The sequence below is a fragment of the Acipenser ruthenus genome, chromosome 39 (genome assembly GCF_902713425.1).
Source record: "Acipenser ruthenus chromosome 39, fAciRut3.2 maternal haplotype, whole genome shotgun sequence".
Taxonomy (NCBI): Eukaryota; Metazoa; Chordata; class Actinopteri; order Acipenseriformes; family Acipenseridae; genus Acipenser; species Acipenser ruthenus.
In genome coordinates, this window is record NC_081227.1 from 7,777,987 (window position 1) to 7,846,004 (window position 68,018).

The 68,018-nt window shown below is 45.3% G+C and overlaps 3 protein-coding genes and 1 pseudogene across 11 annotated transcripts; 2 read left to right on the plus strand and 2 right to left on the minus strand.

Moving 5' to 3' along the window:
- Window positions 1–2,710: 2,710 nt before the first annotated feature.
- Window positions 2,711–2,774, minus strand: LOC131707431 (U6 spliceosomal RNA; annotated as a pseudogene).
- A 13,263-nt stretch (window positions 2,775–16,037) lies between these two features.
- On the minus strand, window positions 16,038–26,187 carry LOC117962826 (zinc finger protein 252-like). Of its 2 annotated transcripts, XM_059009720.1 has the most exons (4): window positions 25,840–26,187; window positions 23,194–23,547; window positions 19,355–19,708; window positions 16,038–17,414 (listed from the first exon to the last, which is right to left on the minus strand). In XM_059009720.1, the coding sequence occupies exons 1-4, from the start codon at window positions 26,102–26,104 to the stop codon at window positions 16,567–16,569; spliced, it is 1,821 nt and encodes a 606-aa protein (XP_058865703.1). In that variant the 5' UTR covers window positions 26,105–26,187; the 3' UTR covers window positions 16,038–16,566. The 2 variants fall into 2 exon arrangements, with proteins under 2 accessions (XP_058865703.1, XP_034772794.2); XM_034916903.2 differs by lacking the exon at window positions 23,194–23,547 and having other exon boundaries at window positions 25,840–26,183.
- Window positions 26,188–30,222: 4,035 nt separating this feature from the next.
- LOC117969035 (uncharacterized) lies at window positions 30,223–45,523 on the plus strand. Of its 8 annotated transcripts, none has more exons than XM_059009536.1 (9): window positions 30,223–30,412; window positions 31,509–31,667; window positions 31,828–31,973; window positions 32,206–32,232; window positions 33,374–33,477; window positions 34,021–34,128; window positions 35,097–35,186; window positions 38,172–40,171; window positions 42,206–45,523. In XM_059009536.1, exons 2-9 carry the CDS (start codon window positions 31,532–31,534, stop codon window positions 43,528–43,530), a joined length of 3,936 nt encoding a protein of 1,311 aa, XP_058865519.1. In that variant the 5' UTR covers window positions 30,223–30,412; window positions 31,509–31,531; the 3' UTR covers window positions 43,531–45,523. The 8 variants fall into 8 exon arrangements, with proteins under 8 accessions (XP_058865519.1, XP_058865518.1, XP_058865520.1 ...); XM_059009535.1 differs by having other exon boundaries at window positions 31,527–31,667; XM_059009537.1 differs by having other exon boundaries at window positions 31,527–31,667; window positions 34,024–34,128.
- Window positions 45,524–48,649: 3,126 nt separating this feature from the next.
- Window positions 48,650–59,023, plus strand: LOC117962928 (gastrula zinc finger protein XlCGF57.1-like). Its single transcript, XM_059009750.1, has 3 exons — window positions 48,650–49,333; window positions 53,119–53,557; window positions 56,337–59,023. Exons 2-3 carry the CDS (start codon window positions 53,134–53,136, stop codon window positions 57,776–57,778), a joined length of 1,866 nt encoding a protein of 621 aa, XP_058865733.1. The 5' UTR covers window positions 48,650–49,333; window positions 53,119–53,133; the 3' UTR covers window positions 57,779–59,023.
- Window positions 59,024–68,018: the final 8,995 nt, after the last annotated feature.

A 68,018-nucleotide genomic window follows, 5' to 3' on the forward strand; every position in this document is an offset into this window, starting at 1 on the left:
ACATACCTGACGTGGTTTCCAGCATATCTGTCAAGCTTAAATCGTGTATTAATGCCATCAAAAACGTCTTCCTTCATTAGATCGTCACCAGTGAAACTGGGATCTATGTCCTGCTCCTGAAGTTGATTGCGTACACCTTCTAAAATTCTTCTACGGTAGTTTTCCATCAGCCCTTCTGTTGCATGGACAACGGAATCCACAGTTTTCTAAATAACACAAGCGTTACATTGTATAATTACAGTTTATTTAACCAGGTACTGTATTACATTCCCACAACTTTCGCTCAGCTTCACACTCTAAATTAGATAATTTGGGGTGTATATCGAATTCGACAATAAACATAAACTCTACAATTACCTTTTGTTATATAATTCCCTCTACAATGCATAATAATAATAATAATAATAATAATAATAATAATAATAATATTCAGTTTTAAGTAGCTCTGCTTTATAAATTGGCCAGAAAAAAACATTCAAAATATAATCTTCTGATGGATATCATTCATGAGTTTTGTCAAACAAAGAATGCATAGGCCTACATGAAATAATAATAATAATAATAATAATACAAAATACGGTTAAACTACAAACAGATCTCCCACGTATCACAAAGCATAAGGGTGATACACTACATGAGACAGTGTATCAGTAGGTGTAACATCAGATCAGTAATCGGCTAGTATGGAACTTTTTTTAAAACTTTGGCAAAGGGTTCACTGATATTACAGCTGACGCACTATATCATTTAACAAAATAAACATTATTTGGTCTCCCTTTGCAAGGAAATGCATTTCATTCATAAGGTTGTGTAAGTAGCTAACAGTCAAAACAAACAAAACAATAGCAATGATCAGTCTTAGCTGTGTTAGTAAATTCTGTTCCTTTAAGGAGAGCGCACACACGAAGCTGCAGGCTCCTTTCTTCGTCCGTTTCTCGTCGTGGGATCATGGGGTAGCATTGATATTATCGTACTCATCGGCTGTGGTTGTAATTCCCCGATCTCCATCTGTACTTGTGCCCTGGCAACCAGTAGTCAGTGGTGGTCCGCCTGTTCGGTACAACTGGGCATGACATTTAGTTACATGCCTGTAAAAGCTGTCATACTTGTCGTACGTTTTGGGGCATTGGTTTATATTTATGAGACCCAATAGCACTTTCAGTGTCAAAGCAACGGAAATATGACAAATTAAACATCGCCAAGTCAGTCGATGGTTTTCCATTTTGCCTCTTGAAGTGTCGTGAGGGATGCGCGGGACAGGTTCACGGGCAGACTTCTAAGCGCGCCAAGCACGAGCAAGAATTCAGAGGAGGAGACGGGTTTTTTTTTGACAAAAGGAAAGGTCTGACCCTCCTGCATCAGCGTCCGCTCCGCCTGCATCAGCGTCCGCTCCGCCTGCATCAGCGTCCGCTCCTCCTGCATCAGCATCCGCTCCTCCTGCATCAGCTCCTCCTGCATCAGCATCCACTCCGCCTGCATCCGCTCCTCCTGCATCAGCATCCGCTCCTCCTGCATCAGCATCCGCTCCTCCTGCATCAGCTCCCCCTGCATCAGCATCCGCCTGCATCAGCATCCGCTCCTCCTGCATCAGCTCCTGCATCAGCATCCACTCCTCCTGCATCAGCTCCCCCTGCATCAGCATCCGCTCCTCCTGCATCAGCATCCGCTCCTCCTGCATCAGCTCCCCCTGCATCAGCATCCGCCTGCATCAGCATCCGCTCCTCCTGCATCAGCTCCCCCTGCATCAGCATCCGCTCCTCCTGCATCCGCTCCCCCTGCATCAGCATCCGCTCCTCCTGCATCAGCATCCGCTCCTCCTGCATCAGCATCCGCTCCTCCTGCATCAGCATCCGCTCCTCCTGCATCAGCATCCGCTCCTCCTGCATCAGTATCCGCTCCTCCTGCATCAGCATCCGCTCCTCCTGCATCAGCTCCTCCTGCATCAGCATCCGCTCCTCCTGCATCAGCATCCGCTCCTCCTGCATCCGCTCCTCCCCGCCTGCATCAGCATCCACTCCCCCTGCATCAGCATCCGCTCCCCCTGCATCAGCATCCGCTCCTCCTGCATCCGCTCCTCCTGCATCAGCATCCGCTCCTCCTGCATCAGCATCCGCTCCCCCTGAATCAGCATCCGCTCCTCCTGCATCAGCATCCGCTCCTCCTGCATCAGCATCCACTCCCCCTGAATCAGCATCCACTCCTCCTGCATCCGCTCCTCCTGCATCAGCATCCACTCTTCCTGCATCCGCTCCTCCTGCATCAGCTCCGCCTGCATCAGCTCCTCTTGCATCAGCATCCACTCCCCCTGCATCAGCATCCGCTCCTCCTGCATCAGCATCCGCTCCCCCTGCATCAGCATCCACTCCTCCTGCATCAGCTCCTCCTGCATCAGCATCCACTCTTCCTGCATCCGCTCCTCCTGCATCAGCATCCGCTCCTCCTGCATCGGCTCCTCCTGCATCTGCATCCACTCCTCCTGCATCCGCATCCACTCCTCCTGCATCAGCATCCGCTCCTCCTGCATCAGCATCCGCTCCTCCTGCATCAGCATCCACTCCTCCTGCATCAGCATCCACTCCTCCTGCATCAGCTCCTCCTGCATCAGCATCCGCTCCTCCTGCATCAGAATCCGCTCCGCCTGCACCATCATACCGGCCCCTGGAGTGATCGTCACTGCACTGCCCATCGCACCGGCCCCTGGGGTCATGAAAGTGACCATGCTAATCTTCTCTGTATCGTTCCAATTTTAGTATATGTGCTGCCATAGCAAACACAAATACAAACTGAGAGCCAGGCATCTATATTCACTGAAGGACATCGATTGCCTAAACACCATGGTAACTAAAACATATACGATTAAAAACACTATACAAGAAAAAAAATTGTTGTTCTTAATGTGTTATTTTAAATAAAGATACCTCTTCTCTAGTTTCTAAGTTTACATAAATGTGTCAAAATGAAGTCTATTTTCTTAAAATAAACTAACAAAAAGGAATGCTTGGAAACAAGAAGCTGCTGGGAGTTATACTAATGTTGAACGTTTACCGATGACCACCAGGTGGCACCAGAGAGCGGCAAGGCGAAAATAAGTGCCATGAAGGGGAAACTTTCACAGTAATAATAACCTTACATTCCCACGCGCCCTATTTACACCTGCAGGGCTTCTGCTCTGTCACAACAGGGGCTCAAGGTATGTGCCATGGCCCTAAATAAACTGCAGGCGTGGGCAGACTTTCCTTTTCACTGCTGGCTTCGGGGAGGGGTTGCCCTGCCCTGTCATTGTGGACCAGGACTTTAGCGGACTCTGGTCTGTAGTGTGGCTGTGACCCGGGCTCAGACTACACAGCAGCTTCTGGGGCCTCATTTTCAGGAGGAGATACCTTTCAGGGATGAGGAAATAAAAGTAGGGCCAAAAAAGATGTGGAAATGTAGGAGCCCGAGGCGGGCAGAGAAGCTTAAAGGAACAGTTAGACGAGCTTCACAGGAAAGTGAGAGGGAGCGGAACCAAGCGGTCCAGATCAGCCATTTATACACACAAAAAAATCAACCAAACACTGCATGTGACAGGGGAGCCAGAGACACACACACACACACACACACACACGCACACACGCACGCACACACATACACACACACACACAGGTACCAGACAGCTGACAGAGACACACACACACACACACACAAACACACGCACACATACACACACACACACACACACACACACACACACACACACACACACACTCACACATACACACACACACACAGGTACCAGATAGCTGACAGAGACACACACGCACACACACACACACAGGTACCAGATATCTGACAGAGACACACACACACACACACAGGTACCAGATATCTGACAGAGACACGCACGCGCACACACACACACACACACACAGGTACCAGATAGCTGACAGAGACACACACACACACACACACACACACACACACACACACACTGACACACATACACACACATACACTGACACACATACAAACACACACACACACACACACACACATACACACACACACACGCACACACACTGACACACATACACTGACACACATACACACACATACACTGACACACACACACACACACACACACACACTGACACACACACACACAGGTACCAGATAGCTGACAGAGACACACACACACACACACACACTCACATATACACACACACACACACTCACATACACACACACACACAAACACACACACACACACAGGTACCAGATAGCTGACAGAGACACACACACACACACACACACACACACAGGTACCAGATAGCTGACAGAGACACACACACACACATACACACACACACACACACACGCACGCACACACACTGACACACACACACAGGTACCAGATAGCTGACGGAGACACACGCACACAGGTACCAGATAGCTGACAGAGACAGACACACACACACACACACACACACACACACACACACACACAGGTACCAGATGTCAGGTCAGATGTTTGACGTCAGGCTTCAGGACCGAATCAGCCGCCTCTACCAGATACATGGCAAGCCAGCATTGCCCCTGTATCGCCCGCCTGGAGAGCACACGGGGGAACTGATCGGCACGGAGCTCCTGCACACGCAGTCTGGTGTCACGGTGCCCGTGGAGGAAGAGGTGGATACGGAGATTGACGAGGGCTTCAGAGACACGGAGTGGACAGCAGACGATCTTCCGCTGGGTGACGACGTTACAGACCACACGATAGCCATGCCAGAGGTCACTGAAGACAGTTCCAGTGACAGCGGGGCAGAGGTGCACCAGTTTACAGGTTGCTATGACAGAAAGTATAGCAGTCGGGGCATTTTACAAAATACTCTTTAGACCACTGAAAGAAACATTTGGGCTTACTTGACCAAAATAATAACCTCAATGTAAATGAATGCATGTATATGTTCAGAACTACACCTCAAACTGAAAATACATTGCTTTCACCTATTCATGTCAGGAAACTCAAGCAGGAGATAAAGCCCTCGATTCCAACGGCATCGCTGGATGGGACAAGGTGGAGCGGTTAGCTGAAGCTCGGATCGGTCTGCAAGGCCGGTGACGTCAAGGAGCTGGATGACGACCTGCTCGAGCCCTCGGGTATCAGCCCAGGAACCCCACGACATCGCCAGGACGCTTCACCACGAAGAAGCCGTATCGATCCGGCACGTTGGTGTGGAAAGCACAGAGATGTAAAATCACTCGTGTGTGTGTGTGTGTGCGTGTGTGTGTGTGCGTGTGTGTCCTTGCTCAGTATTGCGTTAGTAATTTATATTGCCGTTGATTTATTAAATTATTTAAGTATTAAAATATGTCGGTATGGAAAAACTGTATTTGATGTAAGCTTAGTCTGGTTTATTATTATTATTTATTTCTTAGCTGATGCCCTTATCCAGGGCAACTTACAATTGTTACAAGATATCACATTATTTTTACATACAATGACCCATTTATACAGTTGGGTTTTTACTGGAGCAATCTAGGTAAAGTACCTTGCTCAAGGGTACAGCAGCAGTGAACCCACAACCCTCCGGTCAAGAGTCCAGAGCCCTAACCACTACTCCACACTGCTGCCCCGTGTAGTCCTGTGTAAGCCCTTGGCAGTCTTCATATTTTAAGGTATGGTAAATGACACACACGTTTATATGAATGCATTTAGTATATCATGTGAATTGTCTGTTTCAGGTGTTTCCTGTCTGCTGGAGCACACTCTGCTTGCTCCTCTGTGACTCCAGCACCTCATCCAGAGAAGGACCTCCGTACGTATCCCAGTGGAAGCTCATCATCATCCAATACCACGAGGTCAGAGGCCGTCTTCTCAACAGCCACACCTTGTTAGAGGAGACAGGCCTCACCCTGCTCCATATCAATGGGACCACCTCGACAAAATGGTTGGTGAAAGTGTTTGGATTTTAAAATAACATTCTTTCCAGAATCCTTCACAATGAATCCTGTGGTTTTGTTTAATTGTAATCTTTGTATGTACACAGTGCGTATTATTATTATTATTATTATTATTTATTTCTTAACAGACACCCTTATCCAGGGCGACTTACAATTGTTACAAGATATCACTTTTTTATTTTTTTACACATAAAATTCCCCATTTATACAGTTGGGTTTTTACTGGAGCAATCTAGGTAAAGTACCTTGCTCAAGGGTACAGCAGCAGTGTCCCCCAGCTGGGATTGAACCCACGACCCTCCGGTCAAGAGTCCAGAGCCCTAACCACTACTCCACACTGCTGCAAAAGTATGTAACTTGCAATAGTATGTAATTGTCAAAGAACCTTTGTTTCAGTGCGCATTTACTCTCTTCAGGCACAAGTACAGGACCCGGCTGGACGAGATTAAAGTTCTCTTGCAGGGCATTAGCCTTCCCAGCGCACCCCTGCACAGTGATGCCCCGCTCCTCCTGCATCAGCATCTGCTCCTCCTGCATCAGCATCCGCTCCTCCTGCATCAGCATCCGCTCCTCCTGCATCAGCATCCGCTCCTCCTGCATCAGCATCCGCTCCTCCTGCATCAGCATCCGCTCCTTCTGCATCAGTATCCGCTCCTCCTGCATCAGCATCCGCTCCTCCTACATCACCATCCACTCCACCTGCATCAGCATCCGCTCCTCCTGCATCAGTATCCGCTCCTCCTGCATCAGCATCCGCTCCTCCTACATCACCATCCACTCCTCCTGCATCAGCATCCGCTCCTCCTGCATCAGCATCTGCTCCTCCTGCATCAGCATCCTCTCCTCCTGCTGTTGCTGCATCAGCATCCGCTCCTCCTGCATCAGCATCCTCTCCTCCTGCATCAGCATCTGCTCCTCCTGCTGTCACTGCATCAGCATCCGCTCCTCCTGCATCAGTATCCGCTCCTCCTGCATCAGCATCTGCTCCTCCTACATCACCATCCACTCCACCTGCATCAGCATCCGCTCCTCCTGCATCAGCATCCTCTCCTCCTGCATCAGCATCTGCTCCTCCTGCATCAGCATCCGCTCCTCCTGCATCAGCATACGCTCCTCCTGCATCAGCATCCTCTCCTCCTGCATCAGCATCCGCTCCTTCTGCATCAGCATCCACTCCTCCTGCATCAGCTCCTCCTGCATCAGCATCCGCTCCTCCTGCATCAGAATCCGCTCCGCCTGCATCAGCATCCGCTCCTCCTGCATCAGCATCCGCTCCTCCTGCATCAGCATCCGCTCCTTCTGCATCAGTATCCGCTCCTCCTGCATCAGCATCCGCTCCTCCTACATCACCATCCACTCCACCTGCATCAGCATCCGCTCCTCCTGCATCAGTATCCGCTCCTCCTGCATCAGCATCCGCTCCTCCTACATCACCATCCACTCCTCCTGCATCAGCATCCGCTCCTCCTGCATCAGCATCCGCTCCTCCTGCATCAGCATCCTCTCCTCCTGCTGTTGCTGCATCAGCATCCGCTCCTCCTGCATCAGCATCCTCTCCTCCTGCTGTTGCTGCATCAGCATCCGCTCCTCCTGCATCAGCATCCGCTCCTCCTGCATCAGCATCCTCTCCTCCTGCTGTTGCTGCATCAGCATCCGCTCCTCCTGCATCAGCATCCTCTCCTCCTGCATCAGCATCTGCTCCTCCTGCTGTCACTGCATCAGCATCCGCTCCTCCTGCATCAGTATCCGCTCCTCCTGCAACAGCATCCGCTCCTCCTACATCACCATCCACTCCACCTGCATCAGCATCCGCTCCTCCTGCATCAGCATCCTCTCCTCCTGCATCAGCATCCGCTCCTCCTGCATCAGCATCCGCTCCTCCTGCATCAGCATCCACTCCTCCTGCATCAGCATCCTCTCCTCCTGCATCAGCATCCGCTCCTCCTACATCAGCATCCGCTCCTCCTGCATCAGCATCCGCTCCTCCTACATCAGCATCCACTCCTCCTGCATCACCATCCACTCCTCCTGCATCAGCATCCGCTCCTCCTGCATCAGCATCCGCTCCTCCTGCATCAGCATCCGCTCCTCCTGCATCAGCATCCGCTCCTCCTGCATCAGCATCCACTCCTCCTGCATCACCATCCACTCCTCCTGCATCAGCATCCGCTCCTCCTGCATCAGCATCCGCTCCTCCTGCATCAGCATCCGCTCCTCCTGCATCAGCATCCGCTCCTCCTGCATCAGCATCCGCTCCTCATGCATCAGCATCCGCTCCTCCTGCATCAGCATCCGCTCCTCCTGCATCAGCATCCGCTCCTCCTGCATCAGCATCCGCTCCTCCTGCATCAGCATCCACTCCTCCTGCATCAGCATCCGCTCCTCCTGCATCAGCATCCGCTCCTCCTGCATCAGCATCCACTCCTCCTGCATCACCATCCACTCCTCCTGCATCAGCATCCGCTCCTCCTGCATCACCATCCACTCCTCCTGCATCAGCATCCGCTCCTCCTGCTGTCGCTGCATCAGCATCTGCTCCTCCTGCTGTCGCTGCATCAGCATCCGCTCCTCCTGCATCAGCATCCACTCCTCCTACATCAGCATCCGATCCTCCTGCATCAGCATCCACTCCTCCTACATCAGCATCCGATCCTCCTGCATCAGCATCTGCTCCTCCTGCATCAGCATCCGCTCCTCCTGCATCAACATCCGCTCCTCCTGCATCAGCATCCGCTCCTCCTGCATCACCATCCGCTCCTCCTGCATCAACATCCGCTCCTCCTGCATCAGCATCCACTCCTCCTGCATCAGCATCCGCTCCTCCTGCATCAGCATCCACTCCTCCTGCATCACCATCCACTCCTCCTGCATCAGCATCCGCTCCTCCTGCATCAGCATCTGCTCCTCATGCATCAGCATCCGATCCTCCTGCATCAGCATCCACTCCTCCTGCATCACCATCCACTCCTCCTGCATCAGCATCCGCTCCTCCTGCATCAGCATCTGCTCCTCCTGCATCAGCATCCGCTCCTCATGCATCAGCATCTGCTCCTCCTGCATCAGCATCCGCTCCTCCTGCATCAGCATCCACTCCTCCTGCATCACCATCCACTCCTCCTGCATCAGCATCCGCTCCTCCTGCATCAGCATCTGCTCCTCATGCATCAGCATCCGCTCCTCCTGCATCAGCATCCGCTCCTCCTGCTGTCGCTGCATCAGCATATGTTCCTCCTGCATCAGCATCCGCTCCTCCTGCATCAGCATCCGCTCCTCCTGCATCAGCATCCGCTCCTCATGCATCAGCATCCGCTCCTCCTGCATCAGCATCCGCTCCTCCTGCATCAGCATCTGCTCCTCCTGCATCAGCATCCACTCCTCCTGCATTAGCATCCGCTCCTCCTGCAACAGCATCCGCTCCTCCTGCTGACGCTGCATCAGCATCTGCTCCTCCTGCATCAGCATCCGCTCCTCATGCATCAGCATCCGCTCCTCCTGCATCAGCATACGCTCCTCCTGCATCAGCATACGCTCCTCCTGCATCACCATCTGCTCCTCCTGCATCACCATCCGCTCCTCATGCATCAGCATCCGCTCCTCCTGCGTCAGCATCTGCTCCTCCTGCTGTCGCTGCATCAGCATCCGCTCCTCCTGCATCAGCATACGCTCCTCCTGCATCACCATCTACTCCTCCTGCATCACCATCCGCTCCTCATACATCAGCATCCGATCCTCCTGCATCAGCATCCGCTCCTCCTGCATTAGCATCTGCTCCTCCTGCATCAACATCCGCTCCTCCTGCATCAACATCCGCTCCTCCTACATCAGCATCCGATCCTCCTGCATCAGCATCTGCTCCTCCTGCATCAGCATCCGCTCCTCCTGCATCAACATCCGCTCCGCCTGCATCAGCATACGCTCCTCCTGCATCAGCATCCGCTCCTCCTGCATTAGCATCCGCTCCTCCTGCATCAGCATCCGCTCCTCCTGCATCAGCATCCGCTCCTCATGCATCAGCATACGCTCCTCCTGCATCAGCATCCGCTCCTCCTGCATCAGCATCCGCTCCTCATGCATCAGCATCCGCTCCTCCTGCATCAGCATCCGCTCCTCCTGCATCAGCATCCGCTCCTCCTGCATCAGCATCCGCTCCTCCTGCATTAGCATCCGCTCCTCCTGCATCAGAATCTGCTCCTCCTGCTGTCGCTGCATCAGCATATGCTCCTCCTGCATCAGCATCCGCTCCTCCTGCATCAGCATCCGCTCCTCCTGCATCAGCATCCGCTCCTCCTGCATCAGCATCCACTCCTCCTGCATCAGCATCCGCTCCTCCTGCATCAGCATCTGCTCCTCCTGCTGTCGCTGCATCAGCATCCGCTCCTCCTGCATCAGCATCCACTCCTCCTACATCAGCATCCGATCCTCCTGCATCAGCATCCACTCCTCCTACATCAGCATCCGATCCTCCTGCATCAGCATCTGCTCCTCCTGCATCAGCATCCGCTCCTCCTGCATCAACATCCGCTCCTCCTGCATCAGCATCCGCTCCTCCTGCATCACCATCCGCTCCTCCTGCATCACCATCCGCTCCTCCTGCATCAGCATCCACTCCTCCTGCATCAGCATCCGCTCCTCCTGCATCAACATCCGCTCCTCCTGCATCAGCATCCGCTCCTCCTGCATCAGCATCCGCTCCTCCTGCATCAGCATCCGCTCCTCCTGCATCAGCATCCGCTCCTCCTGCATCAGCATCCGCTCCTCCTGCATCAACATCCGCTCCTCCTGCATCAGCATCCGCTCCTCCTGCATCACCATCCGCTCCTCCTGCATCAACATCCGCTCCTCCTGCATCAGCATCCACTCCTCCTGCATCAGCATCCGCTCCTCCTGCATCAGCATCCGCTCCTCCTGCATCAGCATCCGCTCCTCCTGCATCAGCATCCTCTCCTCCTGCGGTCACTGTGACTACCAGCTTTTCTTGAACAACGCTGTGGAGGAAGAGGAGGAGTGGATCGGCTGAAGCCCAGAACCCTTGGAAGGGGTATTCATGTCGTGTCTGCAAGCAGCCCACGAGTTCAGTGGGACTCACACAGTTTCGGGGGCAGAGATGCTGTCCTCATGCTCCCGGCAGCCACCCAAGGATGAGTGGTTGACCATCGAAAAAGCAGAAGCGACTGATAAAAAAAAAAAAAAGCAGGCTGAAAAGTCTGGTCCAATTGACAGACCATTTAATGATGTGATTCCTGTGTTTGTTTTTTTCTTGTGTTAAATTGTTATTTATGCCGTTGCAATGCTTTCGGTGTATTTGTTAAAAATATTACTACAGCTTCGTTTAAAAATGATTAAATAGTAATAACAAAGTTATTTAATAGGGTTAGAACTAAATAGTGTTGGGTATTCGTTTTTACTGCAATTGACATATTGTTTTCATTCCCGAAAAACAAGCTGCCTCTGCTGCACATGAGGGCTGCTAATTGGCTGTTGAAAAGGAGGGAGGGTTTACCTGTAGTTCTTCCAGCCTGGGTTTATCGGAGTGGCAGGGTTGAGTTTGTCCCCAGCCACTCCCAATTCGCTCTCGGTGTGGGGTGCAGTGGGCTCCTCTCTCTGCAGGGAGGCAGGTGGAGCCACGCAGGGCAGCGGGGAACAATTGTGTTTATTTTGAATTGCGTTTTATGTAATTCACGTTCACATCTACAGCCATTCGAAATATAGGGGTATATTACATCAAACACAATCAGATTGTTACTGGAGTTAAACTCTCACCCATTGTTAGTGGAGCCTGACGCATTCATGCTACACTCTTCATCCCATTTACTAATCCTAGTTTGCCAGCTAATGGCCTTTTTGTTTTCCCCTGCAGTTAAGACACCTTTGTGCGTCTATTTCCCCTTTCATGTATCGCAGCAATTATATATATTTTTTACATTGATGTTTAATTACACAATTCTGTAATTACATTGACGTCAGCCGTGTAAAGTGACCATTTCATGTGTATTTTACTGCATGTACGCTGGGCACTTGTGTGGTTATGTATTGCGTTATGTGCCCTATTTGATTGTGTTTAACACTATGTAACACAATTTTTGTTCCTGGGTAGTAAGTGTTATTTCCTAATTGCTTATACCTCAAAAGTATAGAAAATGGCTATTATTCCCCACAAACTTTGCTTTTGTGACCAGGACAGTGATATTTTGAAATTTACCTATTTCCAATGAGAAAACAGGCGAATTTGTGTCTCCGTTCACATAAAGTCAGAAAAAAACAACATATGAATCCAAATTAACATGTATTTATACTAAAGTAATACAAAAATGACTACAAAAGATTTAGAAGTGAGTAGTTTTGAGACCACTTGGGGGCCTAATATGGAGTAGAGGTGTAAAGCAGGAGTTCCTGAATCTTTTAAAATAATCTTTAGCAATCCTTTAAAATCGTTCTTTTAAAACGTTGCTTTTTGTTTGCCTTAATACGTTTAACGTTATATCTGCTATTTTATTTGATATATCCATGGCTGTCAGTCATACTTACTTTGTAATGCCACCAAAGCCGTCAAGCAAAAAATCGATGGCTGCTGATCCAGGTACACCTGCTCCTGGGCCGAGCGCTGTTGCAGGAGAAAGCGGAGGGGGGCCCGGCTACAGCTCCACCATGCTTGACGATTTCCGCAGGATCGTCAGGGAAGTTATCCGAGATGAGATTGCTATGCTTAGATCCGAAATTCAATCGGCAATTGCTCCCATTAAAGCCGCGTTGTCTGAGTGCTCTGAAAAAGTTAGAGAGGTGGAGGGCTCCATGAATGTGTTCGATGCCCGCCTTGCTGGGGTTGAATCAGCCTGCAACTTGCTTGCTTCTGAAAATAACAAGCTCCTTGCTAAAATTGACGACCTGGAGAACCAAAGTAGGAGAAATAATCTGCGCGTCGTCGGAATCCCGGAGGGGATGGAGGAAGGCAGACCAACAGAGTTTATGTCGAGCTTCTTTCAAGAAGTGTTTGGGCAGGAGTGCCTGGACTCCCCCCCTGTTCTGGATAGGGCGCATCGCTCCTCGGCTGCGAGACCACGAGAGGGAGAGCGCCCAAGGCCTTTCATTTTGAGAGTTCACCATTTTCAGGTTAAAGAGCGGCTTCTGCGTTTGTCAAGGGAGAAGGGGCAGCTCACCTTCCGCAGAAAGAGAGTCTTCATTTTCCCCGGTTTTAGTGCTGATTTGCTAAAGCGCAGAGCTGCTTATAATGAAGTGAGGGCGCTTCTCCGTGGTGCGAAGGTAAGGTATGGCCTATTACATCCAGCACGTCTCCGCGTTTCATTCAATGGAACTGATCAAATCTTCGATACCCCAGAAGCAGCAAGGGACTTTTATTCAAGAGAGATCCTCCCTAAGCTAAAATGCACAGAGTAAATACAGTACGGTAATTGCGGACTTAATATCATTTAAATATACCGGCGTTATACAGAAATATAAATGTCTTTTTTGTTTCTCATTATTATTTTTTGTGTATGTATGGTTGTGGGTTGTATTTTTTTTTTTCATTTGTGTGTGTGTATTCCTTCGGTAAAATGAATGTTCACCTAAATTGAAGGCATTACTGTTATGGTTGAAATGTACGCATCAGACTGACTTGCAAACGGCGCGTCAATGCAATGTATCCCAGCGAATTTAGTTTTGGTGCCACGGAGAACACGGGTTTTGCTGGTCTGTGTGGGCATGCTTTGCAGCTATCGCTCCAGTGGTGTTATTGGGTTGTTGGTTAAGTTTGCTACTCTCAACTGTCTGTAATGGATTTTCCAGTATTACTATTTTATGTGCTTATATGGATATGTATGTGTATGTATGTGTGTGTGTGTGTGTGTGTGTGTATATGTATATATATATATGTGCATGTGTGTGTATGTGTATATATATGTATGTATGTGCATATGTATGTATATATGTATGTATGTGTGTATATGTATATATGTGTGTGTATATATATGTATGTATGTATATGTGTGTATGTGTATATGTATGTACCCAAATGGTCGTTATGTTGTTGTCACAGGTACTCTTTATAACACCCCGTTAATTTTAGCTAATGTCTATGCTCCTAATTGGGATGACAGTCAGTTTTTCGCTAACTTTCTTTCTTCCCTACCTGATGTGCACACACACCACCTCTTACTCGGGGGGGGGGGGGGGGGGACATGAACTGTACTCTTAATACTCTTAATGTTCTCGTTATACTGTCCTTGGTAGCGGCGTTCAAAGTCCAGTATATCCTGGTGGAAGCGCTCGCCTTGCTCCTCCGAGTACGCTCCCATGTTCTCCTTGAATTTATCAAGATGAGCATCAAGGATATGGACTTTGAGGGACATCCTACAGCCCATTGTGCCGTAGTTCTTCACCAGAGTCTCAACCAGCTCCACATAGTTTTCGGCCTTGTGATTGCCCAGGAAGCCCTGAACCACTGCGACAAAGCTGTTCCCAGCCGCTTTCTCCTTACTAGTGAGCTTCTTGGGGAATTCATTGCACTCCAGGATCTTCTTTATCTGTGGTCCGACGAAGACACCGGCTTTGACCTTTGCCTCAGACAGCTTAGGGAAGAAGTCTTGAAGGTACTTGAAGGCTGCCGACTCCTTATCTAGAGCTCTGACAAATTGTTTCATAAGGCCCAATTTGATGTGCAGTGGTGGCATCAGCACCTTCCGGGGGTCCACCAGTGGCTCCCACTTGACGTTGTTCCTCCCCAAGGAGAACTCGGTCTGCTGTGGCCAGTCCCGCCTGTGGTAGTGCGCCTTGGTGTCCCTGCTCCATAATGGTAACAAGTACCCGTCTCTTCCCCTGGCTCACTCGGTGCACCTCAAAGAGGATTACAACAGCATCAAGACCTTGCTGGACACCTTGAAGTATGATGAGTACGGCTGGGAGGTCAAAGGAGACTTCAAAATGGTGGCATTCCTGATGGGTCTCCAAGGCGGTTTTACCAAGTTTCCCTGCTATCTTTGCCTTTGGGACAGCAGGGACACCAAGGCGCACTACCACAGGCGGGAACAACGTCAAGTGGGAGCCACTGGTGGACCCCCGGAAGGTGCTGTACCTTCAAGACTTCTTCCCTAAGCTGTCTGAGGCAAAGGTCAAAGCCGGTGTCTTCGTCGGACCACAGATAAAGAAGATCCTGTAGTGCAATGAATTCCCGAAGAAGCTTACTAGTAAGGAGAAAGCGGCTTGGAACAGCTTTGTCGCAGTGGTTCGGGGCTTCCTGGGCAATCACAAGGCCGAAAACTATGTGGAGCTGGTTGAGACTCTGGTGAAGAACTACGGCACAATGGGCTGTAGGATGTCCCTCAAAGTCCATATCCTTGATGCTCATCTTGATAAATTCAAGGAGAACATGGGAGCGTACTCGGAGGAGCAAGGCGAGCGCTTCCACCAGGATATACTGGACTTTGAACGCCGCTACCAAGGACAGTATAACGAGAACATGATGGGAGACTACATTTGGGGGCTGATTCGTGAAAGTGATTTACAGTATAATCGTAAATCTCGAAAAAAACTACTCGCTTCTAAATCTTTTGTAGTCATTTTTGTATTACTTTAGTATAAATACATGTTAATTTGGATTCATATGTTGTTTTTTTCTGACTTTATGTGAACGAAAAGACAAATTTGCCCGTTTTCTCATTGGAAATAGGTACATTTCAAAATATCACTGTCCTGGTCACAAAAGCAAAGTTTGTGGGGAATAATAGCCATTTTCTATACTTTTGAGGCATAAGCAATTAGGAAATAACACTTACTACCCAGGAACCAAAAAAAATAAATAAATAAATTGTTACACGGTGTAATCACTCCACTGTATTTGGTTTCTAAGGGCATCGTGGCTGTGGGGTGTGTTGATGTGCTACGGAGTCTGTGGTGTGGTTGATCCCTGGAACCAGCATTACTCTTCAGCCACGTGGCTAACAGCAAATCCGCTGTTATAGTTTGATTTTAGAAAACATTTCATTCAATTGAAATAGTTGCATGTGTTTATTTATTTGACTACATACCAAAGTCAGTTATTTATTGCATTGTGAGGTTTTCAATTGTATTTTTATGCATTTTATAAAATGTAAAGTATATAAACATTTGCAAAACGGTTTTGTTTATTTCATGTGATAAGACATTTAAAAGTGAAAATGAATCAATTGAATTTCCTGGAGACAGTACTTTTATAGTATAGTTACAGTAACATTGTATTAACAGTAAACAACATTTACCATTAGTTATATAAAAACTTAATTCAACATAAAACGTTGTTGTATGCATGTACAAATATTACAAGGGTATAGGACAGAAATGTCCCTCCCTTCATAATATTACAAATTATACAGAAGAAACAAGCGATTTCAATACCAAAGAAAAAAAAATCCTTGACAATAGAAAAAATGCTTGTCCCGCCTCCTTTTGCCCCAAACTTCCTCTTTCCTAATTAAAGCATATCATTAGTTCCATTAAGGGCTTAAGTAAGTAACTGATAACTCAGATGGAATGAAAACCAGCAGACACACACTTTACCATGAGTTTGAGATGGTGCTCATCTTAGTAGTTTGTGTGGTATTAACATTTTTACAAAACCTTGAAAGAAAATTGATCCCTGTGAACGCGCTGGTGATATCAAAGGCTTCCTAGCTGTGTGGAACTCTTCCCACACTCAGTACAGTGATAAGGTTTCTCTCCTGTGTGAATGCGCTGGTGGGTTTTAAGCCTTCTTAACTGTGCGAAACATTTCCCACAAACAGTGCAGCGATGAGGTTTCTCTCCCGTGTGAACGTGCTGGTGATCTCGAAGACCTCCTAGCTGCGTGAAACTCTTCCCACACTGCGTGCAGTGATGAGGTTTCTCTCCAGTGTGAAGGAGCTTGTGGGTTTTAAGATTTACTAAATGACTGAATCTCTTTCCACAGTCAGCACAGTGATACGGTTTCTCTCCTGTGTGAACACGCTGGTGTCTTTTAAAATTTACTAAATCACTGAATCTCTTTCCACATTCAGCACAGTGATAAGGTTTCTCTCCAGTGTGAATGCGCTGGTGGGTTTTAAGATTTCCTAAATGACTGAATCTCTTTCCACAGTCAGCACAGTGATGAGGTTTCTCTCCTGTGTGAACGCGCTGGTGTATTTTAAGCCGTGATAAACGTTTGAAACTCTTCCCACAATCGGCACAAGTTAATGCAGTCCCTCGTGTGGGATTTGTAGGAGAGCCTAGTTGACCTGTAATAGAATGAGGCAAGGTCTTCAAGGTGCCCTGGGTTTCACTATTGTTAAAACACACAGAATGTCCCGTCTCTGTGCTCTCCACAGCATGTCGGTGTCTGTCTTGTAAAGGAAGTTTAACGGAGAGAGTTCTCAACGTCTTCACATTTTCTTCTTGGGGTGTCGTCTCTCTGCGTTTCTTGCACTGTGGTTTGCCACTAGAAGAGTTTTTGCAGTGGGGTGATGGAGTGGAGTCATATTCTCCTTCATCTACAAAGAAAGAAAGGAGAGACTAAGGTTATTGTCCAGCATATTCAGGAATGTAGATAAAAGCCAGGAAAAATTCACGGCTATTTTCATAGAATTCACGGCTATTTTCATAGAATTCACGGCTATTTTCTCCTCTTGCCTGCCTCTGTCCCTGTGTTGAAGACACAAGTGAACGAGCGGTTCAGTGATTGGTTGCTTGAGACGGATTCATTTATCAATTAGTGTCCCGCAAGTTTGAGTGACGGCAAGAATGATGTCAACGTGTCATTAAAGCGGAAAACAAAAAACCAGGAGGATGTGCTTTTTTTTTTTTTTACCCTGTTTAAATTGAATATTTGAATCTATCTGAATCCGCAGTACAGAGAGGGCTGATATAACGAGGGGTGGGTGTATTTGAATCTATCTGAATCCGCAGTACAGAGAGGGCTGATATAACGAGGGGCGGGTGTATTTGAATCTATCTGAATCCGCAGTACAGAGAGGGCTGATATAACGAGGGGTGGGTGTATTTGAATCTATCTGAATCCGCAGTACAGCGAGGGCTGATATAACGAGGGGTGGGTGTATTTGAATCTATCTGAATCCGCAGTACAGCGAGGGCTGATATAACGAGGGGTGGGTGTATTTGAATCTATCTGAATCCGCAGTACAGCGAGGGCTGATATAACGAGGGGTGGGTGTATTTGAATCTATCTGAATCCGCAGTACAGCGAGGGCTGATATAACGAGGGGTGGGTGTATTTGAATCTATCTGAATCCGCAGTACAGCGAGGGCTGATATAACGAGGGGGGGGGTGTATTTGAATCTATCTGAATCCGCAGTACAGCGAGGGCTGATATAACGAGGGGTGGGTGTATTTGAATCTATCTGAATCCGCAGTACAGCGAGGGCTGATATAACGAGGGGCGGGTGTATTTGAATCTATCTGAATCCGCAGTACAGAGAGGGGTGATATAACGAGGGGGGGGTGTATTTGAATCTATCTGAATCCGCAGTACAGAGAGGGCTGATATAACGAGGGGCGGGTGTATTTGAATCTAGCTGAATCGAGATTTTTTGTAGATGACTGTTGAGAGTGTGTGTAAAATCTCTGTACAGCAAAGCCCTACAATTCGCAGATTCCCTTTCACAGCCTGACAAAGCCTTTCCAGGTTTTATCTTGCAACGCAAAGAACCCCCCCCCCCCCCCCCCCCGAATAAAATGGGTGTGCGAGAGCCTCAGAATATCACTCACATTTACCACTCACTGATTTCCACCCCACTAATACCACTCCTACAAATACAAGTAGATCAGATTTATATGCAAGTGCTGCACTGAGGTGATGCTAAGGAACCCCATTGGATTTGGCATCACCCAGTGATGAGGCTTGTGATCCCTGCAGCTCTGTAAAGCTGTGGGAGCAGCACAACTGCAAACAGTCTACCACAGGGGCGTCGATCTCCAGTCCTCGAGGGACGCAGGGTCTTCTGGTTTTCATTCCAACTTAAGATCTCAAGTAACTTAACTGATCAAATTATTTGTCCAATTTGACATATTTAACATCTTTCAAGGTCTTTTACAGTTGATGGTTTAAAATGCACTTGACTCAGGTACACTAGCCATGAAACATTTTGAGACCTGGAGAGAAGTGTTAAACGTGTTCAATTAATAAAATAATTAGGAGAACGAAAGCCAGAAGACCCTGCGGCCCTCCAGGAACGGAGTTTCACACCCCTGCTCTACCAGAAATGGGGAAAGGCACAGCTCTGACACAAGGGAGTTCAATGCTGGCCCTTCCACTCCTGGTCTTTGTTCCAACCCTGTTCTAAATTGTTTAACTGAACATCTAGCAGGGGCCTCAGTAGCAAGGACAGTTCTGCAGCAAGCCTTTGACATGGTGGTTGAGCAGCTCCCCCTGGTTTGAACATGAATCTCAAGCACACTGCTGGCGTTCAGTACCCAGTTTCTGCAGGATTACTCGGCGGCTCAATGCAGCTTGTTTTGCACGATGACGTTTCAATCCCACTTCACATTCAGATGGAGGATCATCACACAGGTTGGATCCCAGCTTGTTCTCCTCAAGGGTACAGACATTATTTTCTGTGTCTGCGATGGGGACACATTGCTGCTCAATGAATTCCTCTTTAACAGGATCACATTCCTGTTGAGGGACGTCTTCATCTTTATCAAACACCAGCTCTGTAACCTGCATTAGACTTCCACGGCTCTCCTGCTCAAAGGACTCCTCTTGTGTGTAAACTGCTTCTATCTTTGGCCCCTCTTGTGCTTCAGGTTCAGGGATAGTGTGGCTCTCTGTGGGAAACAAAATTGTACAGAATTATAACCTCTTACTTACTGGCTAGGTTCCTCGAGGGAAAGAAAGAAAGAAAGAAAGAAAGAAAGAAAGAAAGAAAGAAAAAGAAAGAAACGGGAAGGATGTGCTTTTTTGTTTGTTAGTTTTTTTTACCCTGTTTAAATTGAATATTTGAATCTATCTGAATCCGCAGTACAGCGAGGGCTGATATAACGAGGGGGGGTGTATTTGAATCTATCTGAATCCGCAGTACAGAGAGGGCTGATATAACGAGGGGTGGGTGTATTTGAATCTATCTGAATCCGCAGTACAGAGAGGGGTGATATAACGAGGGGGTGGGTGTATTTGAATCTATCTGAATCCGCAGTACAGCGAGGGCTGATATAACGAGGGGTGGGTGTATTTGAATCTATCTGAATCCGCAGTACAGCGAGGGGGTGGGTGTATTTGAATCTATCTGAATCCGCAGTACAGAGAGGGCTGATATAACGAGGGGTGGTGTATTTGAATCTATCTGAATCCGCAGTACAGCGAGGGCTGATATAACGAGGGGTGGGTGTATTTGAATCTATCTGAATCCGCAGTACAGAGAGGGCTGATATAACGAGGGGTGGTGTATTTGAATCTATCTGAATCCGCAGTACAGCGAGGGCTGATATAACGAGGGGTGGGTGTATTTGAATCTATCTGAATCCGCAGTACAGCGAGGGCTGATATAACGAGGGGTGGTGTATTTGAATCTATCTGAATCCGCAGTACAGCGAGGGCTGATATAACGAGGGGTGGGTGTATTTGAATCTATCTGAATCCGCAGTACAGCGAGGGCTGATATAACGAGGGGTGGGTGTATTTGAATCTATCTGAATCCGCAGTACAGCGAGGGCTGATATAACGAGGGGCGGGTGTATTTGAATCTATCTGAATCCGCAGTACAGCGAGGGCTGATATAACGAGGGGTGGGTGTATTTGAATCTATCTGAATCCGCAGTACAGCGAGGGCTGATATAACGAGGGGCGGGTGTATTTGAATCTATCTGAATCCGCAGTACAGCGAGGGCTGATATAACGAGGGGCGGGTGTATTTGAATCTATCTGAATCCGCAGTACAGCGAGGGCTGATATAACGAGGGGTGGGTGTATTTGAATCTATCTGAATCCGCAGTACAGCGAGGGGCGATATAACGAGGGGCGGGTGTATTTGAATCTATCTGAATCCGCAGTACAGCGAGGGCTGATATAACGAGGGGCGGGTGTATTTGAATCTATCTGAATCCGCAGTACAGCGAGGGGCGGGTGTATTTGAATCTATCTGAATCCGCAGTACAGCGAGGGCTGATATAGCGAGGGGCGGGTGTATTTGAATCTATCTGAATCCGCAGTACAGCGAGGGCTGATATAACGAGGGGTGGGTGTATTTGAATCTATCTGAATCCGCAGTACAGCGAGGGCTGATATAACGAGGGGGTGGGTGTATTTGAATCTATCTGAATCCGCAGTACAGCGAGGGCTGATATAACGAGAGGTGGGTGTATTTGAATCTATCTGAATCCGCAGTACAGCGAGGGCTGATATAACGAGGGGTGGGTGTATTTGAATCTATCTGAATCCGCAGTACAGCGAGGGCTGATATAACGAGGGGTGGGTGTATTTGAATCTATCTGAATCCGCAGTACAGCGAGGGGCGATATAACGAGGGGGGGGTGTATTTGAATCTATCTGAATCCGCAGTACAGCGAGGGGTGATATAACGAGGGGTGGGTGTATTTGAATCTATCTGAATCCGCAGTACAGCGAGGGGCGATATAACGAGGGGTGGGTGTATTTGAATCTAGCTGAATCCGCAGTACAGCGAGGGCTGATATAACGAGGGGTGGGTGTATTTGAATCTATCTGAATCCGCAGTACAGCGAGGGCTGATATAACGAGGGGCGGGTGTATTTGAATCTATCTGAATCCGCAGTACAGCGAGGGCTGATATAACGAGGGGCGGGTGTATTTGAATCTATCTGAATCCGCAGTACAGCGAGGGCTGATATAACGGGGGGGGCGGGTGTATATGAATCTATCTGAATCCGCAGTACAGCGAGGGCTGATATAACGAGGGGTGGGTGTATTTGAATCTATCTGAATCCGCAGTACAGCGAGGGCTGATATAACGAGGGGTGGGTGTATTTGAATCTAGCTGAATCCGCAGTACAGCGAGGGCTGATATAACGAGGGGTGGGTGTATTTGAATCTATCTGAATCCGCAGTACAGAGAGGGGTGATATAACGAGGGGCGGGTGTATTTGAATCTATCTGAATCCGCAGTACAGCGAGGGCTGATATAACGAGGGGCGGGTGTATTTGAATCTATCTGAATCCGCAGTACAGCGAGGGCTGATATAACGAGGGGCGGGTGTATTTGAATCTATCTGAATCCGCAGTACAGAGAGGGCTGATATAACGAGGGGTGGGTGTATTTGAATCTATCTGAATCCGCAGTACAGAGAGGGCTGATATAACGAGGGGCGGGTGTATTTGAATCTAGCTGAATCCGCAGTACAGCGAGGGCTGATATAACGAGGGGCGGGTGTATTTGAATCTAGCTGAATCGAGATTTTTTGTAGATAACTGTTGAGAGTGTGTGTAAAATCTCTGTACAGCAAAGCCCTACAATTCCCAGATTCCCTTTCACAGCCTCACAAAGCCTTTCCAGGTTTTATCTTGCAACGCTTGGCACAGATCCCCCCCCCCCCCCCCCCGAATAAAATGGGTGTGCGAGAGCCTCAGAACATCACTCACATTTACCACTCACTGATTTCCACCCCACTAATACCACTCCTACAAATACAAGTAGATCAGATTTATATGCAAGTGCTGCACTGAGGTGATGCTAAGGAACCCAATTGGATTTGGCATCACCCAGTGACGAGGCTTGTGATCCCTGCAGCTCTGTAAAGCTGTGGGAGCAGCACAACTGCAAACAGTCTACCACAGGGGCGTCGATCTCCAGTCCTCAAGGGACGCAGGGTCTTCTGGTTTTCATTCCAACTTAAGATCTCAAGTAACTTAACTGATCAAATGATTTGTCCAATTTGACATATTTAACATCTTTCAAGGTCTTTTACAGTTGATGGTTTAAAATGCACTTGACTCAGGTACACTAGCCATGAAACATTTTGAGACCTGGAGAGAAGTGTTAAACATGTCCAATTAATAATTAGGAGAGAACGAAAGCCAGAAGACCCTGCGGCCCTCCAGGAACGGAGTTTCACACCCCTGCTCTACCAGAAATGGGGAAAGGCACAGCTCTGACACAAGGGAGTCCAATGCTGGCCCTTCCACTCCTGGTCTTTGTTCCAACCCTGTTCTAAATTGTTTAACTGAACATCTAGCAGGGGCCTCAGTAGCAAGGACAGTTCTGCAGCAAGCCTTTGACATGGTGGTTGGGCAGCTCCCTGATTTGAACATGAATCTCAAGCACACTGCTGGCGTTCAGTACCCAGTTTCTGCAGGATTACTCGGCGGCTCAATGCAGCTTGTTTTGCACGATGACGTTTCAATCCCACTTCACATTCAGATGGAGGATCATCACACAGGTTGGATCCCAGCTTGTTCTCCTCAAGGGTACAGACATTATTTTCTGTGTCTGCGATGGGGACACATTGCTGCTCTATGAATTCCTCTTTAACAGGATCACATTCCTGTTGAGGGACGTCTTCATCTTTATCAAACACCAGCTCTGTAACCTGCATTAGACTTCCACGGCTCTCCTGCTCAAAGGACTCCTCTTGTGTGTAAACTGCTTCCATCTTTGGCCCCTCCTGTGCTTCAGGTTCAGGGATAGCGTGGCTCTCTGTGGGAAACAAAATTGTACAGAATTATAACCTCTTACTTACTGGCTAGGTTCCTCTAAAAAGCCAGGCCCTTGTCAGAATGCTACTGACAGATGCCATTCCGATGGAACAATCATGAGGTGTTTTTTTTATTTTGTTCATTTTTAAATGAATACAAACGGTGCTTTAGTAGTTTAGAAGAGCAACAGGAATCTACAAGCAGTTTCAAAACAGGATTTCACATTTGAGCCTAGAATTGTTTCATGAATTGGGTTTTATTTATGGATAAAGGTTCTGACTGAAATTTAAATTTCTGATTTGAGATTTCAATGAAGCATTTGAGCCTGAAGGAGCGGGTTTAAGCGTGTGGTAATGCTATTAGAACATGGACACCTCCAATAAAGATAACTGGGCACATGATATGCGAAATCCTAAAAGCATACAACAAAGAGTACAGCAACTGGATCGAGAGTCACATTCATGAACAGGGGTGCAGTTAACGGGGTTAACTCGTACTTTCTCAAACAATAAAGTCTACCAAAAGATTTCACAGGAATTGAGAAATACGAGACTAAACCACAGCGGGAAACAGTGTTGTGAAAAAAAATAATAAAAATAAAACAGGATTACAATAAAACCAAAAATCCTAACAATAAAGCGGGTCACAGCGGCAAAATAATCAAATATTATGATTTAATGGACTCTTGGTCACAGACCTGCACGACCGATATGGTCATTAAAAAAAAAAAAAAAAAAAAAAAACCGTACATTAATGTATAAAAATGTATAAAAACAAGTTGTAAAGAAAAATCTCTTTAAAGATGTTACGTTTAGATTTTAGATTTTAGAATAAGCCTGCTTTAAATCTATTTTTCTTAAGTGTTTACTGACATTTTTCAAATACTATCTGTAACGTTTTTAAAGTTATTATTAGACAGTCCGCTGCCACGTTTGCAGCCTACTTTAAAATTACTTTACGATTTCATCTTGAGTGTCTAAGTAAGATGACACTGGCTGCAACTCTATTGTCGTTTTTTATACACAAATCAGCTTACTTGATTTGAAAAACGTCATGAACGATACAAGCAACTTCGTACACTACTTGGGTTGATTAAATGGAGTAGTACACAACGAAGTATGAAAGCTGAACACTAATTTCAACAAAGAACACGTTTTTAATGAAAAAAATATTGCAGCCTACTTCAATAGGATCATTAGCCTGCTATATATTAAACCAAAACAATACATAATGATCTGGTTCTCTCTCGCCTTTTCCAATGCATATAATTCAATGAATAGAGAATAATACTAAGATAACAACTAAGTTAGCCTAAGTTTAATGAATTGTTTTTGTAATCTTCCAGCGGCTTATGTTGCACACACGTCGCTGATAATGGTGCAGGTCGCGGGTCAAACCCACGTTCGTGTTCGTGTTCGTATTTTTTTCAATGTCGTTCTTGTGGACGTCCTCTGAATGCCTTTTAATTTTTTTAAACCATTTAAATGTAAAACCATATAAACGTGTATACAGGTTTTTAAATTTCTTATTTGTTAAGCGGTTGCCTTTAATTTTCCTGCACGTTCTACTACTTTGAATATGATGCGAGTGTAAATCACAATACTCTTTCATATAAACGTGTTATGATTTTGAATGTACGGTTCTTAGGGTCGGTATTATTGTCATTGCTTGCGCCGCGACACCTCTTTCTTTTCAAATGAAGCCCTGGCTCTGCGATTTAGTCCCATATTTCTCAAATCCTGTGAAATCGTTTGGTAGACTATCGTTTCGGACAGTACGACCTCGGGGTCCATTCATCTCAAAACAAACCCACAGCTCTCCTCTGTGCGCCCGGGGCCACTGAATCTGACGTCACGTTCCACAGTGCGAACACTGGGGGCTCGGCCCGGGTCCGGCTCGGCTCGGCTCGGCTCGGGTGTGCATGTTTGAAAAGGCTAACTTTGCTTCCTTATAGGAATCACATCGGGAGTCAGACACAACAATTCACCGCCATACTTTTCTCACACTACAACTCCACTGCACTTCGACCCTGCACACCAAGTCCCGTTGTGAGTCTGCCGTGAATACAGTTTAATACTAGACACGTGGTCGCTATACAGTTAATAAAAACACAAATATAATTGGGAGGAATTTAAAGTGGTCACTTAGACCATGTGGTCGCGTGAGCAGGTTTGACTGTATTAAGAGTATATATAATTAATAAGACACATTCTAACCAAGATCTTCCCCAAAAAAGGTGAGTTAAGGTGTTGGACTGACCAAGCCATACATAAAAAAAAAGAATCAATCTTACCTTGAAATATCAGCGGTGGTTTAATGTCTGCATCTGCAGCGTTATCTCGCACAGCGTTCAGCTCGCTCTCTGATATTTCCAATCTCAGCCTCAGAATTTCATTCTCTTTCTCCTTTCCAGCCATTTCCACTCGCAATTCAGTGAATTTGCTGCCGACAACTTTTGTAATTTCACGCAAGAGTGTGTCCACAGCCGCTTTGACCGCATGCTGGACGGTAGAGGCGAGCTCGTCTTGAAAGAAGGACACGGAGACACAGGCGTCCATCTTAGCTGCTCGTAGGGACTGTGCAACAGTAAGCAACTTCCGATAGGAGCAGAGCACGTTAACTTAAAAAAAAAACAAAAAAAAACAACGATTTCAAATAGACTTGCATCGGTCATTGATTCGCTCTGAATACTTTAAACACACCCCGACTACCGAGTGACGGCACATTGCTACCTTTCTATTGGAGACTCCGCTTGCGAGATTTAAAACGAGATTACAGTCAGGATGGAGGCTCGTAGCGGGAATTAAAACTGTATTACAGTGAAAATACGGAGGATTTCAAACAGAATTGTGGCGAAATGTAAAAAAATTCCTCCACACAAAACCCCCAGAAGAATGTGCCGAGACCGTCGCGATTTCATTGTGGAAGACAGCAAAGCAAAGAAGGGACAGTTTAAGTGTGCCAGCACTGTCGAGTTACAGAAGCCCTAAATATAACATGGACAATGTCCTGAAGTACTTTCTCATCCGCTCAGAAATAATCAAAATAATTACTTTTTTAAAAATATATCACAAATAGCTCCCTGAATAAAACGTGTTTAAAATACAAAAGACTAATGCAGCACACATACCGCCCATTAATGAACAATCTAAGGATTGTAACTCAATAAAAAAAAGGGGTGGGGGTGAAATGTGAACTAGAGACATAGGCGGTATAGAACATGTTTATATAATATATATATATATATATTATATATATATATATATATATATATATATATATATATATATAAATAATCAGATTTACGTAATTGTAAATGTTGCTGGGCGTTTAGTATGGCAAAATTCGCCTATGGAGCAAACATACTGCCCATCTCTGAACATCTAAGGATTGTACCTCACTCAGAGGGGGGTGAAATATAATGTAGCAACCCAAACAGATTAGGAAATAATATGGGTTTTTAATTGTAAATAAAAATGTTTCCCAGGGCATTCTACATGCATAACTAAATAAAACAACGTGTCAGGGAATGCTCGTCAAGAATGAAATCCTTTTAAAACAATATCATATACAAGCAGATGAAACACAATCAGCCCTTCCTCCTCCCTGTCACTGTACCTGCTCTCAGCACTTCCTCCTCCCAGTCACCTTACCTGCTCTCAGCCCTTCCTCCTCCCAGTCACCTTACCTGCTCTCAGCCCTTCCTCCTCCCAGTCACCTTACCTGCTCTCAGCCCTTCCTCCTCCGTCACTGTACCTGCTCTCAGCCCTTCCTCCTCCCTGTCACCTTACCTGCTCTCAGCCCTTCCTCCTCCCGTCACCTTACCTGCTCTCAGCCCTTCCTCCTCCGTGTCACTGTACCTGCTCTCAGCCCTTCCTCCTCCTCACACTGTACCTGCTCTCAGCCCTTCCTCCTCCCGTCACTGTACCTGCTCTCAGCCCTTCCTCCTCCCTGTCACTGTACCTGCTCTCAGCCCTTCCTCCTCCCTGTCACCTTACCTGCTCTCAGCCCTTCCTCCTCCCTGTCACCTTACCTGCTCTCAGCCCTTCCTCCTCCGTCACCTTACCTGCTCTCAGCCCTTCCTCCTCCCGTCACCTTACCTGCTCTCAGCCCTTCCTCCTCCCTGTCACCTTACCTGCTCTCAGCCCTTCCTCCTCCCTGTCACCTTACCTGCTCAGCCCTTCCTCCTCCGTCACCTTACCTGCTCTCAACCCTTCCTCCTCCGTCACCTTACCTGCTCTCAGCCCTTCCTCCTCCGTCACCTTACCTGCTCTCAGCGCTTCCTCTTCCGTCACTGTACCTGCTCTCAGCCCTTCCTCCTCCCTGTCACCTTACCTGCTCTCAGCCCTTCCTCCTCCTCCGTCACCTTACCTGCTCTCAGCCCTTCCTCCACCCGTCACCTTACCTGCTCTCAGCCCTTCCTCCTCCCGTCACCTTACCTGCTCTCAGCCCTTCCTCCTCCCTGTCACTGTACCTGCTCTCAGCCCTTCCTCCTCCCAGTCACATTACCTGCTCTCAGCCCTTCCTCCTCCCTGTCACCTTACCTGCTCTCAGCCCTTCCTCCACCCGTCACCTTACCTGCTCTCAGCCCTTCCTCCTCTGTCACCTTACCTGCTCTCAGCCCATCCTCCTCCGTCACTGTACCTGCTCTCAGCCCTTCCTCCTCCCCGTCACATTACCTGCTCTCAGCCCTTCCTCCTCCCTGTCACCTTATCTGCTCTCAGCCCTTCCTCCTCCCCAGTCTTGTGTGGTAAATTGATTGTAAATTATGCTAGCTCCATGAATCAAATAAGAGCCCCTAGTCTGAGAGCCGTTAGTTCTGCTAGGAATGGGGAGTGAGGGGGCGAGGAGAGTTGCTCTAAGAAAAAAAGTTTAAAGTTGTTTTGTAGAAGAATGTATTTTATTAAACAGTTTCTCAAGAAGGATTTACTTTGAAGAAGTTTACTTTGTTTAGATCATTTTTGTCTCGAGTTTGTCTGAAAATAAAGAATTTTTTTTAAATTTTCAAGAAGCCGGACTTCATGTTTTATGACATTATGTAAAGTATTACTCCGTATAAAAAGAATCATTTCTGTTCGCCTCACAATCCATTTTTGCAGCAAATTGAGGACTGTTTTTTCTAATTTATTAGAAAGACAGGGGCTTAAACACAGTCCAGTCATCTAGATCTGTCTAAACACAAAGGACTTGCTGTTAGCATGATATGTCTTTTATAGACTTACTAAGTCAAGGGATACAGATTTCCATAGATTAAACCCTGCTATTGTATATTCCTCTGCAGCTTCACTCCATAGATTAAACCCTGCTATTGCATATTCCTCTGCAGCTTCACTCCATAGATTAAACCCTGCTATTGTATATTCCTCTGCAGCTTCACTCTATAGATTAAACCCTGCTATTGTATATTCCTCTGCAGCTTCACTCCATAGATTAAACCCTGCTATTGTATATTACTCTGCAGCTTCACTCTATAGATTAAACCCTGCTATTGTATATTACTCTGCAGCTTCACTCTATAGATTAAACCCTGCTATTGTATATTCCTCTGCAGCTTCACTCCATAGATTAAACCCTGCTATTGTATATTACTCTGCAGCTTCACTCTATAGATTAAACCCTGCTATTGTATATTACTCTGCAGCTTCACTCCATAGATTAAACCCTGCTATTGTATATTACTCTGCAGCTTCACTCCATAGATTAAACCCTGCTATTGTATATTCCTCTGCAGCTTCACTCCATAGATTAAACCCTGCTATTGTATATTCCTCTGCAGCTTCACTCCATAGATTAAACCCTGCTATTGTATATTCCTCTGCAGCTTCACTCCATAGATTAAACCCTGCTATTGTATATTACTCTGCAGCTTCACTCCATAGATTAAACCCTGCTATTGTATATTCCTCTGCAGCTTCACCCCATAGATTAAACCCTGCTATTGTATATTACTCTGCAGCTTCACTCTATAGATTAAACCCTGCTATTGTATATTCCTCTGCAGCTTCACCCCATAGATTAAACCCTGCTATTGTATATTACTCTGCAGCTTCACTCCATAGATTAAACCCTGCTATTGTATATTCCTCTGCAGCTTCACTCCATAGATTAAACCCTGCTATTGTATATTACTCTGCAGCTTCACTCCATAGATTAAACCCTGCTATTGCATATTCCTCTGCAGCTTCACTCCATAGATTAAACCCTGCTATTGTATATTACTCTGCAGCTTCACTCGCATGAAGGAGTTAAACCGGTCACTATATGATCATTATTATGCGGGGGACAAACACAAGCACGTGTTTGTTCAAAGTGAAAACAAAATTAGCAACGTTACCCTTTGCTAAATAATAATCACCATTTCTCTTAACCTACAAAAAAACGCCGTTATTTACAGTTATGTACACTGGTAGCAGCTACATCAAAACCTAAACAAATAGCCTACTAATTTAAAGGTTTAATTAAAGGTTTAAATTGTTAGTTTTTTTTAGGGGTTATATTTAAATATTTGATAATACTGTATCTTTTCTCAAAGATTAAACATCCTAATATGATTTTCTATATTAATAATAACAGTGTCATTATTAGCCGAGCGCAGCAGCAGAAATGCAAACCTGAGCCTCGGGCACAAAACTATGACGCGTGTGCGTGCAGCGATCTTTAAAAACACCATCTGCGCACGCGTCAGATCCAAGGGGTACAGAAACCCGCGCAGCACCGGAAGTACTCATATTCTGGTGCTCGCCTCACACTGTTCAGGTTTATGAAGTGAAAAAAAAACCTTCCGTCGTTATGAACAGAAGAACAACAAAATAACATTATATGGCTCAAATAAAGGATTTCGACTGGAGCTGATCTCCGGCGGCACAGTAAGTAATTAGTTATTTTGATCACTGTATCATAAGCGGCGAGGCTTGCGGTTTTTCACTTGCCTGCCAGGTCCCCCCTCCTGTGTTTATATCCAGCTGCAGTGAGACACTCATGCGATATTCAGTCTTCAAATGGGGTTAAAACATGAAGTGAGACACGTATTCATTATTTAGAGTTTATAACGTATAACTGACTATTAGGGATAAGAGCAACAAACGTATTGCCCCCGCCCCCCAAACAAAAAAAAATCAAACACCCAGTCCCAACACCATCACTAAAAACATATTTTAAAATAAGTGATTGATCTTCGAGTTGTTTTCTTAGTTAAACGAGCCGCTGTGTCACTTAGCCATCACTATGATTTGAACGTGCTAACTGTACACAGAATATTGATGCCAGATCTATATTTTTAGTGGTGGTGGTGGGGACGGGGTATTTGCGTTTGATTTGGGGACGGGGCAATACATTTGTTAACTTTATTTTGCTTCAGAAACACAAAGTAATGAATGCGTGTCTAACGATAGGGTTTTATATGTGTGAATGAACAGTTATGTACCGATTAGTACCGCAGATAAAAAAAAACAAACATGTTTATTGTGTTAAATTACGAGATAATATTGTGTTATTCCACAATAGTTATTGCATTGTTACGAGATAGTTTATCAGGGATAAAGATGTCCTAGTGCAGCAGTGTCTTACCTACAATAAATAGTTTGCACTGGTTTATCATTTTAAAGCAAAACGACGAGACTGAATAAATAGTGACATGGGTGCTGTGAATGACCAAAACTATCTATTTAGTGCAAAATAATATCTCGTAATAACGCAATACATACCTTTTGTCTCTGTGGCACTAATGAGCTTCCGTACTTCTGATTTCTAAAGGGGTGTGTAAGAGCTCAATTTATTAAGGAAAACCATTCTTCCAATGTCGTGAATTTGACATTAATAACTGCTATATAGGTATTTGTGTGAACAGTGAAACTGTGCAGTGAGTATAAGTGTGTACTTTGTTCAAATTGAGTGATGGTATGAGAATGTCTGTGTTGTATCACACTAGAAACAAATGCATTAAGCTGTGAAATCCCTTTCCAGCTGTTGATTTTGTTCCAGAGACCATGGGCAGTGGCCGGGCCTCCCCACTTGGGGGCGATGTGGATCTGTGCGGACTGGACAATCAGATAGAGGGCATTCTGGAAATGTGGAAGATAGGAGATGACAGCCCCGGTCTAAAGGAGCCTTGGAGTCACCCAGGTAAGAGACAAACAGGATTCCTCACAACTTCAAGCACTGAAAACACGTTTTGTCTGCTTCAGAGCAGTTGGCAGCAGATGTTTTTCAAAGCATTTGTTACATTGCTGTTATTGAAAAGCCTCGCTGGTCGTTGATGTGGGTTCGACTGCTCCTGTCTCAGGTGGAAGTTCAGATGTTGGTCGTGTTACAGACGGAGAGATCCTAGAACGGAATGGGGACTGGACAATGACCATCTCCTCAGAAAGGCAGCTACTCACTGAGAGGCGAGTGCCGGGGATCCCAGCTCACAGAGATCCCTTTACTTCGGTTAGTAGTGTATTTATACATTCCCATTTCATCACACGGTTGTTCAGTCTTTGCTGCTTTCAGTCCTTTTTTTTTTTTTTGCATAACATATAAAGGGCTGAAACAGACAGTGTGCAGGTGCTTTCATTAAGTGTGTTGAAGGGACTCATGATTTCTACTCCCCGGGTCCCGAGACACACGCCACCACAATACACACCATCACTTTTCACTTGCATTTTACCCTCTACTGCAGTGCCTCACCCGCCACTTCTGTATCCTGGTATTTGATGGATGGATGGATGGATGGATGGATGGATGGATGGATGGATGGATGGATGGATGGATGGATGGATGAATGGATGAATGAAGGTTCTCCCCAGGCGTTTTCAGACAGGTGGATCACCCGGCGAAGTGGCTGAATAAAAACCTGATCCGCCCGTCTTGCGGATGCTGCTGTGCCTTTAACAATAAGGACTGATTGTGCTTCTAGATGACCACTTTTCTTTTAAAAATGGTTAAAATGAACAGTTAGTTGCATTAAAAAAATGTAGAACAGCGAAAAACAAAAATAGATGTCCATTAACAACATGCCCTGAAAAGTTAACATAAAGAAAACCATTTAAATGAAGCAATAACCTCAATAATTACCCTAAAAAGGAAGTGAAAAGGTTACCATTTTTTTTGTTAACTCCAATAACCCTACATTATCTTTCCCCAGTCAAATCGTAGCGTGCCTAAATAAGAAGGTAATTTACCATAATAAAAAACAGTCATGAAAAAGAGAGTGTAGAACATAAAGCACAACCAGATATAGTCAGCGAAAGACAACATATTATTCAAATTCTTTGTCGTATTATATATTTAAGGTAAGGCAAGTTTATTTTTCCGTTAAGTGATCCCGTCTATAATGTTCTGCCGCCCTGCTGTACAGAATTCCTGGGGAGAACGTGTGTGTGTGTGTGTGTGTGTGTGTGCGTGTGCGTGTGCGTGTGCGTGCGCGTGCGCGTGCGCGTGCGTGTGTGTGTATCAGTGTGTGTGTGTGTGTGTGTATCAGTGTGTGTGTGTGTGTGTGTATCAGTGTGTGTGTGTGTGTGTGTGTCTGTGTGTGTGTCTGTGTGTGTCTGTGTGTGTGTGTGTGTGTGTGTGTAATTCGGATTCAGTTAACTAGCCTTGTCCTACGTGTTTCATTGTGGAGCACTGCACATTGTTAAACTGCATTGGTAATAAAACTGGCAAAGGACATCCTTTAACAAAAGTTCTTATGAGCAGCAGCATCTGGGGAGATGTGCAGGCGTCTGTCCTGTGAATAGTGTGATTGTTAGTCCTCATACAGAAGCTCATTTTGGGTTAGGGTTAGGCTATTTTGTTGTGGCTTTCTGTTTGATTTACTCATCAAGACTTTTCTGTCTCGCTCTCTCCAGCAGGACAGAGATCTAAAGAGAAACCGAAGCCTGACAGCACTGGAGGGAATGATTGAGCGACAGATTCGAGAGGAGAGGAAACAAAGGAGAGTGGAGGAGCTTCAGTGAGTCTTTACATTATCATAGCTCCGGGTAAAGCCGTGACGGGCTCACTGACCAGCAGTGTCTTTATCTTCACCATTGTCATCACAATCATCAGTACAGGTCATCTCCTGCACTCCTAGTCAAAGCACCATAACACAGACCTTTACAAATAAAACAAGTGAATTGCACAAAAGAGCCACTGTGAATGAATGCAAGCATGATAAGAAGGTACAGCACCTGGAGAACATGTGACCGCTCCAGGATAGGAGACCGGTTTCTGAAATCAGCCAAGCACAGCAATGTAATTGACATTTTTAGAACTACACAAGATAGCAAAGGGATTGCTCTGAGAACCAGGGTGTACAGCGAGTCCATTTAAGAAGTATTACGGTTGGCATGAATATTGGAGTGACATGACAAACGCTTGGCTGTGAAGGGGTTAAACGATTAAGACATGTAATATAAAGAAAATGTGGATGATGTAAATGTCCCTGTAATGTTTTGTTTGCATCCATGGGGGGCCCAGTACTGACCCTACATTGTTAATATTCTTGTTCTCCCAGCAGTTTTGGGAATGCTGTCGGCAGCGCATCCCAGAGTGTGACCGTGCTGCCGGGAACGCTGGAGTGTCAGAGAGCTGGAGAACGAGCGGTCAGAGAGGAGGAGCTGCAGTGAGTGGAGTTTACAATGACTTTACTACAGTATCTAGAGCACAGCATTCACAGGTACCTGCAGGGAGTGGAGTTTACAATGACTTTACTACAGTATCTAGAGCACAGCATTCACAGGTACCTGCAGGGAGTGGAGTTTACAATGACTTTACTACAGTATCTAGAGGACAGCATTCACAGGTACCTGCAGGGAGTGGAGTTTGCAATGACTTTACTACAGTATCTAGAGCACAGCATTCACAGGTACCTGCAGGGAGTGGAGTTTACAATGACTTTACTACAGCATCTAGAGCACAGCATTCACAGGTACCTGCAGGGAGTGGAGTTTACAATGACTTTACTACAGTATCTAGAGCACAGCATTCACAGGTACCTGCAGAGAGTGGAGTTTACAATGACTTTACTACAGTATCTAGAGGACAGCATTCACAGGTACCTGCAGGGAGTGGAGTTTACAATGACTTTACTACAGTATCTAGAGCACAACATTCACAGGTACCTGCAGAGAGTGGAGTTTACAATGACTTTACTACAGTATCTAGAGCACAGCATTCACAGGTACCTGCAGGGAGTTCCTTAGGGGTTCATTTGATATCTGTTGGTCACATGATTCATTATTTAAAGCCCTTTGCATCACTGGAGAGTAGCCCCGGATTGCATGCACTGCCTGTATGTTGTTATCCTGGGATTAGCTCCTAATGGAAGTTGTTTAGCAATCCATGCAGATTCCCTGCTAGTCTTAAAATGCTCCTGCTATCATTTATAGTGTTTTAAAAAGTAGTGAGATGGCATTAGCATTGAATCATTGAGCATAGTTCTCATGGTGTTTGTTATTTGGTTCTTTTTAAAGCGTCTGTGAGGATAGCCGTGCTGTAATTAGCGTGTAACCCTCAGGGTTGAGAGAGTCGGAGCGCACGTGTGGTGTTAATGTGTTCGCTTCATTTTGTGCTTTTTCTTCTCTTGGACAGGCAATGGCAGGGGGATAGCGTCGTCTTCTCAGATTGCTCTGCTCACTTTGAATTGTCTGAGAGCGAGGGAGAGGGACAGCTGGCCAAAGGGTGAATCCACTTTTACAAATATTACTGCATTCGTCAAAATAGTTCTGTGTGCCAACGGAATTTTGAATTGATCAAAGAGGACATCTGATGCAATCTAAAGGCGTCCTTCACTTTGACCTGTCATGTGACTTTTTGTTTTCCCTTTCAGAATTGGCTTTGCACTCCGTACACAGCTGCATTTAGTCATTCTTTCACTCCAGCTTGATCGTGGGTATTGTGAAAGAATAGGGCTGGACCGCTGTAAAATGTGCGCGGTGTGATAACCGTCAAAAAAAAAAAAAAAATGGTAACCTTAATATCACGGTATACATCGTACACCATCAAGATTTAAAATGAAGGCTTACAAAAACTTGAGAAATACCACTGTAAGTTACTTACACTAATTCAAAATTTAAAATGTTTTTAAGACAATACAAACATCCTCAAGTATAGTAGATGCTATACTCCCAGTATGTTTTGAGCAAATGACAGCTCTTAATAATACAACTTTGAGCTGCAGTAAGAAACATTGTTAAAAATTCTAATGTATAAAATAAATAATTAATGAACTTTGTTCAGCTGATGGTAAACAGAAATTGTAAACGATCGCTCATATTGCTTAAACAAACATATACTAATACAGGTCATTATTTAAGAGCAGAGATGAGTTGTGTGTTTTTGGCACGGGGTAAATAAGACGTATGGCAAAACCATTAAACATGAATTTTAATACCAAGACGTAGGCCTGTGTTATTTGGATTTATATCTGCAGTTCACGTGACGTTGCACAAGTAAGCTTCCAATGTTGTTAATGATTATTAAACGCTGGAATACTGTAAATAACGAGAATAAGCAGGCTCTCCCCCCTGCCCTCACTGATCTCTGCTTTTGAGACATTGCAACTTGCATTCTGTGTCGTTTGACAGTTTCCTTCAAAACCATTGTAAAAATACAGTGTAAATCGGTTCACAAAAAGATCTTCCTCAGACACTGAGGCTTCAGGTGTCGTCGCTTGGTTTGGACGCAGGTTCATAAAAAGATCTTCCTCAGACACTGAGGCTTCAGGTGTCGTCGCTTGGTTTGGACGCAGGTTCATAAAAAGATCTTCCTCAGACACTGAGGCTTCAGGTGTCGTCGCTTGGTTTGGACGCAGGTTCATAAAAAGATCTTCCTCAGACACTGAGGCTTCAGGTGTCGTCGCTTGGTTTGGACGCAGGTTCATAAAAAGATCTTCCTCAGACACTGAGGCTTCAGGTGCCGTCGCTTGGTTTGGACGCAGGTTCATAAAAAGATCTTCCTCAGACACTGAGGCTTCAGGTGCCGTCGCTTGGTTTGGACGCAGGTTCATAAAAAGATCTTCCTCAGACACTGAGGCTTCAGGTGCCGTCGCTTGGTTTGGACGCAGGTTCATAAAAAGATCTTCCTCAGACACTGAGGCTTCAGGTGCCGTCGCTTGGTTTGGACGCAGGTTCATAAAAAGATCTTCCTCAGACACTGAGGCTTCAGGTGTCGTCGCTTGGTTTGGACGCAGGTTCATAAAAAGATCTTCCTCAGACACTGAGGCTTCAGGTGTCGTCGCTTGGTTTGGACGCAGGTTCATACAGCAGGAACACAAACATGGCGTTAAGCGTTGTGTATTGTAATTACAGTGTACAGTAACAGGAACGGTATCAGCACCATCATGTCCCTCATCCGGTGCACCGACTCACCCCTGGTAAAGAAAAGTGAAGGTGTCAGTTAATTGTAAAACTTCTGCCGCCAGTGTCAAAGCCTTTTCTCTTTGACACAGTTAGGTATGGTCTTCATATTTGAACCCTGCTTGCTGTACGTAATGGGCAATGTGAGATTGACCTCTGACCTCATGTGGATGCCATATTGAGGTTGTCACTTTGTTTCTGCTGCAGAGACAGTACACTTCGAGTTACTGTCTTAAAACTTAGAACAGAGCTGTGTTCTTTCATTTTCTTAGTTCCATAACCAGAGTCAAAAAGTGACACACTGAGCCCTATCCCAAAACCATCAGGACTGTTTTAAAGAATAATTTTTTTTTTTTAAGGAATGAGATTTAACCATAAAACCACCTCCTAAACAATGAATGTATTATAATCTGATAACTTTATTAAAAACAAACTAAACATTCCTTAAAACAGACCCTACAGTTTTGTGAAAGGGGCCCATTTTCTATCCTCTAGTCATGTCGGAGGTACAGACCACATGCTTTGAATCAGAGTTTATTTAGAGTTGGTCCACAGCTATATTCTCTCTGCAAAGATAATGAACCGTTTCACTTGCTTTAACCTGTCAATGCTACAGATCTTTTTCACATATCCATTTTATTTCATGATTACAGACCATTCACTCTGTTATGATGTTCCTGTTGGAATGCCCTCTGTGAACATCATTAATGGTCTGAAATAGTTTTGTTTGAGCTCAAGGATCAACTGATTTCCTTGTATGGTTACTTCTGCGATTTTAAATAGCCGCCTATCTGGTTGTTCCACACTTTTTGTTTGACACGTTGTTTCATAGTATTAAAGGTAGATTATAAAATTTAACAATTCTCTCATCCACATGTCAGTGATGTTATTTTAAAAAGTTTAGTCTCACCCAAAGATTTCTAGACACAGAGTCTTCTCACGAAGACCAATAGAACATGTCTAACTAGGACAGAGACTGGGTCACTCGGGGCTGAGCACAGCTTTTTCTCCAGGTCTGCTAAACAGTTATGTTTCACTGTAATTCCCATTGTAATTCCCATTAAAATACTAATCCTATTGAAAGGTCATATATAGGTCATGTATAGATGTGTTATGTTCCAAAGGACATCACTCTGCCCCCTACCATTGCCGCGATATTAATGGTTGAAAATTGGAAATTAACATAGAAACAAAGTTGAAATCATAACTGTAGCTGCACTATAATAAGGGATAACTTAAAATGCAGTCAGTTTAATAGGTGCGTTAGTGAGGCAATGTCTAATCATCTGTTCTGCATTTATTGTTACAGGGAGTGCTTTGAGAACGTTTCTGAAAGTGGGATGGGGCCAGTGAGTGTAAATCACATGGAAGGATTGAACTACCTGAAGCCACAGCCTGTGGGAGAGAGCGGGGATTTACTTCCCTCTGGATCCTTTAGTCTCCTGAAGCTGGAGGAGATGCTGATCCAGCAAAAGCCAGCGCCGCAGTTGTGTGTTGTCACAAACAACAGAGCTGCCAGGGAATGTACTGGGAGGTGGGCTCCGAAACTGGAAGATGATGGTGCCAGGTGTAATGAAAATTCTGTGAAGACTCCTGGAATTCGAAATAATGTTGCATCTGAGAAAGACCATATCTCGAGTGTCAAAGCTGAAGAAACATATTTGGCTCCTCTTCAAGAGATTGTCATACCTGAAGACGATATCAGAAGAGAGAAAGTTTATCCTCTAGCATCTCTGAAGAATAATCCCAGAGATGTGAAAAGCCCAGAAAAAGATACATTACCTGAGAATGAAGTACAAATTGTTAAAGTTTCACCTGAAGAGGATTTTAAAGTTTTTAGACTGGCCGATGATGTCATCTCTACTCCTGAAGACGATGTCATCTCTACTCCTGAAGATGATGTCATAGTTGTGGGAGTTCTTAATAAAGGTCTCTCAACTCAGAATGATGACCTGACAAGTGCCAAAGATCAAAATGGCAGCACTGCATTTTCTGAAGATACGATAGTTTTAAAAGTTCAGAAAGATCTCACAAGTGTGAAACCTACAAATGACCTCCAGCATGTTGTGACTGACAGCCCTCAATCTTCTTGTGTCTTGCCAAAGACTGATGACACGACTGCTACTGATCCAGCAGATGGCAGCAGTTCACTTCCAGGTGGTTTTACAGTTTCACAGGAAAGTAATGACACTTGTGTAAGAGTCTCAGAATATACAACTGGGTTGCAGGAAGATGAAGTCACCGGTATTTCAATTCCAAGTGATCATATCTCATCACAGAAAGATCCGACACCTTTAAAACCTTCTGACCACGACTGCGTAGCTTCTGAAGACGTCATATTTGTCTGTGACGTCAACTTAAAGACTGATGCTGCTGGTTCCAAACATAAAGGTTCTGGTTTTGTTTCAAAGAGAGATGATGTCGTGGTGGTTCTAAGCAAAGGTACGGTGTCTGAAAACGATGGTGTCCCTTGTGTTCTAAATGACCCCACCACATCGCAAGCAGATAAACCCACAACTGCCGGTATGCTGGAAAAGGGTATTGCGTCACAAAATAACAATTTGCTAAGTGGCAGCATTACAAATAAGAGTTCACAGAAAGCTGATGCAAGTGCCAACAGTTTCAAAAATGACGTTGTTTTTTCTAAAGATGACATGACTGTTAACATCTGCAGTGCCAGGACTCAGAAAGATCTATCAACAGCTGGTAAGCTTGAGAGTGAAGTCCTTAATCAGACCATTCCAGAAAACGTGTCTACTCCTGATTTCACAGCTGTCGGAGATAGCAGCAGGTCACAAGGAGGTGATGCTGAAGTTCTCGCATTGCAGCCCATGCTGGAAAAGGACGCTGTCTCCCTGAAGAGTTCCAGAGCTCCGGGTCATGTTCTGCTGCACAAAGTGGATGTGTTGTGTGCTAATGCTCAAGAAAATGCCACCTTCCAAAATGATTTCCCAAACATTACAATCCAAAAAGACGTATCAAAGAAAAGTGCCAGAGTTTCAGAAAATGCCATTACAAATCTTACAAATTATGTCCACAGTTTCAAAGTTCTAAACGACAGAGCCATGTCAAAGCCTGATGGCACCCATGGTGCCCGAGTTTTCAGAAGTCATGTCACAGGTGTGTCAATCCCAAAGGCCTGTAGGACGGATCTGAGGGCTGCCGCTGTTGAAAGACAGAGTCCAGGGGATGGCAGCAGCCAGGGTAAAAGATGCCCAGGAGCAGGAGTTGAGGGGATCAGCAGGAAATGGACTTCGGTGGATGCCAACCAAAAGAGGGCAAGGGTGGCATCAGACTGGAGCAATACATGTAAGATGTTCTTTCTGTCTCATAAGACCCTACCACGTGCATGCTTGTTATAGGGTGAAACACAAATAGCACAGCCTCTTAATCACAATGTTTATTTAATTCATGAAATACAGATTTTTGTTGAACATCGCTGTAGATCAAAAATATTCAGTCACTTCTTGTACAGAGTTCAAGTTAGCTGTAGCATTTTATAAGTAACTTGAACTCTGCAACTGTTTAAGAGCTGAAAACAATTACAAAGGTCTCATTAAGCAAATTATCATTTCAATTATGCGTCTAGTTAAATAATTGAGAGGTCAGCTGGAATGAAAACCAGCAGACACGGGGTCCCCAGGAGCGGGGTTGAAAACCACTGATTTAGAGGACAGATCTCAAACCCCAGAGCACTAGAGCAGCCATTGTGAAAAGAGCTAAGTGTACAAAGTTGTCAGGATGTTAACAGTGAAAGGAAAAACCGCCAGGTACGTTATTTAAACAGGTGTAGCAACACGTGGGGACGGGTGACGCTATATTTTTCGGAACCCCGCTACTTGCTCTTAATGTGAAGTGAATGCCATAATACTTGGTGCTTCCTGTGTGCTTGTATGTAACTACCTTGTTGCCTCCCTGGGACGCCTTTGTAAGCAAGCTGCTTGCCGCTCACGTGGCTTTGTGCATTTTCAAAAGTGTATAAAATACCAAAGAACCAAAATATCTTCAACATAAGAAAATGGGTCTAGTGATCTTACTGGTGCTGATAGGAAGAAAGTTTAACCGTCCTTGAATAGAAACCAAGATTTAAAGACTGAATCAAAGAATGAATTTATTATTTCCAAAATGTATGATATCTTCCACTTACATTAACAGGATTTCTGTATTCCCCTTTTCTGGTTTTGTAATTGGCATTTCATTCCCCACCTAACCCAGTAGACAAACACAAGCTGCTGGTGTTTTCCCTGTAAATAGTCTGCCTGGAGCAGAAAGTGTCAGTGATGATGCATAAACACGTTTTAATGGCAAGAACCCGATATTACACAAGATTGAGGTTTCAAAACTGATGACTATCAAAACAATCACTTGCGTTGGATAAAGTATTGCAGGAATAGTAAATGTTGCTCATTGACGGCTCTTTGGTTCTTTGTTGTGTTTCAGGGTTATCGGAGTTGTCGGCTCTTTGGTTCTGGTTGTGTTTCAGGGTTGACGGCTCTTTGGTTCTGGTTGTGTTTCAGGGTTGACGGCTCTTTGGTTCTGGTTGTGTTTCAGGGTTGACGGCTCTTTGGTTCTGGTTGTGTTTCAGGGTTATCGGAGTTGACGGCTCTTTTGGTTCTGGTTGTGTTTCAGGGTTATCGGAGTTGACGGCTCTTTTGGTTCTGGTTGTGTTTCAGTGTTATCGGAGTTGACGGCTCTTTGGTTCTGGTTGTGTTTCAGGGTTGACGGCTCTTTGGTTCTGGTTGTGTTTCAGGGTTGACGGCTCTTTGGTTCTGGTTGTGTTTCAGGGTTGACGGCTCTTTGGTTCTGGTTGTGTTTCAGGGTTATCGGAGTTGACGGCTCTTTTGGTTCTGGTTGTGTTTCAGGGTTATCGGAGTTGACGGCTCTTTGGTTCTGGTTGTTTTTCAGGGTTATCGGAGTTGTCGGCTCTTTGGTTCTTGTTGTGTTTCAGGGTTATCAGAGTTGTCGGCTCTTTGGTTCTGGTTGTGTTTCAGGGTTATCGGAGTTGTCGGCTCTTTGGTTCTGGTTGTGTTTCAGGGTTATCGGAGTTGTCGGCTCTTTGGTTCTTGTTGTGTTTCAGGGTTATCAGAGTTGTCGGCTCTTTGGTTCTGGTTGTGTTTCAGGGTTATCGGAGTTGATGGCTCTTTGGTTCTGGTTGTGTTTCAGGGTTATCTGAATAACATGTATTCTTGCTACTCTCTCTGAAAGTAGCTTGGAGCAGCAATAGCTGTTTAAGGTTAATTCACCCAAAGGTTTGAAATTAATTGCAATGTGTCCCATGACCAACTCTCAATATTTTATCTCTGTATACATCTGTTTTTATCTTCTCTTGTTTTCTTTTTACAGTGGGAGAAGAGAAGTTTATGCCCAAGGTCAGTTTTCACCCCACCACCCCTCCTCCAGGTCGACCCTCTAGTCAAGACCCCCAGAAGCGCTCGTTTGAGGACAGCGTTACCAATACAGGGGTCCCATCAGCTAAGAAACTGTGCACTGTGGAGAGCATCCTGGAAGTAGGAAGAGATGAAACTCTCAAATATTCTAGCAAGCCATCTCGGGGTGTGGTGGCTTCAGCTAGGCAGCTGCAGAATGCACAAGAGGCAACAAAAGATGGGACGAGCACACAAACATACAGAGCTGGAGACCACAGTAATGGGAGTAGAACTGTAAGAGACGGGTTTGCAATGCTGGGGCACTCTGCCAGTGTGTTGAAATTCACTAAAGAACAGAGAGAGATTTCTGAATCGCTCAACTTCAGAAGTCAGGGAATGAAAAGAGATTGGATGAGCATTCCAAAACAGGAATCAACTGGAGAGCTGAGAACGGTGTCTCATCATCGTAAAGACCAGTCCAGAGCAACAAGAGAAAGGCTCAGGGTACCTTGGGATGACGTGGCAGTGATGGGGAATGTCTCCAGCATGGTGTTAACTGAGAAGTCTAGAGCTTTAGATCCTGCTGCTTCTAGAGCGCTTGTTGATAGAACAGCAGAAAGTCTGAGGAACGCACACAAATATGTGACTCCGCTGAAAAGAGAGCCACAGCAGACCAGCAGGGAGTCCAGAGAAAGGCAGTGTTTGGGGAGAGGCAGTGTGCCAGTAGAGGAGGAGTTGAGCCCCTCTGCCCCACTGCTGGGTCCCAGCAGTCTGGAGCAACTGAACAGGATGTTAACCAGGGCGGGCTGGGATGTGCCAGGCTCTGGGGATAGGGCTTTGCAGAAAGCAGAATCTTCATCAGTTAGTTACAGGGCCTCGATGCATGATTGTGAGGCGAGACTCCCTGGGGACAGAACCCCAGAACAAATAGAGTCTCTGTTCTTGGGGAGCAGGTCCCCTCACCAAGCAGAACATCTATTTTCTGGAGGCCAGGCCTCTGAAGATAGGACCCAAAGGCAGGTGGAATCAGAGCTGTTTGGGGACAGCGCCCCAGGGAGCAGGCTCTTATTACAGGGAGCTCACAGCTCCATGGGAAGGGCTCGACAGCAGCCCATGAGACTCCACCTCTCATCTGGGTCAGGACTCCGGATCAGAGTGGCTCAGGGGGCTGAGCTGGAGATGGTTATGCCAGACGGGGCAGAGCTTACCATTGATTTTCCTGCGGCACAGGGCAGTGCTACAAATGAAACTGGCAGGGCCTACAAAGAAGATGCTGAGGAAGGGCCAAGATGGGTAAACTGATAGCAGAGAGTACTGTTAACTGGGGGCAAGAGCTTTGTACCTCTGAGAGGGGAGGGGTGTTCTTCAAGCACAACACCAGTACAAAATCACCTTGTGTTTGTGTTTTTTATGCTGTGTTTTTTCTATGAGGATAACATTTTGCAAGAAACACTTCTGCATCGGATATTTTCATCACACTTAAAAGCAGCTACCTCCTTAGACATGTATGTACTCATTCGTAACCCTATTGGGCAGTACACATTTTACATGGTATTTCCAGAGTGTATTGTTCTGTCTTGCATGTTTTATAATCTTGATATGTATAATCTTGATATGATGTACAATCTGGAGTGAAGCAAAGTGATGCCAGGAAAGCTTGAAGGGGAAAGCAGTCTCAAACTTCTGCTGCACTCATCAGTGCTGACATCACAGAGAGAAAGTTGTGCTATTCTATAAGATGGGGTCACAGGAAAAGAAGGTAACATATTTTTTTAGCCAGAGCAATACATAATGAATGATGGGTATAACGTTTCCAGAGGAGAACTGTAAGGTACACAAGTTTACTGCAAAAAAATGGTTACTGATCAACAATGATGAACAATGATGAAGGCTAATATTTAATTAAATTAAGAGGAATTCAAAATAAAGACCAACAGATTTGTAAGAGTATGCTACATGTCTACTTTGACAACCACACAATTATATTCCCATATCTGAAGTCAGAAATCTGGGTGTAATCCTTGAATCAGACTTGTTTCATGATACAGGATTGCACCTAGCCATCTTCATAAAGGTATTGACTCCAGGCGTTGCTGTGACAGCGTGGTCACAGTACTGACAGTACATTGTTAAAATGTTTTGCCTGCGTTGACTCCAGTCGTTGCTGTGACAGCGCGGTCACAGTACTGACTCTACATTGTAAAAACGTTTTGCCTGCGTTGACTCCAGTCGTTGCTGTGACAGCGCGGTCACAGTACTGACACTACATTGTAAAAACGTTTTGCCTGCGTTGACTCCAGTCGTTGCTGTGACAGCGCGGTCACAGTACTGACTCTACATTGTAAAAACGTTTTGCCTGCGTTGACTCCAGTCGTTGCTGTGACAGCGCGGTCACAGTACTGACACTACATTGTAAAAACGTTTTGCCTGCGTTGACTCCAGTCGTTGCTGTGACAGCGCGGTCACAGTACTGACACTACATTGTAAAAACGTTTTGCCTGCGTTGACTCCAGTCGTTGCTGTGACAGCGCGGTCACAGTACTGACACTACATTGTAAAAACGTTTTGCCTGCGTTGACTCCAGTCGTTGCTGTGACAGCGCGGTCACAGTACTGACACTACATTGTAAAAATGTTTTGCCTGCGTTGACTCCAGTCGTTGCTGTGACAGCGCGGTCACAGTACTGACACTACATTGTAAAAATGTTTTGCCTGCGTTGACTCCAGTCGTTGCTGTGACAGCGTGGTCACAGTACTGACTCTACATTGTAAAAACGTTTTGCCTGCGTTGACTCCAGTCGTTGCTGTGACAGCGCGGTCACAGTACTGACTCTACATTGTAAAAACGTTTTGCCTGCGTTGACTCCAGTCGTTGCTGTGACAGCGCGGTCACAGTACTGACTCTACATTGTAAAAACGTTTTGCCTGCGTTGACTCCAGTCGTTGCTGTGACAGCGCGGTCACAGTACTGACTCTACATTGTATTTCCCTTTCAGGTACCTGGTTCAACAGCCAGTATTAGTAGGCTACTAGCCGTTTCCTCTTTCTGTGTGAAACAGCACAACATGGTGGTTGCTACAGGGTATCAAACAAATCAGCAACTACATTGCAAAAAGCATACTTCAAACATATGGTCGTATCAGATAACAATAAATACAATGTATATGTACTGGTTTTAGCTTTTTAATATTTTCATATTTACTTGTTTTTACTGCTGTTTTCTTGTTATCTGTGTTAAGTGCTTTGAGACCCTTTGATGAAAGGTGCTATATAAATAAATATTGTATAGAAACAAGGTTCTGAGTTTTGCTGCAGCATTTTTTCCTATAGAAAACAGGATGCACAACAAAGGGTGTTTTGTGTGTGTGTGTGTGTGTGTGTGCTGTCGCTGATACCTTTTTAGGATTAATTGAAACAGCTATATGTAATACACTAGTTTTGGGGATTTTTTTTTTCTCAGATGTGAAGCAGAAATTAAACTAAGTGTCTAAGGAGGGGCTCCCCCTCATCAAAGACAATGTGACTGAAGAGGGGCTCCCCCTCATCAAAGACAATGTGACTGAGGAGGGGCTCCCCTCATCAAAGACAATGTGACTGAGGAGGGGCTCCCCCTCATCAAAGACAATGTGACTGAGGAGGAGCTCCCCTCATCAAAGACAATGTGACTGAGGAGGGGCTCCTCTCATCAAAGACAATGTGACTGAGAAGGGGGGCTCCCCCTCAAAGACAATGTGACTGAGGAGGGGCTCCCCCTCATCAAAGACAATGTGACTGAGAAGGGGCTCCCCCTCAAAGACAATGTGACTGAGAAGGGGCTCCCCCTCATCAAAGACAATGTGACTGAGGAGGGGCTCCCCTCATCAAAGACAATGTGACTGAGGAGGGGCTCCCTTCATCAAAGACAATGTGACTGAGGAGGAGCTCCCCCTCATCAAAGACAATGTGACTGAGGAGGGGCTCCCCTCATCAAAGACAATGTGACTGAGGAGGAGCTCCCCTCATCAAAGACAATGTGACTGAGGAGGGGCTCCCCCTCATCAAAGACAATGTGACTGAGGAGGGGCTCCCCTCATCAAAGACAATGTGACTGAGGAGGGGCTCCCCTCATCAAAGACAATGTGACTGAGGAGGGGCTCCCCTCATCAAAGACAATGTGACTGAGGAGGAGCTCCCCCTCATCAAAGACAATGTGACTGAAGAGGGGCTCCCCCTCATCAAAGACAATGTGACTGAGGAGGGGCTCCCCTCATCAAAGACAATGTGACTGAGGAGGGGCTCCCCCTCATCAAAGACAATGTGACTGAGGAGGAGCTCCCCTCATCAAAGACAATGTGACTGAGGAGGGGCTCCCCTCATCAAAGACAATGTGACTGAGGAGGGGGGCTCCCCCTCAAAGACAATGTGACTGAGGAGGGGCTCCCCCTCATCAAAGACAATGTGACTGAGAAGGGGCTCCCCCTCAAAGACAATGTGACTGAGGAGGGGCTCCCCCTCATCAAAGACAATGTGACTGAGAAGGGGCTCCCCCTCATCAAAGACAATGTGACTGAGGAGGGGCTCCCCTCATCAAAGACAATGTGACTGAGGAGGGGCTCCCCTCATCAAAGACAATGTGACTGAGGAGGAGCTCCCCCTCATCAAAGACAATGTGACTGAGGAGGGGCTCCCCCTCATCAAAGACAATGTGACTGAGGAGGGGCTCCCCCTCATCAAAGACAATGTGACTGAGGAGGGGCTCCCCCTCATCAAAGACAATGTGACTGAGGAGGGGCTCCCCCTCATCAAAGACAATGTGACTGAGGAGGAGCTCCCCTCATCAAAGACAATGTGACTGAGAAGGAGCTCCCCTCATCAAAGACAATGTGACTGAGGAGGGGCTCCCCTCATCAAAGACAATGTGACTGAGGAGGGGCTCCCCTCATCAAAGACAATGTGACTGAGGAGGGGCTCCCCTCATCAAAGACAATGTGACTGAGGAGGGGCTCCCCCTCATCAAAGACAATGTGACTGAGGAGGGGCTCCCCTCATCAAAGACAATGTGACAGAGGAGGGGCTCCCCTCATCAAAGACAATGTGACTGAGGAGGGGCTCCCCCTCATCAAAGACAATGTGACTGAGGAGGGGCTCCCCCTCATCAAAGACAATGTGACTGAGGAGGAGCTCCCCTCATCAAAGACAATGTGACTGAGAAGGAGCTCCCCTCATCAAAGACAATGTGACTGAGGAGGGGCTCCCCCTCATCAAAGACAATGTGACTGAGGAGGGGCTCCCCTCATCAAAGACAATGTGACTGAGGAGGGGCTCCCCTCATCAAAGACAATGTGACTGAGGAGGGGCTCCCCCTCATCAAAGACAATGTGACTGAGGAGGGGCTCCCCTCATCAAAGACAATGTGACTGAGGAGGGGCTCCCCCTCATCAAAGACAATGTGACTGAGGAGGGGCTCCCCCTCATCAAAGACAATGTGACTGAGGAGGGGCTCCCCTCATCAAAGACAATGTGACTGAGGAGGGGCTCCCCTCATCAAAGACAATGTGACTGAGGAGGGGCTCCCCCTCATCAAAGACAATGTGACTGAGGAGGGGCTCCCCTCATCAAAGACAATGTGACAGAGGAGGGGCTCCCCTCATCAAAGACAATGTGACTGAGAAGGGGCTCCCCCTCATCAAAGACAATGTGACTGAGGAGAAGCTCCCCCTCATCAGATCAAAAAGAAAACCATTTTAATAGAAAACCATTTAACTTTCATGTTTAGCTACGAAGGGGAAATGTTGTCATAACAAACTCTTTTTCACTGTGCACAGTGAGTGTGTGCATCACTCTCCTTCATTCAGCCCTCAGCTTGTTCTGACTGAACTGATACACACATTTACTCTAGCATTCATTGGATCCCTGACTCCAATTAAGAACAATTCAACATCTCTGTGGCTGTAAAAACTAACTCTGTTCCCTCAGTGCCGTTTCTAGCTGAAGTTCACTTTCTTCTGCTAAGTTCTGCTAATTCTTCTTCCATGTCAACCATGGCGCTGCGTCTACCCTTTCGGATTCTTCACAGCCCCTCAGCTGCCTCTGGAAAACGATGTTGCCAGTGTCCTTTTTAATGTGAAAGATCTGAAGTTATTATTAATGTGCTTAGTTCACTCCTCCCCACCTAAATAAATCAATCTATAAAATGCATTTCCATGTCATGACCCATTTATCCAGTTCTTTCTGACTCTATTGATGTATTTATGTTAAATATGATCCCTTCTTATTGGATGAATGTCTGTCTGAATCAGGATGTTTTTTTTTGCCATGCTCTTTCCAGCCTGCGTTTTTAAGTCATGCCCATCAGCCCCCTGAGATGAGATTATTTTAATGTCAGTGCTGCTTCTGGGAGTGTGACGGGTGATTAACTGTATTAGTTGTGCGTGTGGTAGGACTGCCCTGCCCCATGGTGCCTGTCAGAGTACAAACTTCAGTTTATCACAGGTAATTACCGATTTAACGATTTGAAATGCGCTGCTATTACAATCATAACGGTACAGCTGAACGCACTCTGCAGTCACCTCATCTCTCCAAGGGGAAGAAAAGGAAAGCTAAAATAATAAACAACTACTAATGGAAATGTGTCATCCCGCAATACTGTCAAATCATCAGCCCGATATTGCCTGTTCTAGCTTCCACGCGGTCTATAAGACTGTGATTGAAAGCGGGTCTCTGCAGCTTTAGCTACATCGATCCTCAATTGTTTTCTCTCGAAAAGCTGCTTTTCTACATCCAAGGTTGGTTGCCCCGTGACCTTCCAGGAAAACGGGAACGCGGTTGGCTGAGCCCCGCGTCATTCCTGAGGGGCGAGTGACTCGGGAGAACCCGATTGGTTTACACCCTGTCAGACTGGGCGGGGCCGGGGCACGGTGGTCGGCTGTACATTGACTCTGAAGAGTCGCTGGTGAATCTGTATTTAACAGCAGCGCTCGGTTTGGATTGGAGTTGAAAGATACATGATTTTTTTGTGAAGAGTTCGCACTGAAGGTCGGTGAGACGCTGCGGAGAACAGGAAAACAGCATTCACGGGACAAGGACACTCGTGACCGAGTCTTGACCCTGAAGTGAGGGTATTAAAGGTACGAGGAGTCCCTGCAGGGCTCCACAGTAACACAGCGCGCAGCTTTGCTGTTTGCGTTCACTTGTTAAAGGGCTGGAGCGCATGAACCTGCACTGTGAGCTGGAATTACAGGGAGGGCAGACACTGTGCACAGACCTTATAACGTTATTTTAAAAGGAAGGAGCAGTTTATTTTAGATTTATCACGTTTGTTTTGTGTACATGACAGCCCTTGACAGGGAATTTACAAATTTATAAACAGATTGACAGAAGTGGTGTCTGACCTTTTCATGCACGTTGCAAAGCAAGATTGGGAGGGTGCAAGTGTGTGTGGTGTGTGTGTGTGTGTGTGTGTGTGTGTGTGTGTGTGTGTGTGTGTGTGTGTGTGTGTGTGTGTGTGTGTGTGTGTGTGTGTGGGGGGCCTTTTTGTAGGTATGAAGAATGACATCTTGCAGGCTGGCCTGTCATTCTAATGTGCTTGTTTCTGTAATTGCTAAATGCTGTTTATATGCATGGTGTGGCAGGATGAAAACTCCTCGCATATGTGTTTATTTTGTATTTTATGTAAATAGCTTATTTATTTTGTCCCATTACTTTCATTCACTTCCATATTCTGCGGTTTAAATGTGCACAATTATCCCACCAGCTACACCGATAACCGTGTAATCCTTATTTTCACATTTAATTGTGTTAGCTGTATTATACCTGTTAAACAGTGGTGTAACATGCGTGTGTTTACCGAACCCAGGAAAGGTCTAACTCTGAGCCTCAGATACTTCATAGCCTGTTTCCACATGCAGGGTGTCAGCTAGGAGTGATGCTGACTTTCCAGCTGATGGGACTCTGAACATCTTAAACACCGCGAGTTCAGAGCACCGGGTTGAGTCTCTCAGGAGCTGAGAGAAGATGAAGGCAGTCAGACGCAGGAGGCTGGGACGGAGAGAGAGAGAGAGAGAGAGAGAGAGAGAGAGAGAGAGAGAGAGAGAGAGAGAGAGAGAGAGAGAGAGAGAGAGAGAGAGAGACAGGGAGAGAGAGAGAGAGAGAGAGAGAGAGAGAGAGAGAGAGAGACAGGGAGAGAGAGAGAGAGAGAGAGAGAGAGGGAGAGAGAGAGGGAGAGAGAGAGAGAGAGGGAGAGAGGGAGCGAGGGAGAGAGAGAGAGAGAGAGAGAGAGAGAGGGAGAGAGAGGGAGAGAGGGAGAGAGAGAGAGAGGGAGAGAGAGAGAGAGAGAGAGGGAGAGAGGGAGAGAGAGAGAGAGAGAGGGAGAGAGAGAGAGAGAGAGAGAGAGAGAAGCTTTTTGTGTGCAGAAAGCAGCCACAGGGATGCAAATCTGTTGTGATCGGTTCTGTGGAAAGAGATTTGTGTACTCTGGCCAGCTGAAAACTCATGCATGTAAAGTTGAAAACAATACCATTTAAATAATCCTTCCTTTCATTATTACACGACAGAGAACAAAACGAATGGAATGTTTTATATATTAGGGGTCGGCACGGGTAGAAAACACGGCTCTTTTTTGGGTAACGATTAATATAATCTCATATATGAATGTTTTAAGTGCGTGATACATATTGAAATACTATACAGCACACATACATTTAGTCTCTTCGGATGTGGAGACTTGTGTATCCTTTTTAAGTACTGGAAACATCGAAATAATAATAATAATATAATAAAACGTCTCAGTTTGAGTACAGTTTTTCATGTTAAATGCACTGCATGCTGTGAGTCTCTCTCTCTCTCTCGATAGATGGATAGATAGATGGATAGATAGATGGATAGATGGATAGATGGATAGATGGATAGATAGATAGATATGTCTTGCCATAGTCCGCTGCTGTTGTTTTAAAAACATGGCATCCAGCACAGGAGCTTTGTGTGGAATTTCATTACCAAAGCAGGAGAAAACGGATTTTGCGAAGGAAATATTTTATTCAGGAGGAAGCACAAATATCTTTTATTTAACCCAAAACGAAACAGGTAAGCGTCTGGTCAGAGTGTGGGTGTGGTCAGAGAGAACGGGAATGCTGTCTTCTGATTGGTTGAGCTGTAGAGGGCGTTAATGGCCAGGAAATGCCCTCAGAGTGTCCTCACTGATAAAGTACAGCAAGGTATCAATCAGCCAAAAAGAACATCTAGCATAACTGTCAGAACCACAAACCCATGAAATAATGGCTGTAACAGGGCACAGAAACGAGTCCTCTGTACAGAATTACTGGCTCCATCTCTGTCCAGCAAACGAGAATGGGCTTCACATCTTTCCAGTGTCTTTCCACCAGCCGTCAATAAAATCAGCAGCAAACCTTCCAACAAACAGCAAACCTGCAAAAGCACATTCAAAACCCGAAGCCTAATGCTTTACTCCACCCTGAGAAATCTCAGCCGTGAACACAGCTGCTACGTTTCAAAACTGCTCTTCACAGGAAACCAGCAATTCAACTTGACATGAATAAACATAAAAAAACAAACCAAAAAAATAAATAAATAAATAACTACAAAATAAATAACTCAGATATTATACAGCGCTTGGATATGATGTGTTGATTAGTGGGTGGATTCTCCATAAAGAAATACACCCAAATTTTCTTCGATGTGACACAGTTATTAGACCTAATTTTAGAGCCTGCTTGAACGCTAGTGAAACATACAGAGTGAATTTAAAACAATCTGTGTGTAGCTTTCGTTTCTGATCAATGAGGATCGATAATAAAAAAGGTTTCTTTTGATTAGGAGCTGTGTTACTGAGCTGTGTTTCATGGAATTAGCTTTGAAGGAGCACATCTGATTATTTTCTGTATCTTGTTTTGTTGATGTGACCATGCTGGAAAATACTTCCTACTTCTGAGGCTGTCCTATCGACGCCATTAATGTTGAAACTGCACGGCTTAGTGCTGAAACTGCACGGCTTAGTGCTGAAAATGCACGGTTTAGTGCTGAAACTGCACGGTTTAGTGCTGAAACTGCACGGCTTAGTGCTGAAACTGCACGGCTTAGTGCTGAAACTGCACGGCTTAGTGCTGAAACTGCACGGTTTAGTGCTGAAACTGCACGGCTTAGTGCTGAAACTGCACGGCTTAGTGCTGAAACTGCCCATCGCTTTTCCATTGTACGAAACAATTCGGTTCGGTTTTCTCTTTCGTCTGTATCGTTCAGTTTGTAATGTTATGCACGTGTCCGTTTCTGTTTGGGGAAAATCAGAACTCTTGCATCTCTATTTTAATTATGTTTGGGGTTAAACAGGCACCCCTAAGACCCGGGGGTGGGAAATTTTAACAAATGGCTTTTTTTTAAGGGGGAGCTGGCCGTAGATGTGTGTGTTGCCACAAGGAATGTGCAAATGCAGCGTTCGGGTTAACCAGCGGCTGGATGACCGGACTGGAGGGGAACCTTAAGCGTGTGAATAGAACTGGTCAAGCTGAATTGTTTAACTGATTGGCAGTGCAGCCAGTCCAGCTGCATTGAGGCACAGCCCTTTGTACTCGAGTTAGTTCTGTTCTGGACTCCAGGGAGAGGCTAGTTACCCAAGGGCTCTCCTGCTCTGCTGCTGTACATAGAACTGCTCTGATACAAGCCTGTTAGGCAGCTTCTGTTTCATTTAATAAAAGAGCTGTTTTGAAATAAATCTAACGTTCTAAAACCCTTCAGTCTAGAGATAGCTGTGCAGGATAAACACAGCTTATATGAATGTGAAACTCGCTGTTCATGATACAGCACAAGACTGCAATGTGATACACTGCTCTCATATTCTGTAATCCTGCATCCTGTTACAGTTATTTTGTACAAACCCTGTGTGTTTGTTTTTTTTACGTAGGTGCAGTCATACCTGATGGAGTTGGAAGTTTCTGTAATGGAGGCAGTTAGCTCAAAAGATCTTTCTGGAATGGAGTGTGTCCACATTAAAGAGGAGGCTCCTGAAATTGAACCTGTCTGCACTGAAGAGGAGGTCACAGAGCATGGTCCTGTCTGCATTGAAGAGGAGGTCACAGAGCCTGGTCCTGTCTGCATTGAAGAGGAGGTCACAGAGCCTGGTCCTGTCTGCATTGAAGAGGAGATCACAGAGCCTGGTCCTGTCTGCATTGAAGAGGAGGTCACAGAGCCTGGTCCTGTCTGCATTGAAGAGGAGGCCCCTGAACTGGTCCCTGTCCATGTGAAAGGCTATAAAGACACTTGTAGTAAAAACGTGGGGACTCCTCTGGAAGACACCACCCAGCTAGAAGAGAGGAGTATGTCTTCCACTGCCAGTGCTGCACGTACGTATTACTGGAGTCTAACTTTTAATGTGACATTAATGAGAGCGTCACTCAATCTGAGTAAACTAACAATTCAGTCAAACTAACAACCATTTGTACAGTGTGATAGAATCACAGCTCCTGCAGGATTAACCCTGTTCAGTATCAGAGGTAATTGATTCAGATGTGATCACATTTATAGGGTGAACTGGGACTTCAAAGGGTTTTAGATTCATTTTAAACACACTTGGGTGCATTTGAATATTTGTATTTACTAACATTAGTTTGCATTATCCCCATTTGTATCCCCTGCCTGTGTTTGTCATGTGAATTTTGTAATTGATAGAGAATTATGAATATAAAAGCATCAAGCAGCACATTGTACACTTTGGGTCATGTTTTAGGACCCGTAAGTCATTTATTTTGTTGAAGTCATTATTAGTAAGTTTAATGATTTTTAGGGCTGTCAATTAATCAGTGTTAACTTGTGTGATTAACGCGTTCATTATCAATCACCCTGTGTCATGACCCTGTCAGCACACCGTAATTCATTCCCTTCAGCACTATTTTAATATACTCGAGTGCATGCAACACAATAAGGGCAGCCATCGTTTGAATAGGAAGCTAGTCACAGAACTGCATTGTGGAGCAGAGCACGAAAGTGAAGGACTTATGAATGGGAAGTTTATTTTGTGACTTTCTGACAGTTCATTGGATAGAAAGACTGTTATTTGTATCTGTTAGTTCCAGAATTACAGAACGCATCCAGTCTGCTGTACCCCCTGCGTGCTGTAAACACGCCTTCACTGCTCAAAATACACTTTCTAGCAGGTATTCTGCTACAGGCAGCAACAACAAATGAAAGACCACAGTTTCGAGTTTCGACAGAGTGCTTCAGGGTCTCTGAAGCCTGTGAATCAAGCTACATCCCGTCGGTACAATACAGGCTGTCCCTCTTGAAGGTAGTCCTGTAAGGATTTCAGTCCCTCTTGAAGGTAGTCCTGTAAGGATTTCAGTCCCGCTTGAAGGTAGTCCTGTAAGGATTTCAGTCCCTCTTGAAGGTAGTCCTGTAAGGATTTCAGTCCCTCTTGAAGGTAGTCCTGTGAGGATTTCAGTCCCGCTTGAAGGTAGTCCTGTAAGGATTTCAGTCCCTCTTGAAGGTAGTCCTGTAAGGATTTCAGTCCCGCTTGAAGGTAGTCCTGTGAGGATTTCAGTCCCTCTTGAAGGTAGTCCTGTAAGGATTTCAGTCCCTCTTGAAGGTAGTCCTGTAAGGATTTCAGTCCCTCTTGAAGGTAGTCCTGTAAGGATTTCAGTCCCTCTTGAAGGTAGTCCTGTAAGGATTTCAGTCCCGCTTGAAGGTAGTCCTGTAAGGATTTCAGTCCCGCTTGAAGGTAGTCCTGTAAGGATTTCAGTCCCGCTTGAAGGTAGTCCTGTAAGGATTTCAGTCCCTCTTGAAGGTAGTCCTGTAAGGATTTCAGTCCCTCTTGAAGGTAGTCCTGTAAGGATTTCAGTCCCTCTTGAAGGTAGTCCTGTAAGGATTTCAGTCCCTCTTGAAGGTAGTCCTGTAAGGATTTCAGTCCCTCTTGAAGGTAGTCCTGTAAGGATTTCAGTCCCTCTTGAAGGTAGTCCTGTAAGGATTTCAGTCCCTCTTGAAGGTAGTCCTGTAAGGATTTCAGTCCCTCTTGAAGGTAGTCCTGTAAGGATTTCAGTCCCTCTTGAAGGTAGTCCTGTAAGGATTTCAGTTCCGCTTGAAGGTAGTCCTGTAAGGATTTCAGTCCCTCTTGAAGGTAGTCCTGTAAGGATTTCAGTCCCTCTTGAAGGTAGTCCTGTAAGGATTTCAGTTAGAGGTTGGCATTCAGCCCATGTCCATGCTGGGAGTGACATTCCTGTATAAAGCGAGTTTGTAATAACGAGGATTCCTGCGCATGTCTGTGCTGCTCCGTCATGGGATTATGTGTTTATTATTTATTTATGTGTACGTTGCAATACTTGTACGTCTTACAGGGGATGCTTTCTGTATAAACAATGCTGTTGCAAAGTGGATAGCTACAGACTGTTAATCGTATTTCTGTTACCAAATTTATTTTAAAAGATATTCTTTACAATTAAGGAACATGTAACCGTTACTCAGTGAATGCTTGGTTTTATTTAGATATTTTGATATAAAAATAATTTAATACCCTTTTAAAGGAAACTGATAAGAAAATATACAGTTTAATTTGAAATGCAGTAAGGTGAGTAATAAACTGACTCCATTGTGATTTAGCAGTTGGTTCAAACAAGTTAACAGCAAATACTGGAGTTATTTTGTATAATTCTGTGTAAATAAATGTAAAACCGTAAAGAGGGGCCAACAATATGAATCCTGAAATAAGAAAACAGAGTTTTTATTTTATGATGCACTGTTTTTTTTTAATGATGTTTAATATTAAAAATATCAGTAATAAAACAAATTTGAATGAGATTCTACTAATTAAATATGCAATTAAAACCAAGATTAACTGAGATAAAAAAATTGTTATCGCGAGATTAATCACGATTCATGTTTTTAATCGCTTAACAGCCCTATTTTTGTAACGTACTATTAAATAGAAAAAAATAAGTCATGTAATTTTGATGACAGTAAATTTGAAGTGATTATTTAAGTTAAATTAGTAATAAAATGAAATGTTATAACATTTATAACATTGATATACTTTGTCCATATGTTCAGATGTTTTTTAGACTATATTGGACCGGACCTGCACTATGAAACAGTCTGAGTGCTGTGTTTGTAATGACTTGCTTTCTCTCCCTGCAGGGTTTCAGAAACAAGAGGAGGAATCCTGTCCGTGTCCCTGCTGTGAAATATCGTTTCCTAGGAAAGAAGATCTTGAGAAGCATTTTAAGACGCACCACAGAGAAAATGTTAGTTTATCAAGAACAGTCAATGCCACAAATACTTCAGCGCAGCCTAAGAAACATCTTGCTTCCCGTTCAGACCCAGCGTTGAGCCATTGGACTGAATGTGAACAGAGTTCAACGACAATGAACAAGTCAAACCGAACCACCGAACAGAACCCATATCCGTGCAGTGAATGTGGCAAGAGTTTCACTATGATGGGAACCCTAAAAGCACACCAGCGAGTTCACAGAGAAAAGCCCACCCATCCGTGCACTGAATGTGGCAAGAGTTTCAGGGATTCAACTAAACTCAAGATACATCAGAGGACTCACACAGGAGAGTCCCCATATCACTGCACTTTATGTGAGAAGAGTTTCAAAGAATCTGGAACGCTTACAAAACACCAGCGAACTCACACAGGAGAGACTCCCTATCACTGCACTGTCTGTGACAAAACGTTCAGTATCTTAGGAACCCTTAAAAGACACCAACGGATTCACACTGGAGAGACACCCTATCACTGTGGTGTATGTGGAAGGAATTTCAGGGCCTCAGGAAGTCTTACAACACATCGGCGCGTTCACACAGGAGAGACCCCATACCACTGCACTGTATGTGAGAAAAGTTTCAGTCAGTTAGGAACTCTTAAGAAACACCAGAGAATTCACACAGGAGAGACGCCCTACCACTGCACTGTGTGTGGAAAAACATTCAGCATTTCAGAAACACTTAAAAAACACCAGAGAATTCACACAGGAGAGACGCCGTTTCACTGCACTGTATGCGGGAAGGGATTCAGAGAGTCTGGAAGTCTTAAAAAACACAAGCGAATTCACACAGGCGAGACACCCTATCACTGTACTGAATGTGGAAAGAGCTTCAAGGAGTCTGGGAAGCTGAAAATCCACCAGCGATCTCACACAGGAGAGACCCCTTACCACTGCGCTGTCTGTGGGAAGAGTTTCAGTTTGTCTGGAACTCTTAAGATACACCAGCGTGTTCACACAGGAGAGACCCCGTATCACTGTCCTGATTGTGGGAAGAGCTTTAGTCGGACCGGAGCCCTTAAAAAACACCAGAGGACTCACACAGGGGAGGCGCCTTACCTCTGTTCTGTCTGTGGGAAAGGATTCAGGGAGTCTGGAAGTCTTAAAAGACACCAGCGTATCCACACAGGAGAAATGCCATATCACTGTACTGTATGTAAGAAGAATTTCAGTGAACTGGGAAATCTTAAAAAACACCAGAGAATTCACACAGGTGAGACCCCCTATCACTGTACAGAATGTGGAAAGAGATTTGTGTACTCTGGCCAGCTGAAAACTCATGCATGTAAAGTTGAAAACAATACCATTTAAATAATCCTTCCTTTCATTATTACACAATAGAAAACAAAACAAATTTAATGTTTGCATATATATAGGAGGAAAAGTTGACCATGGCAAGACTTCGACATTGTTTTCTTGAAGTCGTGCAATTGTAATCCTAGCACTGTGTGGTCTTGCATTGTCCTGCTGGAAAATCGACACTTCCGGATTGACTTGCAGGAACGGCAGGACTTCATCAATGTATCGCTGAGCAGTAAGGTTGCCCTCAATCTGCACCAGAGGCGTTCTTGTGTTAAAGGAGATTCCTCCCCACATCATCACACTTCCACCTGTTGGTTTGAACAACGCAACAGTCAGCGTAACGCTCACCACGACGTCTCCACACACGTTGTCTTCCGTCAGGTCTGTCAAGGGCAAAACGACATTCATCGATGAATAAAACACTCCACCGCTCTCTCTGCAGCCACCTCAGCTGTTCTCTGGCCCACAGAAGACGGCGATTTTGTCTCTCTGCTGTCAACATGTTACCCCTGAACGGCCTCCGAGCATGCAAATCATTTTCATGCAGACGGCGAGCTTCAGTCATTCTGCTGATGCGCAGGTTATTTCTTCCTGGAATTTCTCATGCTGTAGCCACTGCAGTCTGAAAATGATCACACAGACGGATCAGTCGGATGTGACGGTCCTGGGGCGGTGTGGTGACCCTCTGCCTTCCAGGACGTGGCCTGTTTCTCACAGAGCCGGTTTCCTGGTTTCTCTGGACTAGTCTGCTGATTGTTGAAGCAGAACATCTCATTCTCCGGGCAACTTCTCTCCCAGACAGGCCACCTTCAATCATGCCGATAGCGACCAGGCGATCTTCATTACTCAAGTGAAGCATGGTCGTGTCTTTCGCTGTTCTTGCATTAATTGAAATCATGTATTTTCGAATGGCTATTTATACAGATTCTTAATCAACTCATTTTGGCAATTTTAAATCAACTCAAATACCAAACACTGAGCACCTGGTGTTTTTATGAAATCACATGACTTGAGCTCAATATTTTGTTATCCCAAGGAACAATACTACTCAAACAATCAACAAACCTCTCTGCTCACTATTTAAAATGTAAATAACAGTATGTATGTGCCCAATGAGCTATTGATGTCAAACTTAGACTGTGTTGTGTTTTCACTGTGCATCTATCTATCTATCTATCTATCTATCTATCTATCTATCTATCTATCTATCTATCTATCTATCTATCTCTATCTATCTATCTATCTATCTATCTATCTATCTATATATATATATATATATATATATATATATATATATATATATATATATATATATATGTATATGTGTATATATATATATATATATATATATATATAATGTGTACATATGTATATATATGTGTGTGTATATATATATATATATATATATATATATATATATAATATATTGGGCTGACACCTGGCAGACTTCATCTTGTGTGTAATAGTAACAGATACCTGAGGAAAAATTTAAAGAAACAAGGTAAAGGCGACCGTCCAAACAAAGCTGAAGCACTAACGGATAACGACTCAGAACGTCTGTACAGAACTGAATCACTAACGCAGAACGTCTGTGCAGAACTGAAACACTAACGCAGAACGTCTGTACAGCGCTGAAACACGAACGCAGAACGTCTGTACAGAACTGAATCACTAACGCAGAACGTCTGTGCAGAACTGAAACACGAACGCAGAACGTCTGTGCAGAACTGAAACACGAACGCAGAACGTCTGTACAGAACTGAATCACTAACGCAGAACGTCTGTGCAGAACTGAAACACGAACGCAGAACGTCTGTACAGCGCTGAAACACGAACGCAGAACGTCTGTACAGAACTGAATCACTAACGCAGAACGTCTGTGCAGAACTGAAACACTAACGCAGAACGTCTGTACAGCGCTGAAACACGAACGCAGAACGTCTGTACAGAACTGAATCACTAACGCAGAACGTCTGTGCAGAACTGAAACACGAACGCAGAACGTCTGTACAGCGCTGAAACACGAACGCAGAACGTCTGTACAGAGCTGAATCACTAACGCAGAACGTCTGTGCAGAACTGAAACACGAACGCAGAACGTCTGTACAGCACTGAAACACGAACGCAGAACGTCTGTACAGCGCTGAAACACGAACGCAGAACGTCTGTACAGCACTGAAACACGAACGCAGAACGTCTGTACAGCGCTGAAACACGAACGCAGAACGTCTGTACAGCGCTGAAACACGAACGCAGAACGTCTGTACAGCGCTGAAACACGAACGCAGAACGTCTGTACAGCACGGAAACACTAACTCAGAACGTCTGTACAGAACTGAATCACTAACGCAGAACGTCTGTGCAGAACTGAAACACGAACGCAGAACGTCTGCAGAACTGAAACACGAACGCAGAACGTCTGTACAGGACCGAAACACGAACGCAGAACGTCTGTACAGGACCGAAACACGAACGCAGAACGTCTGTACAGAACCGAAACACGAACGCAGAACGTCTGTACAGAACCGAAACACGAACGCAGAACGTCTGTACAGGACCGAAACACGAACGCAGAACGTCTGTACAGAACTGAATCACTAACGCAGAACGTCTGTGCAGAACTGAAACACGAACGCAGAACGTCTGTACAGCGCTGAAACACGAACGCAGAACGTCTGTACAGAACTGAATCACTAACGCAGAACGTCTGTGCAGAACTGAAACACGAACGCAGAACGTCTGTACAGCGCTGAAACACGAACGCAGAACGTCTGTACAGCGCTGAAACACGAACGCAGAACGTCTGTACAGCGCTGAAACACGAACGCAGAACGTCTGTACAGCACGGAAACACTAACTCAGAACGTCTGTGCAGAACTGAATCACTAACGCAGAACGTCTGTACAGGACCGAAACACGAACGCAGAACGTCTGTACAGGACCGAAACACGAACGCAGAACGTCTGTACAGGACCGAAACACGAACGCAGAACGTCTGTACAGAACCGAAACACGAACGCAGAACGTCTGTACAGGACCGAAACACGAACGCAGAACGTCTGTACAGGACCGAAACACGAACGCAGAACGTCTGTACAGAACCGAAATACGAACGCAGAACGTCTGTACAGGACCGAAACACGAACGCAGAATGTCTGTACAGAACTGAAACACTAAGTTAATAAACCCTACTGCACTGCTGAACCTCATCTTCAATACTGGCATCTAAATTCACTCGTAATTTGAACATCAACACCCATTTTATTGTTGTTTTTTTTTGTTTTTTTTATAGATACTAATATCCATGTATTAAAAAATAACAGATGGGCCTCTTCAGTAAGTTACAGGAAAACAATTCCATCTTGGTGTTCTGTGACAGTTTATAAACTCAACGGTCTTGTAGTTTGTGATGTCACAGAAACCCTAGATGGAATTATTTTTCTGTAACTCACTGAAGCCCATCTATTATTTTTTATAATATATATGTATATGTATTTATTGCATTAAACTGTATTAAGCAGTGTGGAGTAGTGGTTAGGGCTATGGACTCTTGACCGGAGGGTTGTGGGTTCAATCCCAGATGGGGGTCACTGCTGCTGTAACCATGAGCAAGGTAATTTACCTAGATTGCTCCAGTAAAAAAACAACTGTATGAATGGGTAATTGTATGTAAATATAATGTGATATCTTGTAACAATTGTAAATCGCCCTGGATTAGGGTGTCTGCTAAGAAATAAATAATATTAATAAACTGAGGGATGCAAGTCATTAGTTATGATTAGTTTGTTTTTTATATCAACTCTTCCAGCTATTTTTGACATCCAGTCAGTTTTCGTTAAACCAAAACTAATGTTTACAACCAAAAAGCCAGACTGAATTTGTGCAGCCAAGGGAGAAAGACACATGAGACACAAAGGAAGAGAGACAGAGCATTATTACACACTGTGACTGTGAAATACACTCAGCACAGTGTGATTGCATCACTCATACCAGTGTATTACACATGAGACACAAAGGAAGAGAGACAGAGCATTATTACACACTGTGACTGTGAAATACACTCAGCACAGTGTGATTGCATCACTCATACCAGTGTATTACACATGAGACACAAAGGGAGAGAGACAGAGCATTATTACACACTGTGACTGTGAAATACACTCAGCACAGTGTGATTGCATCACTCATACCAGTGTATTACACATGAGACACAAAGTTTCCCTCCCTGTGTTCCCTCTGTTGTAATTGTGTTTCCTCCCTGTGTTCCCGCTGTTGTAATTGTGTTTCCCTCCCTGTGTTCCCTCTGTTGTAATTGTGTTTCCTCCCTGTGTTCCCTCTGTTGTAATTGTGTTTCCTCCCTGTGTTTCCTCTGTTGTAATTGTGTTTCCTCCCTGTGTTCCCTCTGTTGTAATTGTGTTTCCTCCCTGTGTTCCCTCTGTTGTAATTGCGTTTCCTCCCTGTGTTCCCTCTGTTGTAATTGTGTTTCCCTCCCTGTGTTCCCTCTGTTGTAATTGCGTTTCCTCCCTGTGTTCCCTCTGTTGTAATTGTGTTTCCCTCCCTGTGTTCCCTCTGTTGTAATTGTGTTTCCTCCCTGTGTTCCCTCTGTTGTAATTGTGTTTCCCTCCCTGTGTTCCCTCTGTTGTAATTGTGTTTCCTCCCTGTGTTCCCTCTGTTGTAATTGTGTTTCCTCCCTGTGTTTCCTCTGTTGTAATTGTGTTTCCTCCCTGTGTTCCCTCTGTTGTAATTGTGTTTCCTCCCCGTGTTCCCTCTGTTGTAATTGTGTTTCCCTCCCTGTGTTCCCTCTGTTGTAATTGTGTTTCCTCCCCGTGTTCCCTCTGTTGTAATTGTGTTTCCCTCCCTGTGTTCCCTCTGTTGTAATTGTGTTTCCTCCCTGTGTTCCATCTGTTGTAATTGTGTTTCCCTCCCTGTGTTTCCTCTGTTGTAATTGTGTTTCCCTCCCTGTGTTCCCTCTGTTGTAATTGTGTTTCCTCTCTGTGTTCCCTCTGTTGTAATTGTGTTTCCTCCCTGTGTTTCCTCTGTTGTAATTGTGTTTCCCTCCCTGTGTTCCCTCTGTTGTAATTGTGTTTCCTCCCTGTGTTCCCTCTGTTGTAATTGTGTTTCCTCCCTGTGTTCCCTCTGTTGTAATTGTGTTTCCTCCCTGTGTTCCCTCTGTTGTAATTGTGTTTCCTCCCTGTGTTTCCTCTGTTGTAATTGTGTTTCCCTCCCTGTGTTCCCTCTGTTGTAATTGTGTTTCCTCCCTGTTGTAATTGTGTTTCCTCCCTGTGTTCCCTCTGTTGTAATTGTGTTTCCTCCCTGTGTTCCCTCTGTTGTAATTGTGTTTCCTCCCTGTGTTTCCTCTGTTGTAATTGTGTTTCCCTCCCTGTGTTCCCTCTGTTGTAATTGTGTTTCCTCCCTGTTGTAATTGTGTTTCCTCCCTGTGTTCCCTCTGTTGTAATTGTGTTTCCTCCCTGTGTTCCCGCTGTTGTAATTGTGCTTCCTCCCTGTGTTGTAATTGTGTTTCCTCCCTGTGTTCCCTCTGTTGTAATTGTGTTTCCCTCCCCGTGTTCCCTCTCTTGTAATTGTGTGTCCGTCCCTGTGTTCCCTCTGTTGTAATTGTGCTTCCTCCCTGTGTTGTAATTGTGTTTCCTCCCTGTGTTCCCGCTGTTGTAATTGTTTCCTCCCTGTGTTCCCTCTGTTGTAATTGCGTTTCCTCCCTGTGTTCCCTCTGTTGTAATTGTGTTTCCTCCCTGTGTTCCCTCTGTTGTAATTGTGTTTCCTCCCTGTGTTCTCTCTGTTGTAATTGTGTTTCCTCCCCGTGTTCCCTCTGTTGTAATTGTGTTTCCCTCCCTGTGTTCCCTCTGTTGTAATTGTGTTTCCTCCCTGTGTTCCCTCTGTTGTAATTGTGTTTCCCTCCCTGTGTTCCCTCTGTTGTAATTGTGTTTCCTCCCTGTGTTTCCTCTGTTGTAATTGTGTTTCCTCCCTGTGTTCCCTCTGTTGTAATTATGTTTCCTCCCTGTGTTCCCTCTGTTGTAATTGTGTTTCCTCCCTGTGTTCCCGCTGTTGTAATTGTGTTTCCCTCCCTGTGTTCCCGCTGTTGTAATTGTGTTTCCTCCCTGTGTTCCCTCTGTTGTAATTGTGTTTCCCTCCCTGTGTTCCCTCTGTTGTAATTGTGTTTCCTCCCTGTGTTCCCTCTGTTGTAATTGTGTTTCCTCCCTGTGTTCCCTCTGTTGTAATTGTGTTTCCTCCCTGTGTTCCCTCTGTTGTAATTGTGTTTCCTCCCTGTGTTCCCTCTGTTGTAATTGTGTTTCCTCCCTGTGTTTCCTCTGTTGTAATTGTGTTTCCCTCCCTGTGTTCCCTCTGTTGTAATTGTGTTTCCTCCCTGTTGTAATTGTGTTTCCTCCCTGTGTTCCCTCTGTTGTAATTGTGTTTCCTCCCTGTGTTCCCTCTGTTGTAATTGTGTTTCCTCCCTGTGTTTCCTCTGTTGTAATTGTGTTTCCCTCCCTGTGTTCCCTCTGTTGTAATTGTGTTTCCTCCCTGTTGTAATTGTGTTTCCTCCCTGTGTTCCCTCTGTTGTAATTGTGTTTCCTCCCTGTGTTCCCGCTGTTGTAATTGTGCTTCCTCCCTGTGTTGTAATTGTGTTTCCTCCCTGTGTTCCCTCTGTTGTAATTGTGTTTCCCTCCCCGTGTTCCCTCTCTTGTAATTGTGTGTCCGTCCCTGTGTTCCCTCTGTTGTAATTGTGCTTCCTCCCTGTGTTGTAATTGTGTTTCCTCCCTGTGTTCCCGCTGTTGTAATTGTTTCCTCCCTGTGTTCCCGCTGTTGTAATTGTGTTTCCTCCGTGTTCCCGCTGTTGTAATTGTGTTTCCTCCCCGTGTTCCCGCTGTTGTAATTGTGTTTCCTCCCCGTGTTCCCTCTGTTGTAATTGTGTTTCCCTCCCTGTGTTCCCTCTGTTGTAATTGTGTTTCCTCCCTGTGTTTCCTCCCTGTTGTAATTGTGTTTCCCTCCCTGTGTTCCCGCTGTTGTAATTGTGTTTCCCTCCCTGTGTTCCCGCTGTTGTAATTGTGTTTCCTCCCTGTGTTCCCGCTGTTGTAATTGTGTTTCCTCCCTGTGTTCCCTCTGTTGTAATTGTGTTTCCTCCCTGTGTTCCCTCTGTTGTAATTGTGTTTCCTCCCTGTGTTCCCTCTGTTGTAATTGTGTTTCCTCCCTGTGTTTCCTCTGTTGTAATTGTGTTTCCCTCCCTGTGTTCCCGCTGTTGTAATTGTGTTTCCTCCCTGTGTTCCCGCTGTTGTAATTGTGTTTCCCTCCGTGTTCCCTCTGTTGTAATTGTGTTTCCTCCCTGTGTTCCCTCTGTTGTAATTGTGTTTCCTCCCTGTGTTCCCTCTGTTGTAATTGTGTTTCCCTCCCTGTGTTTCCTCTGTTGTAATTGTGTTTCCCTCCCTGTGTTCCCTCTGTTGTAATTGTGTTTCCCTCCCTGTGTTTCCTCTGTTGTAATTGTGTTTCCCTCCCTGTGTTCCCGCTGTTGTAATTGTGTTTCCTCCCTGTGTTCCCGCTGTTGTAATTGTGTTTCCTCCCTGTGTTCCCGCTGTTGTAATTGTGTTTCCTCCCTGTGTTCCCTCTGTTGTAATTGTGTTTCCCTCCCTGTGTTTCCTCTGTTGTAATTGTGTTTCCCTCCCTGTATTCCCTCTGTTGTAATTGTGTTTCCTCCCTGTGTTCCCTCTGTTGTAATTGTGTTTCCCTCCCTGTGTTCCCTCTGTTGTAATTGTGTTTCCTCCCTGTGTTCCCTCTGTTGTAATTGTGTTTCCTCCCTGTGTTCCCTCTGTTGTAATTGTGTTTCCTCCCTGTGTTCCCGCTGTTGTAATTGTGTTTCCTCCCTGTGTTTCCTCCCTGTTGTAATTGTGTTTCCTCCCTGTGTTCCCTCTGTTGTAATTGTGTTTCCTCCCCGTGTTCCCTCTGTTGTAATTGTGTTTCCCTCCCCGTGTTCCCTCTGTTGTAATTGTGTTTCCCTCCCTGTGTTCCCTCTGTTGTAATTGTGTTTCCTCCCTGTGTTCCCTCTGTTGTAATTGTGTTTCCTCCCTGTGTTCCCGCTGTTGTAATTGTGTTTCCTCCCTGTGTTCCCGCTGTTGTAATTGTGTTTCCTCCCCGTGTTTCCTCCCTGTTGTAATTGTGTTTCCTCCCTGTGTTTCCTCCCTGTTGTAATTGTGTTTCCCTCCCTGTGTTCCCTCTGTTGTACTTGTGTTTCCTCCCTGTGTTCCCTCTGTTGTACTTGTGTTTCCTCCCCGTGTTCCCGCTGTTGTAATTGTGTTTCCTCCCTGTGTTCCCGCTGTTGTAATTGTGTTTCCTCCCTGTGTTCCCGCTGTTGTAATTGTGTTTCCCTCCCTGTGTTCCCTTTGTTGTAATTGTGTTTCCTCCCTGTGTTCCCTCTGTTGTAATTGTGTTTCCTCCCTGTGTTTCCTCCCTGTTGTAATTGTGTTTCCTCCCTGTGTTTCCTCCCTGTTGTAATTGTGTTTCCTCCCTGTGTTTCCTCCCTGTTGTAATTGTGTTTCCTCCCTGTGTTCCCGCTGTTGTAATTGTGTTTCCTCCCCGTGTTCCCGCTGTTGTAATTGTGTTTCCTCCCTGTGTTTCCTCCCTGTTGTAATTGTGTTTCCTCCCTGTGTTTCCTCCCTGTTGTAATTGTGTTTCCTCCCTGTGTTCCCGCTGTTGTAATTGTGTTTCCCGCTCTGTATTTTCCTGCCTTGGTCCGAAGCGTGCTGAAGAGGACCAATGGGATGTGTGTGAGCTCCACACCCTGATTCCCACACGGGGGCAGAGTTAAGTGTGGGACCTTCATGCTCCATTGTTCTTGTTGTTGATCTTGCCTTGCTGTGACAGTGGTGAAAACTTTGTCAAGTGGCACTAGAGTATATATGCAAATATGTGCAGTTATAAAATGTACTGGATAAATTAAACACTGTGATTGGCAAAACAAGATCACATGACTGTGCAGTAAGAATGGTCTTATGCAAGGCTAGGGTCAAATCCCCTCTGAAGAGCAATCAATGTAGTGGGTTTATTTTCTTTAGAATCTCACCATCTTGGTCTCTTTGGCCACGGCGATAGTTCCTGTAAAGCCCCGGAGTGCAATCTAAAATCGGGGTGGAGATCGTTTGCGTTGCATTTTAACAACGAAGGGACAGATAAACCATATGTTCAAGAATATGGTATGAAAAGTGAAATATATTTGGGTGATTGCAGACATCAGTGTGTATTATAATGCAGTGAACAGTGTGCTCAGAGTGACTGATGACACATTCTGCATGACAGCTTCACTGACAGAGATTCTGGAGAACTTAAACTAGTGTCGAGAAGAGACATTTGGAGGAAGAGAAAATAAAGATGCACAGCGTGATTATTGTGCTGGTGAAACAGTGATTTCAAATGTCAACTTTACTGCCAAAGTGTATAAAACATGTAAATAAGCTGGTACATTCTGTTGTGTGTGAGGAACGCTTACTTTATTTGGGTGTACCTGCTTGGAGAGCTCTCTTATTTCCTATCACGTGACCTGGGAATCTCTGGCACTGCTCTGGCCTGGTTCTCCTCCTACCTCTCTGACCACACCTACCAGGTAACCTGACGTGGCTCAACCTCCACACCTCACCCTCTCTCAACAGGAGTCCCCCAAGGGTCAGTCTTGGGTCCTCTCCTGTTCTCTCTCTACACCCGCTCCCTGGGCCCCCTCATCGCATCCTATGGTTTCTCATACCATTTCTATGCTGATGATGCTCAGATTTTCCTCTCCTCCCCCCCCCCTCTGACTCCACCATCCCCTCCCATATCTCTACCTGTCTGTCTGCTATCTCCTCCTGGATGCACTCGCATCACCGCAAACTCAACCTCTCTAAATCTGACCTCCTTTTCTTTCCCTCCTCCTCCTCCTCCCCCTCTTCTGATCTCTCTATCTCTGTTCCTCTGGAATCTACCACACTCTCTCCCTCCTCAGCTAAGAACCTCGGAGTCACCCTGGACCCCTGCCTCTCTTATTCCCAGCACATCTCCACTCTGGCACGCACTTGCCGATTCTTCCCGAGCAACATCCAAAAAATCCGACCCTTCCTCACCAACTGTGCTACCCAGCTCCTGGTCCAGGCCCTGGTACTCTCCTGCCTAGACTACTGCAACTCCCTCCTGGCTGGCCTCCCTGCGTCCGCCACCCTTCCACTCCAGCTCATCCAGAACTCCGCTGCTCGCCTGGTGTTCTCTCTGCCTCGCTTCT

Excerpts from the sequence above, each read along its gene's own strand:
- LOC117962826 (XM_059009720.1), bottom strand. The coding sequence starts at position 26,104 with ATGGACGCCTGTGTCTCCGTGTCCTTCTTTCAAGACGAGCTCGCCTCT. Across the intron at positions 23,548-25,839 it reads ACCACCGCTGATATTTCAAG|AGAGCCACGCTATCCCTGAA; the intron begins GTAAGATTGATT and ends TGTTTCCCACAG. Across the intron at positions 19,709-23,193 it reads AGTAATCCTGCAGAAACTGG|AGAGCCACACTATCCCTGAA; the intron begins GTACTGAACGCC and ends TGTTTCCCACAG.
- LOC117969035 (XM_059009536.1), top strand. The coding sequence starts at position 31,532 with ATGGGCAGTGGCCGGGCCTCCCCACTTGGGGGCGATGTGGATCTGTGC. Across the intron at positions 34,129-35,096 it reads GTCAGAGAGGAGGAGCTGCA|GCAATGGCAGGGGGATAGCG; the intron begins GTGAGTGGAGTT and ends TCTCTTGGACAG. Across the intron at positions 40,172-42,205 it reads ATCAGACTGGAGCAATACAT|TGGGAGAAGAGAAGTTTATG; the intron begins GTAAGATGTTCT and ends TTCTTTTTACAG.
- LOC117962928 (XM_059009750.1), top strand. The coding sequence starts at position 53,134 with ATGGAGTTGGAAGTTTCTGTAATGGAGGCAGTTAGCTCAAAAGATCTT. Across the intron at positions 53,558-56,336 it reads TTCCACTGCCAGTGCTGCAC|GGTTTCAGAAACAAGAGGAG; the intron begins GTACGTATTACT and ends CTCTCCCTGCAG.